The following is a 60,948-nucleotide window of genomic DNA, read 5'->3' on the forward strand; positions in this document are numbered from 1 at the left end:
ATGGAAACCAGGCCAAGCAGGAGCGTGATTTCAGACGGGGAACCATGAAATGGCAATTACAGAGTAAGAGCTTAATTATAGTTCTTTGGGAAAAGAAGTGAGGAATGCAATCTGGTGGGCAGAGGGGATGGGGCGGGGGAGGTGCATGGCGGGGGGGTGGGGGGTGGGGAGGGGAGAGACAGAGGGAGGCCCAGGAAGGAAAAGCTGAGCCACTGGAAAGGAGTCTCCCTCATCCCCTAAAAGACAATGTTAATGACATTTTTATTCGATGTTTTGTTTTTGCTTTGATTACAAAATTACTGTGTTGACTTTATGGAGTTTAAAAAATACACAGACTGATGGCATTATGCTAAGTGAAATAAGTTAGACATAGAAAGACAAGTAACATACGATCTCACTTATATGTGAAATCTATAAACAAGACAAGACAAAAACCTGAACTCATAGATACAGAGAACAGACTGGTAATTGCCAGAGGTGGGGGTTGGATGAAGTGGGTAAAAGGGGTCAAAAGGAACAAACTTCCAGTTATAAAATAAGTAAGCTATGAAATGTAAAGTACAGCATGGTGGCTACAGTTGATTGAACTGTAGTGCATATCTGAAAGTTGCTAAAAGTAGATCTTAAAACCTCATCACAAGAAAAAAATGTGTAACTATGCATGGTAATGAATATCAACTAGACTTATTGTGGTGATCATTTAACAATACATGCAAATATCGAATCATGTTGTTTACCTGAAAGTAATATAATGTTAATGTCAATAAAAACAAAAACAAAACCAAACCCAAAAATATAGACCTTTTCCCCCAGAATCCCACCAACCAGATATTATGGCTGATATTTACATGAAATTCAGAGTGTGCACACACTCTCACAGACGCTTTATTCTCCAGTGACTCATGTGACGACCCCATGAGCAGGGTCTGCTAGCCCCACTGCATAGGGGAGGGGCGGAAACAGGAACACAGATAATGTAACTCACTCACCCAAGCTGTCACATTTGGTAAGTAGCAGAGTCTAGATTCAAATCCAAGCTACCTAGTGCCAGAGGTCTTGCACATCACCAGCGGGGCATAGCTGACGCTTGGTATATTTCCTTTCAACTTCTTTCACTCTCTGGAAAGTATACCACAATTTTATTACTTTCTAAAAGGCTATTTGAAAAATTAGTACTTGTCTTTCTCCAATTTTATTTTTAGCACTATTCCCAGAAGAGTTAAAGTTGTGGCTGTCTTCCCCTTGCTGCCTTTTGTTTTTTTCAAATGGTATTGCATTTTCATTTTGTAACTTCTTTTTTCTTCCCTTTTTTTTAATGGAGGTACTGGGACTCAACCTGGGACCTTCTGCATGCTAAGTATGTACTCTACCACTGAGCTATACCCCCACCCACTCCACCTTTTTTTATAATTTGTAATTTTGATATGCAGTCACCTCTCCACATCCATGGGTTCCTCATCCAGCGATTCAACCTACTACAGATTGAGAATATTTGAAAAAAATTTCAGAAAGTTCCGAAAGCAAAACTTGAATTTGCCATGCATTAAGCAATTATTTACATGGTATTTACATTGTATCAGGCATTATAACTAATCTAGAAATGACTTAAAGTATACTGGAGGATATGCATAGTCAGATGCAAATACTACGCGATTTCATAAGCGGGACTTGAGCATCTGCAGATTTTGGTATCTGTAGCGGGGGTACCAGCACCAATCCCCTGTGGATACCAGGGGACAATTGTAATTTCAAAAATTATAGAAAGTTTGAAAGAATAGTACAAGACACTTCCAGAACCCTTTATCTACATTAACCAGTTGTTTACCATTTGCTTTCTCATTTTCTCCCTTCATATAATTATTTATATGTGTTCATCCATTTGCCAGAACAATTTGAGATTAAATTGCAGACACCATGCTCTTTAATCCCTAAATACTTCAGTGCATATTTCCTAAGAACAAAGGCATTCGCATCCACAACCACAGTACAATTAGCAAACTCAGGCTATTTAATATTGTAACAATACTATTATCTAATAGTCCAGATTTAAATTAATCAGTCAGCTGTGTGTGTGTGTGTGTGTGTGTGTGTGTGTGTGTGTGTGTGTGTAGAATTTTTTTTCCCAGTCCAGGATCTAAAGCAGGATCCTGCATTGCTTGTAGCTGTCACATCACTTAAGCCCCTGAGGATTGTCTCAGTCTTTGTTTTTCTTTCTTTTTTTTATTGAAGTATAGTTGATTTGCAATATTGTGTTAGTTTCACGTGTACAACATGGCAGTTCAGTATTTTTGCAGATTATATTCCATTACAGCCTATTGCAAGATAATGGGTCTAACTCCCTGTGCTATACAGTATATCCTTGTTGCTTTCTTTCTTGACCTTGACATTTTTTATGATATAGATCAGTTACTTTATAAAATGTCCCTTGATTTAGGTTCTTTCTATTCTTTTTCTATGCAAATGTATATGTACATATTTTTTTTTAAATTAGGATCATACACTACTGCTGTGTTTTCAAACTTTTCATTGAAGTATAACACAAATACAGAAAAGTGAACAGATCCTAAGTTGGCAACACACGTGATGCCAACACCCAGAATAAGGGACAAAACAGGACCTGCCCCAGAAGCATCCTTGTGACCTCTGCCAGTCCCGAACACCCCCACCCAAGGGTAACCACTAATTTAACTTTAAAAATTTTTTTTAATTTATCTGTGTGTATGGGGGGGGAAGGTAATTAGGTCTATTTATTTATTTATTATTTTTAGAGGAGGTACCGGGATCAAATCCAGGACCTCATGCATGCTAAGCATGTGCTCTACCACTTGAGCTATACCTCCCCACCTCAACTTTTAAAACAGAGATTAGTTTTGCCTAATTTTTTGCTTTATATAAATGGATTTGTACAGTGAATAAGTAATACTATTTTTGAGCCTGGTTTTATCACTTAAAAAGTCATGAATGCTTTTCTATTGAAGTGTCATTGAAAGTTCTTCCCTAGCATCGTATTTAATGGCTTCAGAGTATTTCATCCAAAAAGTAAATCATAAATTATCTGCCCTGCTGTGGGGCATGTAGCTTGTTTTCCATTTTTCTGTGTTATAAACCATCCTGCATGAACATCTCTCAAGTGAGAAGCAGCACAAGGCAGTGGTTAAAGCACAGGCCTCAAAGCTACCCTACCTGGGTCTGAATCCTGGATCTAATAGTCATTAGCTATGTGACCTCAGGCAAACTGCTTCAGGGCTCGATGCCTCAGTTTCCCCTTCTGTAAAGTGGGGGTGATGAGATGACAACGATAATGGTACCCATGTCACTTCTATTGTTATAAGGATCTAAATGTGTTAATACAAATATAGCACTTAAAACAATGCTTGGCACAGAGAAAATGCTCAATAACTGTTAACAACTATCACCAGGTATTTCCTACAAGTAAAAAAGAACATATTAAGTTGACCCTAAAAGGCATTCAATTTTTTATTTTTGTATGACATCTGCTGATAAAGTTACTGAGTAGGATTTATGTCACAGTATGATGAGGTGAAAAAGTCCCAGACTGGAAGGTATAAAAACTTGGGTCCCAGCCTTGGTTTGTTAGTTAAGGGGCTGCTGTGTGTCTCTGAAAAGTCTCTTGATGTCTCTGAGGCCCTATTTCCTCATATGAAGAATTGGAATAGCCACTGAATATTTTAGTGTAACGTTATTAGGCTGGTTTTGGGGTCATGCAAAACTGGGTTTCAATTCTGATTCTACCACTTACTTTCCTAAAAGCCTTGGATAAGTTATTTAACTTGTTTAAACCCACTCATAAGGCTGCTGTGAGGACATAAAGGTGCCTGGGAAATCCACACAAAGGGTCAAGCATATGTAGGTTTGCTATTGCTGTTATTATTATTGTTATCAACCTTTGCCTTGAATTAAAGTATGAGGAAATTATAAACTCCCAAGTGCTGGGTGTTTTTACTGAAGTCAAGAGCATGAGATCTTAAACAGAGGGATCTTTGGTGAAGGATGGTCAGGGTGAAACAGCAAACAACGGAAAATAAGGGTTTGTGGGAAAGGGTATAAATAAGAAGCAAAATGCTTCCAAGGTGGACCAGCCCTATTCCTGAACTTGTCTGATTCTGGGACTCACTTGGACAGTTTAAAAAAATATACAGACTCTCATCAGTGGGTCTGAAGTGGGGCCCTGGGATCTGTATTTTTAACAGATGCTCTAGGTTATTCTTATGATTAGGTAAGATTTGGAAACAGTAGATTCTGAGGAAAGTGGAAGAGCATGGACTTGCTCCTTGGGCTGTTTGGGAGGAGTCAGGTAACTCCATGTGGAAAGAGTCATCATCATTTACTAAGCATCACCTAGGTGCCAAGTACCAAGCTCAGCACGTTCCTACAATAGTCATTCAACTGTCACAGCAATCCTAAGAGACAGAGATCGTTGTCCTAGTTTCACAGATGGGCAAACTGAGGCTCAGAGAGTTAAAAGACTCTCCTGAGATCAAGTATAGCAAGATATCCAGGTGTCTCCGATTTCAAAAGTCTTAGGAACTACCCTAAACAGACTGGTCAGAACACTCGGCTCCATCCATGACGACAGGTTATCCATTATGCATGTAAGTCCACTTTGCTTATCGCTTTATAGTTTTCAGAGCACTTCTAAAAAATAGCTTTATTGGGGTATAATTTACCTACCATAAAATTCATCCACTTTAAGCAATGGTTTTTAATATATTCACAGAGTTGTGTAACCATCACCATGTTCAATTTAGGACATTTCCAACACCCCAAAAAGAAACCTTGTGTCCATTTACAGTCACTCTCCACCCTACCTCCCTCCAACCCCTGGCAACCACTCACCTACTTTCTGTCTCTATGGAGTTGCCTATTCTGGACGTTTCACATCAATGCAATCGTAAAATATGCAGCCTTTTGTGTCTGTCTTCTCTCATTTAACATAATGTTTTCATCCATTGTGTAGCATGTGTCAGTACTTCACTCCTTTTTATGGCCAAATAATATTTCATTATATAGTTTGCCACATTTTATCTATTCATTCATCAGTTGATGGACACTTGGGTTGTTTCTATTCTTTGGCTACTTTGAATAATGCTGCTATGAACATTTGTGTATAAGGTTTTCTGTGGACAAATGTTTTCATTTCTCTTGAGTATACACGTGGGAATGGAATTACTAGGTCATATGGTAATTCTATATTTAATCATTAGAGGAACTGGGAGAGTTCCTCACCAGCACTGTATGAGGGCTTCTTCCAGAACACTTGTACAAATACAAACAAGCCCATAGAGAGGGATCTTTACTCATGTCTTCCTGACGAAGACACTAAGGGGCAGAGGCAGGAAGTGACTTCTCACAAGACACCCAGCTTGAGGGCTGGGCTCCAACCCTGGGCCTGCCCTCCTTCCTTCAGGAAACTTGACTATCAGGCCAAAACAGTCGGTGTTAGGGCTTTGAGAGGTGATGGGGTGATGGGCAGAGAGAAGGACTCTACAGGTACAAAGCCTTGGAATGGAGATGGAAACTTCTGGTTTTAGGGATGGAGACATCAGAGCCACTTCTGTTTTTATTTTATGAGGTGACAACTGGAGCCAGATTCTGACTAATTAATGATGATCAAAGTGCTCTGATGAGATGGTGTGCTCTGCAAACACTAGCAATGAATCACTCATGGCTGGCTCTTCTCATCTGGAGGATAGGAGGCTGCCCAGGAGTAAAAGAAAGGCCCTCATCTCCCCCTCAGCTCTTACAAGCCCAAGCCCCTCCTGCAGGATGCAGTCTCTCAATCCAGAAAATGGGACCAGATGTGAACTCTCACCCTTTTTGCTCGTAGGCCAGGACCTGGCAGAGAGAGGCTGGCGATCTGAGTCCTGTTCCCATCAAGGCAGCACGTACTTAAGCTGCTTCCATCAAACAATAATTAATAATAGTAACACCAACAGAGAGTTCAGAAGTCAGCAAACATTTCACATAAGAGACCAGATGGTAGATATTTCAGGCTTTGCAGGCCAAATAGTCTCTATCACACTAGTCAACTCTGCCATTGTAGTGTGAAAGCAGCAGAGACAATACATAAATGAATGAATGCAGCTGTCCAGGGACACTTTCCGTGTGGACACTAAAATTTGACTTCTGTGTAATTTTCAAGTGTTATAAAATATTCTTCTTTTGATTTTTGCCATACCACTTAAGAACATAAAAACCATTCTTAGCTATATAAAAACTATATAAAACTGGACTATATAAAAACAGGTGTTGCCTCAAAATGTTAAACATAATAACTATTTGACCCAGCAATTCCACTTCTCAGCATATACCTAAAAGACATAAAAACGTAAGTCCACACAACATGTGTACATCAAAGTATACAACTATTCAAAACAGCCAAAAAGTAGGAGAAAAACATAAATATCCATCAACTGATGAATGGATAAACAAAATATGGTACATCCATTCAAGGGAATATTGTTCAGCCATAAAAAGGGATGAAAACTTCATATATGCTACAATATGGATGAGCCATGAAAACACGCTAAGTGAAGGAAGCCAGACAAAGATGGCACATTGTATGATTCCACGGATGTGAAATGTCTATGGAGACAAAAAGCAGAGGAGTTGTTACCTGGGGCCGAGGGGCTGAAGGGACTGGGGGATGATGACTAAAGGGTTCTCTGGAGCATGATGAAAACATTCCAAAATTGATCATGACTGTTGCACAGCTCTGTGAATATACTAAAATCCACTGAAGTGTACACTTTCAGTGGGTGAGTTGTGTGGCATCTGAATTATATTTCAATAAAGCTGTAAAAAAGGAACCGCAGGAGGGGTGCCATAGTTTGCTGGCCCCTGACATGGCACACAGCTGTTTAGTTTCTCATAAAGCACCTTTCCTTGTGTTGTCACAACCAGCCACCTCTTTACCACAAAGCACCGTTCCTCATGTTGTCACAACCAGCCGCCCTTTGTCACAATTACCCCCTTTAATGGCTGAGAAAGCCAAGGCTCAGAGAAAGGACTGACTTGCTCGAGGACACAGGTAACCAGTGGTGAGGTGTAAGAGGAACCCGGGTCTTCAGACTCCCTGTCCAGTGCTCACTGCAGCACTGGCTTTCTCAGAATTACGTTAAGAGACCAGGCAAGCCACTCCTCAAAAAGCCCCAGGGGAGAGGAGATGACAGGAGGGGACCTCTCCCTAGACCTGTCCCTCTCTAGACCTGTTCTTCCCTGCTGTGCCTCCACCCAGCCGTTCCCAATGCCAGCTTCCTCCTCTCCACCCGGTGCTCCTCCCTGTCCTCTTCGCTCCTTCCCTTCCCAGAACCACTGAGCAAGGCTGTCCCTGCCCACATCTTACTCAGGGTGCAGGGAGGGAGGGAGGAGGGAGAAGGACAGGGCGGCTTCTCCATAAATTCAGTCCACAGGACATATCTGGAAGAGGGCTCCGAAAGGGTGAGAAACGGGTCTAAGGTCACACAGCTGATATCTGACCTTTGATTTCCTCAATATTTTTGAGAATGAAGAGAGAGAGGGTTTGGGGCTAGGGTAGGGTCTGAGGTGAGCCCAGCTGCATCCCATTCCTGATTTTTCTCCACACAATGCCTCCCCCTACAACTTCCTTCTACTTTCATATTTTCAAAGGCACCAACCTCTACAAGAGGGCTTGGATAGAGGATCCTGTTTTTAAAATATTAATAGTAGAAAAATCAGAAAATACAGATAGAGGATCACCTTGGTCTCACTCCTTGGATATGAACATGGAGGTGACCACGGGGACAATTCTGGGTGGTTTTGGAGCCAGCTGCCTGGGTTCAAATCCTGGCTTCATCACTTAACCATCTATGGGACCTCCAGCAGCTCATTTCACCTCTCCAAAACTCAGTTTCTTCACCTGTAATGTGGCAATTATAATGGCACCTACTCAAAGAGTTGTGTGACAATTAAATGAGGCCATAAGAAGCACTACAAACAGTGCATGGCCTGTAGTAAGCACGCAATACATCGCTGCATTTTCCCAATGTTTTCTTTCATATATATTTTTTCCTACAAAAAAGAGATCATTCCACAAATGAACTTATTTACAAAACAGAAACAGACTCACAGACATAGAAGACAAACTTATGGTTACCAGTGGGGGAAGGGAGTGGGAAGGGATAAATTGGGAGTTCGAGATTTGCAGATACTAACTATTATATATAAAATAGATAAACAACAAGTTTCTACTGTACAGCACAAGGAACTATTCAGTATCTTGTAGTAACTTATGGTGAAAAAGAGTATGAAAAGGAATATATGTAAATGTATGACTGAAGCATTATGCTGTACACCAGATATTGACACAACACTGTAAACTGACTATATCCTTCAATTTAAAAAAAAAAGAGAGATCATTCCATATCCACCATTTTATAACATGGATCTCTCCCCTCCTCTTAACTGAATTATTAACATCTTTCCATACATAGCCTTAGAAATCCTTCTATAGAACATCTTAACATAGCACATGTAGTATTCCAGCCCCTGAAGTGGGACATTTGGGTGTGATTCCCCACCTCCCAAACTCTTTTCTCCTTGTCTTTGACCAATTACTGCTACAAGAAAAATTCCTAGGGAATTTGCCGAGTCAAAGGGTATGCAGGTGCTTAGGGCCTCTGGCACGTAACTGTCAACCTGCACCTCAGGAAAGTTTACAACTAGTCTCACTTTCACCAACTTGGAAAAGTCCCCGTGCTCTCCAATGCCTTGTCTCCTCTTATCATCTAGAAATATCATTTCCAACTTGACCCAGGAGAAGTACTATTTGCTGTCTTATTCTGATTTTGCTATCCAAGCTCTTCCTAAAGGAACTCAGTTTAGGCATCTGCTCAGACCTATGATTCCCTGGGTGGCCCTGGACTGGTCACCAACCTCTCTGAACCCCAAGTCTCAGTTATAATCCCCAAACAAAACCTGGATTTCTTAAATGAGATAATACATGTAAAAATGCAACCCCAGGCCACGTTCTCATTATGTGAAACATGGCTGGAGGGATTTCAGAAACAAGGATGGTATCTCAGGAGAGCCCTGTAGGTAAGTGGTGCACATGGGGAAACTTAGGCCCAGGAGGGGGAAGTCTTCCCAGGAAGAAAAGTCAGAAATATCTAACAGAAAAATGGATGAAGAACATGAATAGGCCATTTAGAGGGGAAATCTAAATGTGTGCTAGTATGCAAAAGAGGTGTTCAAACTTACTAGTTATCAGGGAAATGCAAGTCAAACAATGAGGAGATACCACTTCACAGACTAGCAAACATCAGAAAGCTGGTTAGCACCAAGTGTCAGTAGGGTGTGGGGAAATGGGGCTCTCATGCACCAGTGCTGAGTATAGACCAAGACCCTGAAACCCAGCAATCCCACTCCTAGGCAAACATCCCACGGACCCTCCCACACAGCCCAGGATGTTCACTGTAGCTGTTGTCTGGGGTACCTGGGAGCAGGAGATAAACTGAATGCCCCTCACTGGAAACAGATATGCAAAATATGGTGAAAGTACACTATGGAATAATTAAGCAGCTTTCAAAACAATGAAACAGACCAAAGTCAACAAACAAAACCTGTGGACCAAATCTGACATGTCACCTGTTTTTTTTAACAGCTTGGCTCATGAGCTGAGAATGATTTTTACATTTTTAAATGGTGGGGGGGAGAGAATATGTTATGACACATGAAAATCAGATAAACATTTATTCTCTCACACCGCTCCTGTGTGTCAGGAATTCAAGAATGGCTTGACAAAGAGGTTCTGGCTTGGGATCTGTCCTGAGGTTGCAGTTAAGATGTTGCTAGGGCTGTAGTCATCTGAAGGTTTGACTCGGGCAGGAGAAACATTCAAAATGGTTCACTTACACAGCTTGCAGTTAGTACTAATTGTTGACAGGAGGCCTCAGTTCCTCTTAGACCACTCCATAGGGCTGCTTGAGTGTCCTCACAACATGGCAGCTAACTTCCCCTAGGGTGAGTGATCCATGAGACTGCAAAGAGGATGTTGCAATGTCTTTTATCAGCTAGCTTTGGAATTCGCACATTCTTATCCTTGCAATATCCTATTTGTTGAGTAGTGTCAGCTCATTCAATGCAAGAGGGGACTGCTCAAAGATGTGAATACCAGGAGATCCACTGGGAGCCATCTTGGAGGCTGGCTACTACAGTAAGAAACAGAACGTGATCTATAGCAGGATCTCTTTTAATTAAAAAATTAAATTCACATTCACATGAAACAACACCACACATTTGTCAAAGTAACATACAAACTCAAAGGTACTTATTGAACAGAGTCAGGGAGGAGGGTAATAGGAGTGGAGGAAATAGATAAAAAGAAATGAATGAATGAGTGAATTAATAAACCCAGGGAAAAGTCTTACATAAACCAACTATGAGAGTGGGCTGTGAATTGAGATGATTAATTCAACTCTCTTTACTTAAGATCCCACCCCATCCCCCCCAACAAAGGGAAAGAGACTGAGAAAACAGTTTCCTTGTCCAAGATCACAAGAACCCAGTCTCCCTAATCAAATCCTGCTCTCTCTGGCTGACACGCCTCATTCAATTTATGGTTGACCTGCAAGGTCTTCAGAGAGCTTCAGTTCCTGGCTAAGTAGAGAAGATTTTTGCCTACGGGAAGGGGTGTGGGGACAAGCAAAACAAGCTTGGGAGGAAAAGACCTAGTTATTACTGAAATAGTGGTGCTGGAAGATTGCTCACCCATCCTGCCGGGGTTCTTCCTTCTCTGGAGATAAAGGGCTCTCAGAGCACAGAGCCCTGTGCACACCCCCAGGTCTAGCCTGTTGGTGGTAGGAGAATCAAAACTCTCATTTCTTTAAAAATACATCCTCTGAAATGTGACAATGAATATATGTATGTTCATGTATAACTAAAAAATTGTGCTCTACACTGGAATTTGACACAACATTGCAAAATGACTATAACTCAATAAAAAAAGTTAAAAAAAAAATAAAAATACATCCTCTGGCTCTCAGCCTTGTGATTTCTTTGATTTCTTTTAATCTTCATAAGCTCACCATGCAAGAACTGTTATTTCAAGATGCCCAGAGAAGTGAGTTGAATAGACTGTTTTTAACTGCTTTACCTCCCTGTAAAGTCATTCAATCACTTATTCATTTCTTCAGCAAATACTTATTGAACATCTCCTATGTGCCAGTACTGGGGGTAGAGCATTGAACAAAATAGGTGAAGCCCCTGCCCTCATGAGGGATAGGAGTAGTGGAAACAGACATTAGACAGTAAACAAAAAAATGTGACATATAAATTAAAATAGGTTAAAGAGAGAAAAGTTATGTTATCAGGGAAGTCTTGTATTTGAACCGAGACCTGAAGGGTAAGAAGGAGCCAGACCAGTGAAGAGCAGTTCTGGAGAATAAACAGCAGGTATAAAGGCCCTGAGGTAGGAATAAACTTGTGTTTGTGGTGATTAGGGCAGCAAGCAGGGCCCAGATCAGATAGGTCCTTGTAGCTATTTGTCAAAAGATTTGGGGCTTTATTCTGATTGTCAGGTGGAACTGACTCCATTATCAGCTATATGGCTTCTGAGCTTCAGTTTACCTATCTATAAAGTAGAGTTAACAATAATTCATTCATTGTGGTAGGCAGCCTCTAAAGTGCCCCCAAGAATTGTGCACCCTGGTATTCGCATCCCATGAATGTGGGCTGACTCACTTTTAATCAATGTATTGTGGCAGAAGTGATGGTGTAACTGTTTCCTCTTCCAGCTGTAACAAATCACCAGAAACCTAGTGGCTTAAAACAGCACAGATCTATTCAATATATTGCAGTCCTGGAGGTCAGACATCTAAATGGGTCTCGTTGGGCAAATCATGGTGTTGGCAGGGCTCTCTTTCTTTTGGAGACTCCAGGGGAGAATCTGTTTCCTTGTCTTTTCTGGCTTCCTGAGGACATCTGCATCCCACAGCTCATGGTCCCCTCCTCATAACTTCAAAGTGCATCACTCCAACCTCTGTTTCCACTGTCACCTCTCCTTTTTTGTCACCTACAGTCCTGCTTCCCTCTTTCCTTTTTAAGGACCCTGTAATTTCATTGGGCTTATGTGGAAAACACAGGATAACATCCCCCATCTCAAAATCCTTAACTTACTCACATCTGCCTTGGTCTTGTAAGGTTAACACAGATTCTAGGGTTTAAGACATACACCTCTTTCGAGGGCCATAATTTTGTCTGCCCAGATGGTACATCATTTTTGCAATTAGGTAATAAAAGACTGTGGCTTTTGTCTTGAGTGTTTTTGTTCCCTCACTTCTTTCTCTTTTTTCTTTCCTTCTTTCTTTCCTCTTTCTTATCACTTTGGGGGAATCCAGCTGTCATGACACAAGGCAGCCCTGTGCAGAGGCCCATGTGACTAGGAACTGAAGCTACCGGCGAATAGCCACTGAGGAGCTGAGGTCTGCCAACAACCATGTTTGGGAGATTGGAAGAGGGTTCACAGCCCCAGCCAAGCCTTGAGATGGCTACAGCTCTGGCCAACAGCTTAACTGCAGCCACGTGGGGAACCTGAGCTTGAACCACCCAGCCAAGCAGCTGCTGGAATCCTGAACCTCTGAGAGCAGGTGAGAGAATAAATGTTTGTGGTTTACAGTGTTAAGTTTTGGGGCAATCTGTAATGCAGTAATAGGTAACAAGTAGATTCATTCATTTGTTCAGCAAACATGTATTAACTATGTGCCGAGTTGTTTGAGGTGCTGGAAACACAATAGTGAATAAAGCAGAGAGAAATCCCTGCTCTTAGGAAGTTTACATACTCCTGGGGGAGGCAGATAGCACACATAATAAGTCAGTAAGTCATATGCTATGTCAGAAGGTGACAAATGCTGTGGGAAAAAGTAGGGCAGGGTAAGGGAGACTGGCTAGTCAAGGAGGGCTTTGCTGAAAAGGTGCTTTTGAACAAACACTTGAAGGAGGGGAGGGAGGGAGATCACACTCTTCATGGGGAAGCATATTCCAGGTAGAGGGATCAGCAAGTGTAAAGGTCTTGTGGCAGGACCGTGCCCAGCCTTTCAAAAAGGCAGCTGGCAGGTCAGTGTGGCTGGAGTGGAATGTACAGAGGGCAGAGTGGCAGCAGGTGATTAGAGGGATGAGGTGAGGATGAAAGTAGATGATGCATAATCTTTTTGAACCTAGTAGTTGCTCAATAAAGCTTTTTCTCTTTAAGAAATTATTTTGTTTTTTAAAATTTTGTGAAATAATCTCATATGCACACACAAAAAGGAAAAATAACATAATGAATACCCATTTAACCACGACCCACTCTAATAAATAAAACTCAACAGCTATGGTTGAAGTTTCCTATGTACCTCCTGCTATTCCAACCCTCTGCCCCAAACATTATCCACTGAACATAATGTTGATCATTCCTATACATGACTTTATATTTTTACTCTATATGCACGTAAACAATCCCTGGCACCACTTTCAGGATTCAGATATATCTATCTGGTAAAGGATTAATATTCAGAATATATAGAGAACTCCTAAAATTCAACAACAAAACCAACCTGATTCAAAAATGGACAAAAGAACTCGAAGAGACATTTTTCCAAAGAAGAGATACTAATTGCAAATAGCACATGAAAATATACTCAACATCACCGATCATTAAGGAAATGCAAATCAAAACTACAACAAGATACCATATCACACCCATTAGGATGGCTACTATCAAAAGAATAGAAGACAAGAAGTGTTGGTGAGGATGCAGAGAAACTGGAACCCGTGTGCACTGTTGGTAGGAATGTAAAATGGTACAGCAGCTGTGGAAAGTAGTATAGCGGTTCCTCAAAAACTTAAAAATTGACTAAACGTAGGACCCAGCAATTCCACTCCTGGGAATGCACTCCAAAGAACTGAAAGCAAGGACTTGAAGAGATACTTGTGAAACCATGTCCACAGCAGCACTATTCACAAACAGCTAAAACATGGAAGCAACCCAAGTGTCTGACTGATGAATGGATTAGTAAAATGCAGCATATGCATACCATGGAGTATTATTCGACCTTAAAAAGGAAGGAAATCCTATGCTACAACATAGATGAAACTTGAAGATATTATGCTAACTGAAATAAGCCAGTCACAGAAAGATAAATACTATATGATTCCACTTATATGAAACATTTAGAATAGTCAAAATCATAAAAACAGAAAGTATAGGTGATTGCCTGGTGTTATAGGGATGAAAGATGGTGATGGCTGCACACAATATGAATACATTTAATACCACTCAACTAAAGACTTAAAAATGGCTAAGATGGTAAATATTGTGTTATGTGTATTTTACAACAATAAAGAGAAAAAAGCAAATCTATCATATATTATATAAACTATTTGCTTTTTTTACTCAACATGTTATTTCTGAGATTTTTCCAGTGTGCTCTGAGGCTCTAATTCATTCTTTTCCACTGCTGTATAATGTTCCATTGCATTTAATATATTACAATTTATTAACATAATAAAATGTTTTAAAATAATAATCATGCCATTATCACACCCAACAAAATTATCAGTAGTTTTTTTAGTATTATCTAATACTCAGTCCACATTAAAATTTCCCCAACTGTCTCAAAAGTGCCTTTTTACAATTAGTTTATTCAAGTCAAGATTCAAACAAGGACTATCCAATGGATTTGGCCCTTATGTCTTTTAAATCTCTTTTATTCTAAAACAGTCTTTCTTCTCCCTCCACCCATACCACAGATTTCTTGGAGAAACTGGGCTATTTGTCTTACATACTGGATTTATCTGGTTGCTTCCTGTAATGTCTTGATCAGATTGTTTTTCAGTGGGGAGAGAAAGGGAAGGATAGAAGACTGTCATGTCACATGGAGCCCAGTGATCAAATTTAGTGTCACCAACAGAGTACAAGCCTATGCGATGGGCCCCCTGATACGGTGTAATAGGAAATAGATAACATGACCTATGCAGTATTTAACCAAAAGTGACTTTCTTGAATTTAATCATGAAGAATAGGACAAATTCAGGTTTTGGAAACTTCTACAAGACAACTTGCCCAGACTCTTCAAAAATGTCATGAAAGAAAAAATGAAGTAAACATCGATCAGGTCCTGGATCACAAACAAATCTACAGCTGTACAGGAAAGAACAAGAACAACTGGGGAAATTTAAATATGGAATAGTATATAATTAAACTGTATTTAAATAATCAGTGTTGAGTGTCTTAGATGTCATAATGGCATTGTGGCTGCAGGGGAGAATGTCCTTGTTCTTAGGAGAGGCAAGCTGAAGTATTTAGGGATAAAGTGTTAGGATATCTGCAAGTGCTCTCAAATGGTTAAGTGAAAATAAAAATAAAAATAAAATAAGTGTAAAAATAATCTGGCAAAGTGTACTGACAATTAGTGAATCCAGGGGGAAGGTATAGCTCAAATGGTAGAGCGCATGCTTAGTATGCATGAGGACCTGGGTTCAATCCCCAGCACCTCCTCTAAAAATAAATAAATAAACCTAATTACCCCCCACGCCCACCCTAAAAAAAACAGAACTTAAAAAAAAAAAAGGACAATTAGTGAATCCAGATGAAAGGTATATGAAGGTTTGTTGATTGCACAGTTTTAAAATGTTTCTGTTGGTTTGAAATTAAAAGACCCTTTGAGTGCAGGAGCCATGGGTGGAGGCCCGGAGAGTCAGTATCTCATCATTTCGATGCTGCGAAATTCCAGAAATTCCAGCATCGATTAAAGGAGAGAAGGAAAATGAAGAGAGGAAGGCTGGCAGCAGGCTCGCCTGGTGCAAGCTCTGCAGCCTCCCGGGCGCCCTCTGCGGTGCGGCACTGCCCCCTGGTGGCCACAGGCCTGAATGCGGCGCCCAGGGCCGGGAGATCAGGATGGCTGAGTTTGAACAAACTGGATAAGGATGTTAGATTAAAAAACAAAACAGAGCATTCCTTGGAAGTAGCTGTATTTTTGAGAATCTACATCAGTGGTTCTCAAAAGTGTGGTCCCTGGACTATAAATGTCAGCATCATCTGGGAACTTTTTAGAACTGCAAATGCTCTAGGATCAGATCTGCTGAAACAGAAAAATAGCAGGCTAGGACACAAAAGTCTGTGTTTTAACAGTGCTTTAAGAGATTCTGATGCATGCCAGTTCAATTTTGAAAACCACTGTACTACACAATGACCAAATCTCCTACTAATTCAGTGATAATTAAAAACAAATGTCTATTTCCCTAGCCACAACCTCAACTTGTATTTGAGAAATAACAGCAAGAAGAGCCTGGAGAATGCCTGGTATGGGGACAGAGTTTTCCCACCCAACATCGCTCCTTGAGGTAATAGCCTCTAGTATGAACTAGAGGCATCCAGATGGGGTTGGCAATGTTGAGGGTAGGCTCCCTTAGCCTCTCCACCCCTCCAACATCAAAGTATGTGGTGAAATTAGAAAATAAACTCAAAAGTGGAAAAGGACCAAAAACGTTGTCCCTGACAGCTGATGTGGCCTGGCTGGAGGTGGGAATGGGTGGGCATGGAGGAAAGGGTTCCTGCAGCTTGTGTGGGACTCCTCCTAACTGAGCACCTTTGAGCTCTCAGGAAGGGGGTGCTTTATTGGCTCCTGCCCCTCTCTCTGTCCTTTGTCTTTCTCTCCCCATCCCTTTCTACTGTCCTCTCATTGTCTGCACACTAGTTTCTGGACAATTTCTTCTCACCTATATTCCAATTCATTAATTCCAGCTCCAGCTTTTTACTCCTCACCTTTTTACAGCTCCTGCATCTCCAGCTGCTGACTCATCAACATGAAGGACACAGAGGTCACACCTCCTTGCAAGCTTCAAAGGACATCAGGTTCTCTCGTTCCCTCAGTAGCAGAAGGTGGGGACCCTGGCCCATTGTCCTCTGGTTTAAGCCAGGGTCACGGATGCACCTTCACCCCTCCATTGACCCCTCAAAAAGAGAGTCAAATTGCCCACTGTGATTCCTCAACTGGGTGGGAGAACTCCAGAGCAGGTCTCATAAATCCAGCTGCATTTGTGGGTGCTGAGGGGGCCCCTCGAATGTTCTTCTCCACCTTTTGAATTAACAAAATATTTTTTGTTTTATTCATGACCTAGTTAGATACCTGTGGGGTTTTAGTTTTTACCATTCTTCCAATGTTTACTCTTTAAAGGTAAGATGTCTTTTTTCTTTGGCTGCTTTTGATGTTTTCTAGTTCTAGAAATGTTTTTCAGTCCTTTTAGAATGATGTCTCTAGGAATGACCATCTGTCCCTCTGGGAGAGGAGGCACCCAGAATGTTCGGTTTACCTCAGTGAGTTTCCTTTCTCTCTGGTATCTTGGATCCTCAAGTCCAGAGCTACCTTGGTAGCTCTCCAATGCCTTCAAGCTTATATATTTGTATTTTATCCAGCTTCTAGCTATTTCTACAGGAGCGTTAGTTTACTACAAGCTACTCTGTTATATCTAGCAATGGAAGTATCACTGACCTGGGTTTTAAGTCCGTACATTTAAAGACCTTTTTATAACACTTTATACAATTAATTATTTAATTTATCCACATTTTACTACTTTCTCTGGGCTTTATTCTTTCTTGTATCTCTAACCATCCACCTGGGATCATTTTCCTTTTGTATGAAATAGAGCGTATAGAATTTCCTTTAGTTAAGGTCTGCTCGTGATGAAATTCCTGTTTTTAGCTGTATAAAAGATACATTCTTGAGAGATCTTTTCTATATACAGAGTTCTAGATTGACACATATTTTAAGCACAATGAAGATTTCATAGCTCATTCATATGAATTCCAGGGATGCTCTTGGAAAGTCAGCTGTTACTACTTGAAGTCAATTGATCTTTTTCTCCCAATTGCTTTTAAAATTTTATTTTCCTTTTATATACTATTCCTTCACCATGATGTATCTTTTGTGGACTTATTTTTATTTATCCTCTGAGTTTCGTTGGGTTTCTTAAATCTATAGCTTGGTATGTCTTTCTTATAGCTTTCTCTATATTTTCCTTCTGGGAATCTGATTAAATTTACGTTGGGTTTCCTACACAATGATTTAATGTTTTACACTTTATCTTCTGTACTTTCCATCTCATTGTCTGCACACTAGTTTCTGGGCAATTTCTTCTCACTTATATTCCAATTCATTCATTCTCTCTTCTTTTATGTTTAATTTGCTGTTAAACACATATCTATTGTTTTTAAAATTATATCTTTTTTTAAGTTCTATTTCTTTTCAAATCTGCTGTCAGTTTTTTAAGCTTTGTTTTTGTAGATATTTTCAACCTTGTCTTTTATCTCTTTTAAAATACTAAGAATTGCTATTTTATACTCTTTCTCTGATAATTCCAATATATGAAATGTTTGTGTCTGTATTTATTGTCTATTATTCCTGCATGTTCTCTTTCATAATGTCTTACTTCCTTATGTATCTGGTTATCTTTGAGAATATGCTGGAAGTTATTTTTTTTTAAAAAGGAAGTATGTGTGAATACCCTGAGGTATGAGATGATAACACCATTCTCTAAGGATCATTTTTGTTTGCTTTTGCCAGGTACTGGGGCCCACCACTAGGTCAATGTTATAGAGTCTGAAGGCTGAGGATCTCTACATCTCCAAGTCAACCTGAATTTGGGAGCACATCTATGCCAGGGCTTATCTCCAGTTCAACATTTTCTTGAGGGTGTCTTCACTTGGGGTCTCAGTTCAAATGTGGGGTGATTATTTAGGCTCACAGCTTTCAGGACTTTTACACTTATACGCCTTATATTGCAAGTCTACCAGCCTCACAGCTGGGTTTCACAGGGGTTTCTTTCCACCAGCAAATGCCTTCAAGCAAAAGCAGCTTTGAGCACTAGGATTATTACTTAGTCTCTTGCTTCTCCTAGCGTTTAATCCCTAATTCTTCACTCTCTTGCTAGCTCTTTGGAATGCTTTTCTTTTTTCAACATTTCATCCAGCTTACGTCATTTTCCATAGAAGAGTTGGCCCTAGTTACGTAGACCACAATTACCATGAATGTAACCCTTCACTCAAGACTTCATTACTCCCCCTCCAGCCTACCTGCACAGGACCTTTCCTCTCACTAGGAATGGAGCAGGCAGGAGGAGAGAGGAAGAGATGGTGTTTCTGTTTTTACGAGCTTGTTTCGGGGGGAGTAGAAACCTACAGCTCCTCAGGTTAAGCCACGGTTTTGTTTTGTTTTGTTTTGTTTTTCCAGAGAGAGGAGATATTGTTATCTTAAGTTTCTCCACTTACCTAGACCACCTCTTATGATTCACCGTATCCCCAAACTGTCCAGTAGGTCTCGTGATGGGAGATGGCAGTTTCCAGCCACTGGGCAGAGTGCAGGAAGAGGGGAGGGGTCCTGGCCTGGGCTGTTCTAGCCGTGGGGCGGGGGTGCTTGGTGGTGGCTACGGGAGGAGGGCAGCTTGGCCCCAGAAGCAGGGTGCTGCGCAAAAGTCGCGCGCCCAAGGTCTTGCCTCCTCTGCATTTGCTCAGAAAAGAGCGAACACCAAGCGAAGCGTACACGCCTGCGCAGACCGAAACTGAGCGCGCAAGGAACCAGAGCCTCGTTCTCCCTGGAGCGCCCGCGTCGGCAGTGGAAGACGTCAAGCCGGAAGCGGAAGTGCGTTACCGCCAAGGCTTTCGGGAAATGTAGTCTCCAGCCCTGCCGTGCTCGGATGGACAATACTTGGAGGACTGCACTGCCTGCCCAGCGCTCGTACAGTATCGGGGGACGCAAGTGGGCTTCCTGTGATACCTCTTCAAAAGGCACACCCAGATCTTCCTGTTAAGTCTAAAATTGGTATAAACGTTCTAATCTGTGTGGTGTCACCATTTAAAAAGGCTTTCTCATCTCCACCACACCGCTGTCCGATCCTCTAGGAGCCCTTAACCTGAGTAATGCAATTTTGTGCTTACTTAGAGTTATTAAAATTCAGTCTAGACCAGTTTAAAACTCTAAATTCATACCTTCTTAGATGCCCGCATGCCCTGCCCGCATCTGCTGTGTCAGGCCTGCTGGTCCCGAGGCTGGCGGCTTCCTCACAGGGAGATGCGCAGGGGTCTGGGGCCTATGTGCAGCTTCACCCCAGCTCACTGTATTCATTCCTAGAGGGGTGGCCTCGTTCAGTCCTCAGCTCCAACCCCTCTCCAGGTGGGTCACCCCCTAGTTTGGTGGGACAGACCCTGGGACACAGCACTATGCCTCCTGCCCACTCTGCTTTCTTTCCTACAGGGAACTCAGGGACACGATAAATCTATGTCCCTCAAGCACAGTCCCAGCTTCCCATCTGGTTAGCTCCCCCTTGAGAATGAGCTCAACGTCCCGGTTTAGCCGACCAATTATAAATATCTGGTCACTCTACCCAAGATCTATTGAAATCCTTTCTTGTGATCTGTGGCGGCAAAGAAATCGGACAGAGCCGTCCTGTCCTTTTCTTCCTAGGCACAACACAAAGGCAGACGCTCAGAGGACTTCACACTCTGCACCTAGAGGCTATTCCAACAGCACACCCCTCCCTTCAGAAATCTCCAGTTACAGGCACTTGTCTGCGTTAGATTCCTCCCCACCTCCTTACCACCGAATACACACTCTTCAGGGGCACACGGTAAGCTATCGCAAGAACTCTGGGTAGTGGGCCTGTGGGTTTGCTGGGGATGAAGACACCAAGCTCCAGCGATTTCAGATGCCTCTAATACCTCCAGTCATTCTCTTGGTACCTGAGTCCCGCAGTCCCGTGGGGAGAGGCAGGGGCCTCACCCTAGGACCACAGGTACCCTCTCCTCTGGATCTGACCCTGTTGCATGGTTAAGTGTCATGGGGCCTGTGCAACTCCCACACTTCCGAGTGCATGCAGTAGGACAGAGTGCCCAGTTCTTGTGGTACCTTTTAGAAGGTAGGGCAATATGATGCTTTGTTTTCATCTTTGGGGCTTTATCAGCAACGCTAAACAAACAAAAATTCCCTGCCAAAACCCTGTGACAACTCTTAACTTTTGAAAATGAGTATTAAAATTCAAGAACAATTAGTAATTGCTAGTTTCTTAATGCACATAGTGAAATAAAAACCCCACTAATTATTACAACTATACTTGTCTGGTCATAGCAGAATAAAACACCATCTATATATCAGGTTCAAATTTCTTGGTTCCTTTATCCATTAAAATGCCCCCCAAAAAGTATTTTTCCAAAATTAATAGGGCTTTCACTGCAATTAGCAAAAATTAGTTCTCTCCTTCCACCAACTCCTGCCAATAATCACTTATGTTCCTCATATACAGGAAGCCTTCTGCTCCCCTGCCATTCCTTTCTTTTTAATTGTTCCCTCAAATGGCATTTATGGAGAATGGGAATGCTTTGCTTGATTTGACAGTGCCAAGGCGCTCCTTTCTTGGGCTTGGATCAGCTTCTCACCCTTGGGAGCATGAATGCCCATTATTCCTTCTCCTAAGTCCTTCAGTCACGCTGAATGTACAGGTCAAACAGGCTCATGCTCCAAGAGGAACCAAGCAGGTGGCTTTGGGCGAGGAGGAACCAGATAAGAGCAAGGAGGCAGATTTTAATTGTAAAAGAGTTTAAACATTCAGAGGCACACACAACAAATATGCATCACCCTCTTTGAACAAATATTTAAACAAATATTTTGTTAGATTAGCTTTTATTAAAAAAATAGGAAAGTTTAAGCCTTCTTTTATCCCCTCCCATCCCTTTTCCCTCTAGCTCCAGGGGAAACCACCACTCTGAAGCTGATGTTTCACTAATTTCCTACTTTTACTTCATGTGTGTTGATTAAAAAAATACGTGTTATGGATTTTAAAAAGTTACATCACACTATATACAACCCTTCTGCAACTTTATTTTCAATTATTTTCAGTGTTTTTCTTGTTAATATATGTACATCCAGTTCAACCATTTATTAATATTTGAGTATCTCCTGTACTGGGGACAGGGCACTGAACAAAAGATACATAAGTTGCTGTCCTCAGTCATCAAGCTGTTCACTTGCTATTTTTGTACTTTACTGTAAGAACGTTATGCTTCAATAAAATTTACATCCCCCCAAATCTCTACTCTCACGGAGCTTACCTTCTAGAGAAGGACATATAATAAGTAAACTATTTAGAGTGTCAGGTGATGGTAGGTATTATGGAAAAAATGAAGCTGGGAAGGGAGTTAGAGCGTGCCACGCAGGGTGATTGCTATTTTGATAGGATAGTCAACGAAGGGTTCATTGAACAAAGATCTACTGGAGGTTAGAAACCAAACCAGGTGATATCTAGGGGAAGAGGATTCCAGGAAAAGCGAATAGCAAACGCAAAGGTTCTGAAGTGGAAGCTTGCTGTGGGTGTTTAAGTTACTGCAGAGAGTATAGCACAGGGAAATATATACAAGATCTTATGGTAGCTCATGGAGAAAAAAAATGTGACAATGAATAACTGAAAAATTGTGCTCTTCACTGGAATTTGATACAACATTGTAAAATGATTATAAATCAATAAAAAATGTTAAAAAAAAAAAAAAGCTACTGCAGAGAGGTCAGTGGGCCCAGAGCATAGTGATCAAGAAAGGAGAGGAGTGGTGAGTCACACAGGTAATACAGGGCAGCAGGTGGTGCCAGTACTAAGTAGGGCTTCTGCTTTAGCCTGTATTCATGAAGTGGAGAGCTATTAGAGAGCTTTGAGAAGATGAGTGACACAATCTTATCAGATTTTTACAGTATCACTCTGGCTGCTGAACTTCGAACACAGAGAGGCACAGATGGAAGCAGAGGAACCAATTAGAGGCTATTGCAGATATCTGGACCAGAGATGATGGTGACATAGGCTAGGACAGTAGAGGCAACAAGAAGTGGCCATCCTCAAATATCCCGCAAGTTAGCAGACAGAGCTTATTGAAATTTGGATGTGGGATGTGAAACAAAGGAATCAAGAATGGTTCCCCAGTTTGGGGGCAGAGCAACTGGAAGGATGGGGTTGCCTTTTCCCAGATGGGAGGACTGAGGAAGGAATATGTTTATGATGGGACTGGGAGGGGGAGATCATGAGTTAGTTTATCTTTGGACATTATTAAATTTGAGATGTCTGTTAGACATCCAAGTGGAGACATCAAGTAGGCAGTTGGTTACATGAGTATGGAGTCGGGTTGGAGATAAAAATTTTTAAGTTGTCAGCAAGTTGAAACAGGATGAGAGCCCCAATGAGAGCCCTCACACTAGGATGAGAGCCCCAATGTAGAAAAAGAAAAGAGGTCCAAAGATTGAGCCCTAGAATTCCTATGTCTAAAGCAAGGGGACATAAAGAAACTGGGAGAAGTAGATGTCAGTAAAGTACAAGGAAATCTAAGTGTGATAATCTGAAAGCCAAATGAAAAAAATGTGCAAGGGTGAGGAAGTGATCAACTATACCAAATAATGCTGACAGGTCAAGAAAAAGAATTGAAAAAAAGACCACTGGATTTAGCCACATAGAGTCCATCAGTGACCTCTGACAAGAGCAGAAACAAAGACCTAATTGGAGGGAATGCAAGAGAGACTGGAAGGAGAGGAACTGGAGACAATGAGTATTAGATAGACACCTCTACTGAGGAATATTGTTAAGTGAAGAAGGAAATGGAGTGGCAGGTGGAGGGAGATGTAGTTTATGTATGTATGTATAAATAAATATATACATATATTTAAGATGAGAAAAATTACCTGTTATTTTGCTGATGGGAAAGATACAGTAGACAAGAAAAAAAAAAGATGCAGAAGAGAGGACAATTGTAGGAATGATGTTCTAGTTTACGAAAAGGATCTAATACACCAGAGGAGAAGTTGACAAGACATTAAGAGAAGAAAGAGTCAACCACAGAATCAGGATATAAAGAAAGAGTGCATGGACAAGATGCATGTAAGAGAGTAGTTGCCTTCTGATTGCTCTTATTTTTCTCAGTTAGCTAGGAAACAAGGTCGCTAGCTGACTAAGGACTGGTACAAAGAGCTGGAGGTTGAGAAGACAAGCTATAAAACAGTACCTAAGGAGACCAGGACAGTGACTGGACTAGGGGAACAAATGCTTGAGGTTAGCAGCCAGGAATTTAAAGCAGAACTAGTCACTGTGGCTGCTCTTCTCCAGCCACATTTACCCGCATGGGTCCAGGAGTGGAAAAGGTGAGCTAGAAGGGCTTTTTTTGGGTGGTTGTTGTTGTTGTTTTTGCCTGATACCCTGGTTCCTCTATGTACTTACTGTATTGTATTAAACAATATGCTATGATTTATTAATCCATTCATTTACTGTCAGACATCTGTGTTGTGTCCATATATTTACTATTTCAAACACTGCTGCAGTGATCATCTTTGTATGTCTTCGTGCTCACATGTGAGTATTTCTAGTCTACCGCATATATCTACAAATGGAATCGCTGGGTTAAGAAGTATGCTTAGCTTCAATTTTACTGGATATTGCCAAATTACTCCCCAAATGATTATATCAATTTACCCTCTCACCGACAGTGTATAGAAGTTCTCACTTTTACACCCCCTGCCAGATTTCTAAATTTTGCCAGCCTAGTGGATCTGAACTATGATCCCACTGCTTTCTTCTGCAATATTCTAATTTCAGGATTGAGCATTCTTTCATTCACAAGCCAGTCTTCTTTGTCTATCAACATATCTCCACAGTAATGTTCACTAGTAAGACTGCACTGAGTACCTATTACATGCCTGGCATTGTGATAAGCAGTGGGACAAAAAGTTAGCAAAACAGATGTGGACCCTGTCTTCCTGGAATTCACAATCTACTGTGGGCTGTGTTGGGGGTGGGGGAGAAAATGAAATAATCTAAAATACAAATTGTGGTAAGGTAAAGGACGTTAACAATAATCCATGAAAATGTAAAAGGAGACCAATTTTGTTGAAGTAGGGCAGTCATTAACTCTTCCCTGATGTGACATTTGCATTTTTAACCTAGGAGTTAACTAGTTCAGTATTTACAAAAGCCCACTGCAGCTATAAAGAACCGAGCATCACCATCACGCCTAATCACTGCAGAAGTGGTTTCTTCTCAACCTGGCACACATGAGTGTTACTGGCGGACACACCTGCCCTGCTGCCCTTCCCCAGACACACGCAGGCACTAGGAGTGGGAGAATGGTTTTCTCCTGCTTCCCTTTTGCAATTCCCAGACTATTACTCTTGTGCTATTATATCTAGTATATTCTTTTATGAGCCTCACACCATCGGGTTATACTTACCTCTACACGCTGACACAGTAATCCCATTTTGGATATTTTATCTCATTCTGGATATTTTAAGAAAAAATTCTATAGAAAAAAAGGTAAGAGTATTTTTAAAAATAAAAGTATTCAACATCATTATAAAAATCAGTGCCCAACACAATCTAAATATTATTGCAACAATAGGAAGCTTGTTAAAGGGATCATGAGACCGTGTAGCAATATGAGAAATATTTATGAGAAAGGTTTTTAAGTATTATACAAGATTTTATCTACAATATAGGCAATTGTAAATATCTGATATATTAAGGTGTGAGGGTTGAGTGAATTTAGGGGATTTAATTTCCTGAAATAGTCAAGAAAACATTTCAAGGCCCTTTATCATTTTATCTCCACTTGGTCTCTGACCTAATCTAGCACCATATCCCTTCATCCACTCACCCCCAAACGACTGTTACATGCAGCTCCTTGAACATAACATGGCTCTGGAGACATGAGGTTAAGAGCAATGCCCTTGCAGCCAAGCACTTCTGGGTTCCAAGTCTGAATCTGCCGTGGGCAGTACTTTATCTCCTTGGGCTTTTCCCCACATTATAAACAAAGATATAATATACGCATTTGGTTTATTTAATGAAAGCAACAGAAATGTAACAAATTAGCTTAATCAAAAAGGGAGAATCATCGGATAGTGGGGAGCCTATAAAATCCCAAGAAGAGCGTCACAAATTAAGCCAAGTCCAAGGATGTCAGGAATTAGAAATGAGAACATCATGTTGGTTGCATCCTCTCTTACTACAACAGAACTCCCCTCTCTGTAAGGAATCCAGCTCCAGGCAACTCTAGGCCTTCACCTTTCGAGTCTAGCAACCCAAAGTATCCTTGCTAACTCTATTTTGAAAAAATCCTGTCAAAAGACCCCGAATGGCTCAACTAGGTCACTTGTTTGTCCCTGGATCTATTACTGAGCCCCAAGATGTCTTGACTTGTGTTTTTGTGGTGAGTGAAGCAGAGACTGTTACTAGAAGAAAAGGGAGGGAAAGCTGGGCAGAGATACCACAAGACCTAGAATGGGGAATTGTAAGGATCAAATGAAATGATGGCTATGAAGTACTTAGCACAACGTCTTACAAGTAGTAAGCATTCAACAAATGATAGCTATTAACTCACCTGGCTGTGATGAGTTTAGCAGGTAATCCCTCTTCCTTGATGCGTCACTCTTTAATCTTAGCCAAGTTCTGAAAATTGAAAAAGACAAACTAACTCCCATTCAACTAAGAAGGCTATTTATTGAAATAATACAATGATGTTACAAGGATGTATTTCACATAGCCCAGAAAGCTGGGTGTTTGTAAGTGCACGGTGCATGGTTGCTGGGACTAGAGATTCCTCTGCTAAATCAGCCATACATACATCCTGGGCCCCCTCCCTGTCAATGAAGATGTGCTGAGATTCAGAGATTGGGTAGATCTAGGCCAGGCTCCACACACAAACCAGTGGTCTCCTCTAGGTCTTCTGGAACTAAGTCTTTATTAACTTCCATAACAGTTGTGCAGCACTCAACTGGTTACAATTCATGCCGTTCTTGCAAACAGTCCACTATGGGGATCCCCAAACATTCAGCAGCAAAATGAACTCCTGTTAGGCATCCTAGACAATTAGTAGAGGAGATTCCAAGTAGAATTACCCCTTGGCAAACTGTGTATCACAAAAGCATGGTCTTGGCACTGTGTGCACTAAACGTGGAATATCATAAAAAAGGCATTTTTGAATGCTTAATGTTTTGGAAGGGCAGATCTGCTATAGAGTATCCCATCCCATTTTGCTCCACATGTACTAAACTCATTGGGCCAGACAGCCCACATTTCAGGCACCATGCACATTTTTCCTGCAAAGAATTATGAAGGATATTTGGGAGCTGCCTCATGCTATCCAGGATGAGACAAAAGTTATAGATTCTGTTACCTGACATGCAAAGCAGCCAGTAGGAAAGGTTCACCACCACCACCCCATATCACTCCTCCCTATGCTTAATCATTAGGGTGGGAAAGTTTGCTCTTCTTGGGGGCGGGGGGTGCAGAGGATCTTTTATCAAAGAGGTCAATTTCCATAGTTGCTTCCAAACTTATCTGCACTCTTGGTGCCAAAGAACCAACAAAGATTCTGGAAATTCCTTTAGGATAGCCCATGGGAGGCATCAGGGGATATTAAGGATTAGAGTGGATCACTGACGCTTCCCTCATGCTTTACTGATGGAAAAGCACCACAGAGCTGAAAAATAAGTTAATTTTTTAATGGTTAAAACTTCTTTGGCACACAAAATGATTCATTACATGCCAATTCTCTAAACTGACCTAACAGCAAGTTATTATTATCCAAATAATTGGACTTACACTTCCCCAACAGTAAAATTAATTTGGGGAATTTTTTTTTCTTAGTTCTGTTTTGTTTTCCCATTGACCCAACCTAGGAAGCTTGGGGCAGTGCTTTTTATTTTTTTCCATGGGAGAGACATGAAAAGCACAGTAAGAAGACAATAATTCTATGACTTATGTTACCTGAAGTACGATATTTAGGAAAAGGAAAAAAGTCATTAGTAGTTCAACTATTTACAATTTCTGTTAACATTTTGGCTTGTAAGCTTCCAATAAGTTGCTGTAAATAAGTGTATGACAAATTTGCATGTGTCCTGCTGCCTCTTATGCTTTTATGATTCCCAAAGTATTCAACTCCAGAGTGCGCACTGACTATTTGTGCATCTGATTGTTTCAAAGCTTATTTTAAAGCCCTGAATTCCAAAATATCTTCTTAGTGGCAAGACCACAGGGCCAAAGATCCAGGAGACCTGCATATTGACCCAGCTTTGCCGTTATAAACGTATCATGCTGTGCAAACCACTTCGCATCTTTGGCTTTCAGTTTCTTCATCTGTACAATGAAGTGGCTGGACCAGTTGATCTAGTTCTTTGAATGGTGAATTCTTGGAGGTGGAATTGGTTTCCATGGTAAATTTAATGTAAGAGCTACAGTTGAATGCAGCTGTCAAGTAATTTAAAAATGAGTTTTGGTCAGTATAGCAGGAGTTTTATTTATTTTTAAAAAAGGTTGTAAACAGTGAGAGTTACAAGTTAAATTGTTGAAAGTTGGTGACCTCCTACATACATATATTCAAAATCTTTACAAAGTCTAATATATAGGCATATCATTTCTAACAGGTTATGTTAAGATGTCTGTAGTTTTTACATGTCTGTTATCAGATCTGAGAATGTAGCTTTTATTTATTAAAAAAAAACAACACTACTAGCAGTTTTCTCCACACAACACACACACACACACACATAATTCATTACATCCCCAAGCTTTCTCTCCAGTAAGAATCCTCTGATACTAAGTAGGAACAATATTTTAGCTAAAGCTTTCAGCACATTCCTTAATGTCAGGGTTCCTGGGGTTTATTTCGTGTATGAATTCTCTGGTGTTTAGTAAGAGCTGAGCTTCGACTGAAATTCTTCCCACATTCCTTACAAGCATAGGGTTTTTCTCCAGTATGAATTCTCTGATGATCATGCAGATTGGTTTTCTTCCGGAAGGCTCGCCCACATTCACTACATTCATAGGGTTTTTCTCCAGTATGCGTTCTCTCATGCTGAATGAGGGATGAACTCTGACTGAAGGCTTTCCCACAGTCGATACATTCATAGGGTTTCTCTCCTGTGTGGGTTCTCTCATGCTGAGTCAGTGATGAGCGTCGACTGAAGGCTTCTCCACATTCATTACATTCATAAGGCTTTTCTCCAGTATGAATTCTGTGATGTTCTATGAAGCTTGTACTCCTTTTGAAAGCTTTTCCACATACATTACATTGATAGGGTTTCTCTCCAGTATGAGATATAGGTTGTTGACTGAAGGCCTGCTCACAATCATAGGGGTTCTCCCCAGTATGGATCCTCTGATGGTCAGAAAAGTCTGTAATATGACTGAAGTCTTCCCCACAGTCATCGCAATGATAGGACTTCACTTCAGTGAGAGTGCTTTCATCTTGCATAACAGATGAGCTGTGCTTGAAATCTATGCTGTAGTTACTGCTTTGGTAAGGTTTGCCTCTCTTATGAATCCTCATATGTTTATAAAGGGATGGGCTCTGACCAAAAGCTCTCCCACATATGCTACATTCAAAAGGTTTCTCTCCTGTATGAGTCCTCTCATGTTGGACAAGGGAAGAACATCGACTAAAGGCTTTCCCACATTCCTTACACTGGAAGGGTTTCTCTCCACTATGTGTGACCTCATGCTGAGTGAGGGATGTGCCATGCCTAAAAGACCTCCCACATAAATTACAACGATAGGGTTTCTCTCCAGTGTGAATTCTCTGGTGTTGAACAAGGGAGGAGCTGCGCTGGAAGGCTTTCCCACAGAGACTACACTGATAGGGTTTCTCACCAGTATGAGCATTTTCATGCTGACCAAGGGATGAGCTATGCCTGAAGGCCTTTCCACACACATTGCATTCAAAGGGTTTCTCCCCAGTGTGAATTCTCTGATGCTCAGTAAGTTGTGTCTTCCAGAGGAAGGTTTTTCCACAGTCAGTACATTCATGATGTTTCTTTCCAGGATAAACTCCCTGATCTGTACCATTGGGGAAAGCTCCATCTCCTTTATGAGTTTTCTCATGTTTAGTTAGTGATGATCTATGAATAAAGGCTTTTCTACATTTATTACATTTATAAGGCTTCTTTTTTGCAAGGATATTATTCTGATTGAGTAAATCTGAATTATGCCCCAAATTGGTCCCAAATGTATTACATTCATTAGACCTTGGAGGAATGTTCACTTGTGTAACCAGGTTTGTATTCAATCCAGAGTTTTCCCCAAATTTATTTTGCTCAAAAGTTTCCTCTCGTGTGATTATTTTCTTCTGGGTGGATACACCTGGCCCAAGATGTCTCTTCCAGTTTTCCTGGTGCCTCTCTAATTGGCTACTAACATCCCAAGCGTCTTCTAATGTGGCATGGGAGAGATCATCCGTGATAAGGGATACTTCAGATATGCTCTGGCGCAGACTTGAAGATTTGGCTTCAGGCCTGGTCTTCCAGTCTGAAAGACATCCAAAGTGCAAAAGTCCCCTATTCCCTCCTGCTGAAACAAACTGCTACAGTAGGAATGAGGAAGTGAGAGAGAGATAAATTATACATCACTCGTTTTGAAATTAGTCCTGTAGCTTGAGGAGAAAACCCAAAATGGAGAAAAGGAAGAGTGAAGAGAGGTGACAGTGCGGATTGCAGATCCAGAGTGAAGGATAAGTCCAGAATGAGGAAGCCCATGTAGGAGGCTTGTTAGGGAGTAAGGGAATAATTGAGCATGAGAGCATTCGGCAGAGATACAAATGGAGCAGGATCACAGTCCATCTGGCAGAATCCTATCTGCTCTCCATGCCTCCCGTCCATTTTACAAACTGTCACAAAACCTATCTTCCTAATATATCCATTTCATAATTTCTTTAAAGTCACCTCTGAGGCTTCAGATCTTCAAACCCTACAGAGAAAATCTGCAGCCAATGATCTAACTGAAATGATTCTTTGACATACTTGAAGAGCAAAGGCTATACTTCCCAAGCTGAAAAACAGTATTTCAGGAGGCAAATCATCCTTGCCCTTACAACTGGAGTTGTGGTTTTATTCTATTTGAGTTCTGATTCTCCGTTAATCACCTATCCTAACCAAAAATGATTCAGTTTCATCTGCCTTAAAAACTGATCTCTAAACTTCTGTTTAACCTCAGAATATTAATAGCAGAAAATTAAATTAGTTAATGTCTAGGTGCTAAAAATGGTAATCTTTAAAAACTAAAGGGAGGGGGGTTTCTGGAGTGATGGAAATGTTCTGTATCAATAGGAGTCTGGGTTAGATGGGAGAATGCATTTTCAAAATCAACTGGATGATACATATAAGAGGTGTGTATTTCAATGTATGTAACATTTTCTTAAAAAAAAAAGAACTATGAACAAATATTGAACTCTAGTCAATGAAATAAATGCTAAAGTATTCTAAAGGTGAAATGTACTCATGTCTGCAACTCACTGGAAAATGCATCAAAAGATAGATTAACAGATGGATAGATGAAAAGATGTGATAAAGCAAATACAACAACATGCTAACTATAGAATCATGGTGGTAGGTATACAGTATTCACTGTACAATTTTTTTCAACTTACCATATATTTGAAATTATTCATAATAAAATATTAGGAGGGAAAAAACAGCAATTATGGGGCCCTAAAACCCCCAATTCCTTATCCTGGAACAAGACTCAATTTTAAATTCCCAAGGACAAAGAATGCTTTGTATTTCTTTTAGAATACTTCTCAGTGGGACATTCAAGAGATGTCTGTTGAAATGAATGAATGAGAACATTCTCTCCCCAGTTAGATTCCATAACAATCAATCAAGTACTTTCTGACTACCTTTTATATGCTCTGTAATACAGATGGAAAATATATGGAAATATAAGTAGACTTTTCAGAAGGTTAAAAATCTAAGAATAAAAACAAGACTCAATTTTTTTTTAAGATTCAGTATTTTAACAACTAAAAAGAAAACCCCATCAGATGGTATCCATACCATCTGAATTTGTGTGGTAGAGGCAATATAAATGGTATTTGCGATCAGAGAAGGAAGAAATAAATATATTATCTAATGAGGGAAAGTGTATGCTACTTACAGAGAACATCAAGAAGAAGTCGAACCTAAGTAGAGCTTTTTTTTTTTTTTTTCCAGCAGAAATAGAAAGAAATACTGGACAGTATGATGGGGATTCTTAAATCAAGGAAGTTTCTGTTTCCTATAATGAGGTACAGGGAGTAATAGCAAGGTTCTTTCAGAGGCAGGTGGTTTATGAAGATAAAACATTAAAATCCAGCATGGCCCATGGCCCATCAAATGAAGAACAGATAAACAAAATGTGATATATCCATACAATGGAGTATTACTCAGCAATACAAAGGAATGAAGTTCTGATATATGCTACAACACGAATGAGCCTGGAAAACATTATGCTAAGTGAAAGAAGCCAGTCACAAAAGGCTACATATTATATGATTCCATTTATAGAAAATATCCAGAATAGGCAAATCCAGAGAGATGAAAAGTAGATTAATGATTGCCAGGAGCTGGGGGGATGGGGAATGGAAGTGACTACTAATAGGTATAGAATTTCTCTTTGGGGTGAACATGTTCTGTGATTATATAGTGGTGATGGTTACACAACTCAATCCATATCCAAAACCACTGAACTCTATACTTTCAAAAGCGTTAATTTTATGGTATATGAATTATATCTGAATAAAACTATGATTTAAAAAACCCAATATGGATTAAAAAAAGATAAGCAGAGCAAGCAAATTCAACTGGGTATAATAGTAATCTAAGTCTGGGGCTTCGTGTAGGATGTTACCAGTCCAAGTTAAAAGGCAGGAAAATCTAAGATACTTCTCAAAGCAGGAAAACAACCTGGGTTGAAAGAAAAAGACTAAATAAACTATGGTGTCTGGCCTAAGGGAATGGAAACCTGGTAATTTCTAACAGGCAAGGGGAGAAATGGGTTATGCACAAGGTAGCAAAATGTGCTGATTAGGGCTGCAAGAATGATTAATTTAGATTTTACATCTTTTTTTTTTTTAACATCTTTAATAAGAACCATATGGGACTTACAAGTGGAGGGCTCCTTTGAGAAAATAAAAAGTAACCAGGGAACAAGTAAGGACAATTCTGAGTTTACAGCACAGAATAAAGACCTGCAAATACCACAAGGCAGGCACCCTTTAACAGGGAGGTAATACAGAAAGAAAGGGGAGGAAGCCAGAGGGCAGACTCAAGGTAGACTCACTTAAGAGGGAAAAGCAAGAAAAGCCAAAGAGTTAAAGCCAAGAAGCATTTAACAAGTAGGTAAACCAGGAAAGGATGATACTCCAGGAACTGTGGAGAGAGGAAATGAATCAAATCAGCATGAGCACAGGACGGAAGGAAGACGGCATTGCTCCCCAGACAGGCGGTACAGAAGTGCAGTCAGGGAAAGAAGTCTGGAGGCAAGTTACAAAGGAAGAATCAAGCTTGTGGGTATTTCCTACAAGTTTGGGGATCCGACAGTGAAAGTATCAAGACAAAACAAGGAGGAGACATGGAAGTTCAACCAATGTCTGAATGAGTAAGAAGTGGGGAGGATACAACTCAAGTGCTAGAGCACACGCTTAGCATGCACAAGGTTCTGGGTTCAATTCCCAGTACCACCTCCAAAAATAAATACATAAACCTAATTACCTCCCCCCTCAAAAAAAATAAATAAATAAAATGAATGAGTAAGAAGAGATCTCTAAATAATGAAGGAGGATTAAGGACACCAGAGGAGAAAATAACCCAGCAAGTAGGGTTACAAGACAGGGAGAGATGGTGTTCTGAGTGTCGGACAAAGGGTTACTTTCAGAAGGGAGAAACGGATACCTTTCCCTACAAGACCTACGAACAGCAGGAGCACCCTCATGGAGAAGGAAGACATACAGAGGGGTCATCCAGGAGATGGCTCAGCCTCTTCTACAGGTCTAGGCGCTCCCAAGGCAGCAATGTGAAGGGGTGCCCCTCTCCTTCGACTGTGCCTTTGTACGTACTGATTCCTACATGCTTGACTCTCATTTACCTGGATAGAAAGGTCTTTGGATTTCTCCCTCTGCTATCCATGGCTCTTCTCCTTGCTCCAATTTGAAGATCACCTCTGGCTTGGAAACTTGATATCCTGCTCATGGGTAAATACACAAGATTTGGTTGTCTGTGCAAGTGGACAAAGAACCCTCTACAAGTCAGTATTAGGCCTTGATCCTCAGGAACTCTGAAGGGAAAAAAAGGTGCAACTTGAGGAGCATGCAATCAAACGGCCTATTTCCAGTTCTGTGAAAGAAAGATCTTTTACCTAAAGAACAGGCTCAGAAACCCATAGAGCTGAGTCCCAAAATGATGAACAAACTCGGACCCTGAACACAGTCACCCAAACTATGAGCCCCACAACCCTAGTAACTGAGAAAGAAAAGACCCATCAATACAAAGACAATGAGATGTGGTCCTTACCAAGAGAAACCAAGTGGCTATAGTTCTCCAGCATCACATCCTTGTACAAGCGCCTCTGAGCAGGATCCACGTGGTGCCATTCTTCCTGGGTGAAGTTCACAGCCACATCCTTGAATGTCACTGATTCCTGTAGGATCACATTCCTGCTTAACTAGGAATTAACCCCACAAATTTTCCCATGCGATACTGGGAACATACTGGAGGGTCTATCAGAAACAGTGATCACACATTTGGTATCCTAAGGGGGCAATGTTGGGTTAAATGTACTTGTTGTTTACATAATTTTATAAAGAATCTAATATGGCAGGCAGGAAGGTCATGAGGGGCAGTATGTGCTGCAATCCTATATGCCTACTTAGCTTTCTTCTTGTTTCCCTCCAAAGCCTTTTATACAATCAATTCCTCATTGCCCCTGCACTTCTTTTGTTGCAAAATCCAAATACAACAGCAAATAAAAAGTAACAGCCTTCATTCAACCCTATCACCAATCTCACTAAATTCCTTACAAATAACCACGGTTAACAGTTTGGAGTACACACTTAATAGTCCTGTTCCATGTTTTACACACACAGAGTCTTTTGTACAATACCATATATACTGTTTTACAACTTGCTTTTTACATTTAACTATATATCTTGGAGATCTTCCCACAGTGCTATGTATACTTTCACCTTACTCCTCTGAATTGCTTCACAGCACTCCATAGTACAGTTGTACCATAACATACTCATTGGCTAAAACCCACAGCACCCACTGTACTAAGAATAACATTCAAACTCCTCCATCACTCACTGGGCTCTGGCCATGTTGACCTTTTGCTGATCCCTGAACACCTCAAGTTTGTTTCTAACCCTGGCCTTGGGATCACCATGTGGTTGACAACTAGTCACTTAGGTCTCAGGTCCAGCATCACCACCTCAGAAAAGTTGTCTTAGCGCCTCCATTCTACTACACGTCGTATTACCATGTTTAATTTTCCTCCTAGCACAGGTATCTCTCACTGTCCAAATTCCTGCCACCTGAACTCAGGAACCAAACAGACTCAGGTTAAAAAGGACACTTGCACTTCTAACCATTATCTGAGATTTCCTGTTAGCCTTTTTTGTCTCCCCGACTGCAAGCTCCATGAGAATACGGACTTTTATCTATCTATTTATTCACTGCTATACATCTCTCTAGTGCCTAGAATGATGCCCAGCACATAGTGGATGCTTAAAAAAATACTTGATGAATGAATAAACAAACAAGTTCCTGTTAATAGATATTTGGATTAGTTCCAATATTTTGCTATTACAAACATTACTGCAATACAAATTCTTTGTGCAAATATGCTAGAATTTCTGTAGGGTAGCTAGCTAGAATTGGAATTGCCAGATCAAAGGTCTTTTCATGCTTTACCCCACTCCAGTCACTTCTTCATCACACTGCAACCAGGCTGGCTGAAGACTCCTGTGCCTCCAAAGTGTCAGTTCTGAGGCTCACAGGTTGATTTCTGTCTTGCCTCATGAGGCCTTGTTAAGCCATGAGACACCTGTCATCATGCCCTATCTGAAATATCCCCTCTGGTCCTAGATAGATTTCTATCTCAAGAAGTACATAATAAAGTATGTAAAAACAATTACTATGAAAAGACACTTAAAGCAGAGCTGCAAGTTCACCCCAGCAGTGAGAGAAAGTTACGTGGAGGCTCTGCTTTACTCCATGCCCTTCTTCCCATGTGCTTAGCTATAGCTGAACTGGACTTTTCAGTTTCCTGGAGAATATCATTCTCTCCCATCCGTCTTTCCCTCGCTAACTCCACTACATACTTCAGGTGTAGGTTAGATCTTTGGTGAGGTCTTCTGAACCCCCAGTGGAGGGTCAATACCCCTGTTATGTGCTTTAACCCACTCTGCACACTAACAGCTACAGACCTAACAATCTATTTAGTGCTTGTTTTCCTAGTTAGATGGTGAGCATTATGAGGGCAGGGACTGTACCTTTTCCTTTTTTCAAGTCTAGAACACCAATGTCCAGCAATGACCTGACCCAACACTAAATATCTGTTTCCTGACTGAGTTGAGCCTTAAGGAGATGGCTGAGATCTGAATTTTAGAGAAAAGGGGACTGGCCCCAACTCCTACTGACTGAGGTGCATGACCACATCCATACACAACAATGGCTCCTCTGTATCACATTTCTCCCTTAACACTGTGACTGTGTCTTCACAAGAACAGAGAAGGGTTGAAACACGGCAGATTTTTCTGATCAAGGTCAGGGATCTGACTGTGCCAGGTAAGATGACACTAGATATTTACTAGATGCCTGGCTTTACCGTATGTACTGTGGCAGAATAAAAACGCAAATGAAAAACACTGCAGTCTTTGAATAGGTTTGTTTACTTTAAAATGTGTTATTTATTAGAGCACGATATACAGTAAAGTGAGGTGCTACAAGCGTTCCAGGGATGGACAGCACAGAGCATAAGACACTGCATTATGGTGTGTGTTACCTATTGTTCACTGTGCTTCTAGAGGGTCAAGACCTTGTCTCAGACACCTTCGAATCTCCAGAGGCCAGAACCATTTTGGTACATAACAGACAGTCAAGCGTTTGCAAGATTAAATAGATAAAATGTACTCTGAGATCCTTGGTGTGAGTTAGCCACTCTGAATCAGATCAACTTTAGGGCACTCCCAATGGAGGTCACATTTTGGACTGTAATAAAATGATTCAGTAACATCTTCTGAATGCTGCTCACCCTTCTTCCAGATATAACTGGACCTCATAATCTACAACTTTAAAAAATTTACAAGAAGTATAAAATGTTCCCCTTCCCCACAAAGAGAGCCTTGGCCAAATGATGGAACCCAAAACAACAGGGCATACTAAGTTGAGAAGATTTAATTTCATGGGCTCCTAAAAAGTTCTACAACTCATAAGTATGTAATATCCTTGGGTAAATCACAGATCTCCTGGAGATCCAATTTTCTCATCTATAACATAGATTCCCTGAACTGAAGAAATAAAGAGTTTTAAGAGTAGAAGGGTGAAAGAGCACATATATAGCGTATTTAACATGTATTTATTATATTTAACATAAGTATTAAATATAATATTTAATCATTTATACTGTGTACAATTATAACATTAAAAACTACTTCCTCTAAGGCCAAGTTAGTTTATGCAATTAGAACACATAAATTTACTGGGAAACAGTATGGTGTTTTCATTCAAGTACTCTGTGCTCTCTGCTATCAAATAATAATAGTTTGGTAAACTGAGAGTTAACAGTATCCCTAACAACTCAGTACAGAGAGAAGAAACAGTATTACTGTTAGCCTTCACACACATACACAGACGCCCTATTGAGGTTAATGGCATCATCATCTACAGTATTCCCAACTAGAAACCTGGACCTCACCTTTGGCTCTTCATCTTTTCCTTTATGCCTTGAAATTACGAAGAGCCTCAAAAATGTCTCCTAAATTCAGTCTCTTCCTTTCATCTTTCAAACACAGCTCACATGTGGCTACTGAGAACTTGCAATGTGGCTCCAAATTGGGATGTGCATTAAGTGTAAAATACACAAGGGATTTCAAAGACTTAGTAACAAAAGAATATAAAATACCTCACTAATAATTTTAAAATACTGATTCAAGTAGAAATGCTCATATTTTGTCTATATAGGGTTAAATAGTATGTATTGCTAAAATTAATTTCACCTGTTTCCTTCTACATTATGGCTTCTAGAAAATTTAAAATTATACATGTAGCTTACATTTGTTTTGGACAGCATTGTCCTAGATTGTTCTAGATCTTCATCTCAGGCCATCCTCTCCAGGTGACTGAATTGTCTTTCTCTTAATTTTTGCGTCCTGCCCCACACTCCATGCTTCCACCAAGTGGATTCTTTGCCCTGTTTACATCATTCTCTGTCCTGCCTCTTCGCCTCTATATAGTCCATTCTGACCATCATATACTTTCCTCCCTCAGCTCTACAGGAAAAATTCCAAGTCATCCTTCTAGAACCAGTTCAATGGTCCCTTCCCTTCTGAACATTTTCCAGACCCCTCATCTTCCCACTGCCACCTTCTGCATTTGGTCCACATCTCCATGTCAGAACTGTAGCTATAATTTCATGTTTTTCTCCCTCATCAACTTCTCAAACTCCTTTTCATTTCAGTATTTTCAGAACAAAGTATGTTAAAATTGTCCAGAATCACATTGTTAGAGCAGGCAAATAGCTAGATATGAACAGAAAAAGGGGGACACAAACCAAATGGCAGGAACTGGACAGAAAGGAGGGGCACAAGCCAAATGCAGGAAACCACACATCATGTAAGCACCAGGGATCCCTGGGAAGAGAAAGGAAAGCAGGAACCTTTGGGCTGATAAGGGATCACACCTTTTGGGGTGATGAGTGGCCTGGAGACAAACAAAGAAAGGTGAGAAAAGGCAGGAATCTCCAGTGTCCGAATGTAACCTTTTGCTCATTACACCCTCATTCAATAGAGTTAGCCTTGCAGATCAGAAGTACCCATCATGCACCGACACCATGACACTTCCAATCCAGACTAAATAAGGACAAAAATCCCTCCTCCCTTTGGGAAGGTGGAGTTGGGATGATAATCAGGGAATACAACCCCAAACCCTTCCCTCCCCAATGAATATTCTGCTTGTTCATTTTTACACCCTATGTAAATAACTTTCCAAAAAAACACAGGGCAGCCGCTCATCTGAGCCTGCCTGCTCTCCCCTTGAGAGTGTACTATCCATCCTTTAATAAATCCTCACTTTACTTTTTTAACCACTGTGTCTTGTCTCTGAATTCTTTCTGGGATGGGACAAGAACCTGGAACACCAGTTGCATCCACCGGCAACAACATGGGCAATATAGAAAAAATTGTTTATGCATGAAGGGCCCTACCAAACCACATTTAAAAGCTCCTCAGGTGATTTATTAGAAAAAAGCAACAACTAACATTTATTGAACACTCACTGCAGGCCAGGCACCCTCTCACTAAATCCTTATTTCTGCCCCACAGGAAGCAGGTACCTTCTCCTGACTGGTTCTGTGGCCTACCCCTGGTTGAGAACCACCACCTGGCACAGAGCAGGAATTCCAAAAATGTCTGCTGAGTGAATGAATATAGAGTCTGGGTAATTCTTACTGAAGGAAAAGCTGTTCTGAGGATTAAAAAAAAACAATTATAGAGAGTATAGAGGACCAGGCTAGAGGGTAGAGGCACAAGATCAAGTAGGGAGGAGAAGAAAAGGTGCCGTGGCCCGGCCCTCCCCTGCCCGCTGCCGATGTCTCCCCCCACCAAAAATGATAGATTTGTGAGTTATATTCTTGGATTATAAAAAGCAGGGACAAATGGAAAAAATGATGGCATTAATAGTCAAACCTAAAAGCTGGCTCCTCTTAAATACCGGCTGAAGAGAAAAACCTCTGACAAATCTAGTAAGAAAAGAAATTTTAAAAGAAATCAATTTAAAGATAAAGGGATAAAGAAATCAGTAAAATACACAGACGTGTGTTAAGAAATGTGAAAGATCTTTGCGAAGTGGATAATTTTTAAATCCTAAATCACCAATGTTGACACAAAAAGGGAAAAATCTTAATAATTGAGCAGGAAATAGAGGAAACTGTTCCAAATTCATCCTCTCTAAAAAAAAAAAAAAAAAAAATCCTAGATCTAAATGTTTTATACGTAAATTTTTTCAAAAGACAGAAAAAGACAAAAAGAGATCTGAATGAATCTATACATTAAGGATGAGCATGCCATCAAAATCTGCCAAAGATCTCTCTCTCTTGCTCTAAGGGCTGCATCACTTAAGAACACAGATGTAAAAAAAATTTTAATTATCTACTGTAACCAATGGGACTTTATCTTAGAATTATTTGTAATAGTAGAAACTTTAGAAACAACCTAAATGTTCTATGAGAAAAAGTAAAATAAATTTTGGTGTACCATGCAAAGCAATATAACATAGCCATTAAGTGATTAAAAAAAGAAAAATCCTCATAAAAATTATATAAAATTCTTAAATGTTATAATTGAAAATGTCTAAGGGAAAAATATGCATAGGGAGAAAAAGTTCATCAAAACAAATACAGAAGTGCTAAAGAAGAGAAATCATAAGTGACTTGTTTCTACTAAAAAGCGTATATATATATATATATATTTTTTTTTTAAATAAAAGTAGTACAAGGCGTAGAAAAGTCAGGGAAAGAATCATGTTTTTGAAATAGGTCTTAGAGGAACAGATTTTGACATTCTAACATTGTCTCAAAAACAAAATTTCTTACAACTGTTCAGTGAAAGTCACATTGTTTCATGCAATTGTTTTATCAGAAAATCAGCATCACTGCAACTGGAAAAATCATATTTTTTGCTATATTAGGAACAGAAAATGCAGGAAAGTCTAAAATTACTGCTTGGGGTTAAATGGTTATGAATGTTTGCTCATGTGACACTCACTTATTGTGTGTGTACTTCTGAACAAGGGATGAAAGGAGTCAGGTGACCCTGTTCTAAAAAAGCCGAAAGCCCAGTACAGAGATGGATGGGTAAGCACACCACCGCATATGACGTAAGACAGTACTATGACAGGTGTGCACAGGTGCTATGGGAATGCACAGGAGAGGCAACTGACCTTACTCAGGTGAAGGAAGGTCTGAGCTGGGGCTTAAAGACCAGCTCCAGTCAGCTCAGGCTGGGAAAGGGGACCTCTGGACAGAGGTTAGCTCGAACATCCCTGACCACAAACATCCTGACCTGGTTCAGCAAGTGGCTTCGCTTCCCCAGAGCATCTTTTCTGAGTTTCCATGACCTAAGCCAGCTTTTGCTGGATTTGTTCATCCTGATGACTACAGAGCTCCCTTGGGATGTGGAGTCAACAGAGACCAGGCCCTGGTCCCTCTTCATTTCCTCCCCTTCAAGATAGAACACCAAGAAACCTGGTCTCCACAAGCAGCCTTTTCTTATAAAACTTTCCCCATTTCTTACTTTTCTGGTGGCTTTGATACCAAGTAGGACCCTATTGGGTTCCTGGTACAAAACCCTTCCCTGTCCCCTGTTACTAGTTTGAAGGAAATAAGCTTCATTCAGCTTCCTTGACTTTCCCTGAGTTGCAACGGGCAGATTCAGTTGTTAATCAGGGAAGAGAGGGAATGCAGAAGTGAGGGGACAGTCCAGAAACAATAGTGCAGCCTTAGGGCAGGGTCCTGGGTCCTGGTTCCTGTTCAAGGAATATACATAACAATATCTTTAAGTTTTTCTGTAGGAACTAAGATTCCCCCCCCAACCCTTGCCTCTTGTTTATAGTAGAGTTGAAGTCTCCTGGGCCTTAGACAGTTTTTTCTGGGGGACACTGGGTGCACCAGATTGTTAGCATTCTGATTGAAAGCAACTTTCCTTTTTGTTTCCAAGGCTGCTGCCCCCAGGATCATACCCCTGCCCCTTAAGAAAAAAAGTTATTCTTATCTAAGTTTCAGGAGGCAGCTACAAAGAGAAGAAACAAGAACTGTTTAGAAACCCAAGACGGTGGAGGATTTGACTTCCAACGGACCCGATGAGCCTCATTATACTCTCACTGGAATGTATTACCATGCTAAGTGACACACCCACAAGCACCAAGACAAGTGACAGTTGCCATGACAATAATTGGAAAAGTCCATGAAAGGCCAGAAGACAAGGCTCCATCACACCCAGAGGGAAGAAGACATAATGGCAGAAGCCTCCCATAAAACTCCATGTGGCCCGAGCCACAGCTGGAGCTATCTCTACGGGCCATCTTGGCCCACTGGAGTGCCTTTTCCTCACTCTGGAGAGCCTTCTTTCCTCTTCCTCTTCTGAGTAATAAAACAGCCATTCATTTTGTCCCTCTGCCTCTGTTGCAAATTCCTTCACAGTCGGTGGCAAGGACCTACACTTTCGTGGACTCCCTAATTGAGGGGTCTCTCTGTCCACTAATAGCTTCAACTTTAAGAATGGCAAACATCATAGAATAGATAAACAAGATTATACTGTATAGCACAGGGAAATATATACAAGATCTTGTGGTAGCTCACAGCAAAAAAAAAAAATGTGACAATGAATATATGTATGTTCATGTATAACTGAAAAATTGTGCTCTACACTGGAATTTGACACAACATTGTAAAATGACTATTACTCAAAAAAAAGTTAAAAAGATACATATTACTAAACATAAAAGAAGAATAAAAGATACTGAAACCTCAAAAAAAAAAAGAATGGCAAACATCTTTCAAAAATTGCAACTAAAAACATAGTACACATATAATGAAAAGGATGCATAGTGTTTACAGACACAGTTACTAAGGATCCACAGAACTCAAGGATTTTCAGGGTATCAGGAGCCAGCCCATCTCTGCTCCCTTTCCCCTCTCACCATGGGGGCCACTTTAGCTATCTGTTAGCTAAGCCCTGGTAGAAGGTTTCACTCACAGGAGCTCCAACTTTCAAACTCTTGCTCCTGTACAACATCATTCATAGCAATCTTTAAAACCAAACAGTTGTAAAGTTCTCTGCTCAAAAACACTGGCTCACCCTATATTAGCCTTCTTGCAGCTCCCTGAACACACCAGACACACATCCTGCTGTCCCCTCTATCCAGAGGACTCCCCTCTGGACCTGTGCAGTGTTAACTCCTAGAATCTCTTTGAAGTCCGCTCAGATGGCACAATCTCAATAACAAAAAGGCTTATTCTGACCACCCAATTTAAACTGCACGCCTACCACAAGCCCCTACACTTCCCTACTCAATCTCTTTTGCCTTTCTCTACCTTTTTATCTTTTTTGAGGTACTGTTGTCTTCTACAATATCATACAATTTCCTTACCTACTGAATTTTTCTGTCTCCTTGTAGGATGCAAGCTCCATGAAAGGAGAAACCATTACAAATTTTGTTCACTTATGTATCCCAACCACCTAGAAAAGTGTCTTAACACATCAGAGGGGTTCAATGACTATCTGCTGAAATACACTACCCACTGCCTAAAGCCCACACCCACTGTCACACAGGACAGTGGTTTCACGTACAGGCCCCTCATCTTCTTGCCTCCCAACCCCCCCGACTCACAGTCAGTAGGCTCTATTCCCATCCCCTTCATTTTCACCTGTTGAGACTCTGCTCCTATGCAAAGGCAATACCTCCACTGACCTTCCCACCAGCAGAGTTTCCCTTCCCTTCTGTACTCACAGCAGCCTCCTGATCTCTGTGGGGACACTCGACACCTTTCCTGTGCTATACTTCTGCTTGAGGCTATCTTCCCTCATTAAATTAACTTCCCAGATAAGCAGCCACATGACTCAACTACTCATCTTCTGCATTCCTCTCAGGGCCATGCTCAAAGAAAGTGAACCAGTGACGAAGGGAAATTTCTGCCTAAAAAGCCCTATTTTTAGGGCTACTGTTCTGTTCTGTCCTCCGTTCCCAGTCAACATCCGCAGCCTGAGTTGGTAACCGAAGTGGTCTGTCAGGCCATTCCACGAGAATATAACTGAACCAGAGTACTCAGGAAACAGCTTTTAAAGTGAAGTTTAAAGAGGTCCCTAAAATTCACTGCCCAGAACACAAATCCACTGTCACCATCAAAAAGGCAACCCTACCCCACCTGTGGAAAGGATCATCACCTGCATGAGGAAACAAGAAGTAAAAAATATAAAGGCATTATATATACTGTTTAATTTACTGTAAACTGCTTTTAAAGAACACTGGTATTTTTATCTGTACTGATCCTGACTGTCTCACACCCAGAAACTAGAATCTATGGTTTTTTTTCCTTAATTGTAAAGAGAGTGTGGATTAAAATACCATTTGGACCTTGTTATATTTTCACTGATAGCCTCTGTAAATCAATGGGTAACCTCAGAGTTGTGATGCTTCTAGAAAATGCCTCCTAACTCACAAGAATAAATAAGCTTCATATTAAGTCGAAGGCTGGCCGTCTGGGGATGTGCACTATTATTTCTTTGTTAAAGGAATAATTCCTTTGTTAAAGCAGAAAAGGACATGAAAAGCTACAGGACAAGTCCTCCCTTGTTTGTTTGTTTTTTTCTTCCCTCCTCGCCCAGGAAAAGCCAACCTCCAGCCTCTTTCTAGGCAAATCCGGACAAGGCTTCTTTGGTCAGACCCCTTAAGGTCTCTCCATGGCCCCCTCTCTCCTTCATTCACCGACAGTCACTTTCTCCTCTACAGTTTTGTGTCCTGTCACCCTACCCTCTAAGTTCCTTACTGACAGAGTTCAAGGAATTGGCCTGGCACTCAGGATTCTCAACACTGACACTTCGCAACGCATCCACTCTTAACTCCTCCCACAAGACCACACTGCCCTCGTCCCCTCCTCCCCACAGTGCAGCCCCCCAACCCTCCACTCCCCTGCCTGGGGAAGCCTGCTCCTCGTTGCTCCGGACACCTTGGGTTTCCTCACGGTTAGGAGGCTCCGAGGGGGCAACCGAGCCAGGAAAAGGAGTCGCTCAAGCAGAGAACAATGACTGCTCTAAATATACCCCGGGGTAGGGACGGGCTGCTTACCTGGGGCCTGGTCGTCGGAGGCCTTGGGGCCATTCCTGCGTCACCAGCCCGGCTCCCAGACAGGGTCTGGGGAGAGAGAAGAGGACCACTCACCCGGCAGGAACAGCCGACCCCACCCCGCCGCGCCAAGCCGGGCCCGCCTCCGCCCCTCTGCCTCTTCTCCGGCAGAGAGAGGTGGGGAGGTGCGCGGGCCCCGCCTGGACCTGCCTCCCCGAAATTAAAGGCTCGCGGCCTCCGGGACACCCTCCTCCGGCCACGCCCAGTCCCGCCCGCAGGATGGTGGGCGCGGCCCCGCGCACACACACGCCAAAACCGTGGGAGGTGCCGCCTCGACCCGCGCACTCGGAATCACCGCCCCCTGGGGGCTCAGGATTTCGCGACGTCAGGCCCACCCTGGGCTAGGGCCGGCTCCTCCCGCCCCGGCTGTGGGCTCAGTCCTCTCCAACTCTGAAGTACGAAGGGCGGCCCAAAGCGGCCTTAGCCGCGCTGGGGCCGGACAATGGCCGCAGCGGCGGGGCAGAGCCGGAAGTGCGCCTGCGCACGCGGAGCCTTGCTCCCGCAACCGTGGGGCCGCGGCGGGCGCGGGACTACACTTCCCAGACGCCCCCGCGCGTGGGTCCCACCGTGGTGGCCGGGGAGGACGCAGCGCTTTCCGAGGCACCCTGGTGAGGACTGCTGTCAGGGCCGAACTAGTCGGAGAGTGGGGCTTGAGTACGCCTTCGTCTGCTTATTCCCGTAATAGTCACTGAGCGCCTTCTCTGTGCCAGGGGCGTGTTGCTAGGGGCGGGATACAGCGGTAGACAGGGCTGGAAAGATCCTGCTTTCTGGGAGCAAGTGTGCACTCCTGTGCCCGAGGCCGACAATAAAAAACGTAAACCCATCAATAAGATGATTTCAAGTACTGACTTTAGCTATAGGAATAAGGCAGTGAAGGGAGTGGGGCAACCTTGCCTTTTCTATGCCGTCTTCACCCGTGGGTCACTACCGAAGGTTTGGTAAGTGATACTTGTACCCTACTTGTATCTAAGTACTAAGATACTTTATGAAATAGTTGATACTACAGAAAGAAAAAACATCTTCAGATAAATCCATGGCTCCCTGAACAGTATTCAAAAGCAAACTAACTGCCATTACCATGTTACTTTATTACTTGGTATCCGATTGCTAAGGAATTTGTGCTTGGGAAGTAAATGATGGAAAATTTCAACACAAAGGATTAGATTTATATAGTTATGTTTTCTATATCACAAATAATCAGTTTAAAATTTTCCTCAACTTAGACTTGATTTCTCAACTTTGGAGTATCACATAGTCACATGGTACAAAATTATTGCAAGTAAGTATTTCTTTTGTTACATGCTTTATCGAGAGGATGGACATTAAAAAACAATGCTTTCCACCACTGCCACATGAATATAAGGCTCCGGAACAAGCAGAAAACATAATTCTGAAATATGAACGAGTGGTATAAGGAGGCCTCTCTGAGGAAGGGACAGTAGACTGAGACTTAAGGAGGAAACTGCAGGAACATGAGGAAGAAAAGAATTCTAGGCTGAAGGAACTGAGGGTGCCAAAGCCCCAAAGAGGAAACAAACTTGATGTGTTTTAGAAACTGATGCCTAATGTAGCTGTAGCAGAGTGAAGGATGGGAGAGTGAGTGGTGTAGAGGTAGGATAAGTAGCCTGGGGTTTGATGGAGCAAAGTTTTGGAGACTGTGATAAGCAGTGTGGATTCTACTTTAAGTGTGATGGGAGCCATTGGATTAGAAGCAGCAATTCTGAGTCATTTACTACTATGAGGGGATAAGAGAAACTTTTCCTGTTGGCCTAGAACTGGTAACCGGGACTCAGCTGAGATTAAATTCTTCTGCATTCAAAGAGAGATAAAGTGGCATTTTTTCACAGAACTAGGAAAAATAATTCTAGAATTTGTATGGAGACGCCAAAGACCCACAAGAGCTAAAACAGCCTTGAGAAAGAACAAAGCTGGAGGTTCACACTCTCTGATTTCAAGCCATAGTCATCAAAATAGTATGTTACTGGCACAAAGACAGACACATACATCAATAGAACAGAAGAGACAGCCCAGAAATGAACTTACATTCATATGAGCAATTAATCAATGAAAAAGGAGACAAGAATATAAAATGGGGAAAAGGCAGCCTCTTCAATAAATACTGTTGGGAATACTGGACAGCTCCACACAAGAGAATCAAACTGGATACTCTCACACCATGCATAAAAATAAATTCAAAATGGATTAAAGACTTAAATGAAAACCTGAAACCATAAGACTTCTAGAAGAAAACATAGGCAGTACTTTCTTTGACATCAGTCTTAGTAATTTTTTTTTTTTTTGGATATGTCTCCCCAGGGAAGGGAAACAAAAGCAAAAATAAACAAATGGCACTACATCAAACTAAAAACCTTTTGCTCAATGAAGGAACTATCAATAAAATGAAAAGACTACATACTGAATGGGAAAAGATATTTGTAAATGATATTTCTGGTAAGGGGTTGATATCCAAAATATACAAAGAACTTATACAACTCCACATCAAAAAAGTAGACAGCCCAATTAAAAAATGGGTAAAGGATCTGAACTGACATTTTTCCAAGGACATACAGATGGCCAACAGACACATGAAAAGATGCTCAACATCACAAGACATCAGGAAAATGCAAATCAAAGCCGCAGTGAGATACCACCTCACATCTGTCAGAATGGCTATTATAAAGACAACAAATAACAAGTGCTGGTGAGGATGTGGAGAAAAGGGAACCCTCTTGCACTGTTGGTGGGAATGTAAATTGGTGCAGCATGGGAAACAGTATGGAGATTCTTCAAAAAATTAAAAATAGAACTGCCATAAGCCAGCAGTTCCACTCCTGGGTATTTATCCAAAGAAAACAAAATACTAATTGGAAAAGATACATGTACCCCTATGGTCATTGCAGCATTATTTACAATAGCCAAGATATGGAAGCTACTGAAGTGCCCATCAATAGATGAATAAATAAAGAATATGTGGTATATATACACAATGGAATATTACTCAGCCATAAAAAGAATGAAATCTTAGCATTTTCAACAACATGGGTGGGTCTAGAGGGTATTATGCTAAGTGAAATAAGTCAGAGAAAGACAAATACTGTATGATTTCACTTATATGTAGAATCTGAAAAGCAAAACAAATGAACAAACATAATGAAACAGAAACAGAGTTATAGATACAGAGAGCAAACAAGTGGTTACCAGAAGATAGGGCAGGTGGAGTGGAGGGTGCAACAGGGAGAAATAGGTGAGGAAGATTAAGAGGTACAAACTTCCAGTTGCAAAATAAATTTCATGGGTATAAAATGTACAGTGTGAGGAATATAGTCAATAACAAAGTAAGATCTTTGTGGTGATGTATTGTAACTAGACCTATCATGGTGACCATTTGAAATGTATACAAAAAATCACTATGTTGTGTAATGGAAACAAACATAGTGTTGTAGGTCAATTATACTTCAAAAGCAAATAAACAAACATACAAACTTACGGAAAAAGATACCAGATTTGTGGTTACCAGAGGCGGGGGTGAGGGGAGAGGAAACTGGGTGTAGTGAAAAGGTATAAACTTCCAGTTATAAGTACTAGGGATGTAATGTACAACATGATACGTATAATTAACCCTGCTGTATGTTATATATGAAAGTTGTTAAGAGGGTAAATTCTGAGTCCTCATCACACAAAAAAAATTTTTTTTTCTATTTCATTTTCTATCTGTATGAGATGATGGATGTTCACTAAATTTATTGTGATAATCATTTCATGGTGTATGTAAGTGAAATTATTATGCTTACACCTTATACAGGGCTGTATTTCAATTATTTCTCAGTAAAACTGGAATTTTTTAAAAAAAGACAAAACTTTTGGAGCTAGACACCCTCAGGTCTTACAAAGGGGGACCAGGTGCTGAAGTTGCCCTGCTTCTATTAACCACTGCGTGAATGCTATCCTTCTTTTCCAGGCTATATAAGGAGACTAGGATGGGAAAAAAGGAAGAATTCTTCAGAATGGCAAGCCCTCCACCTAGTGGGGAATGTGAGGTTCTACCCTCACTCCAAGATGAATGTGAAAAAGAAAAGCACTCAGACATGGAGACCACCCAGAAGAAGGGGAGGGGCTCTAAACTACCCCAACTCCTCTGCCCCTTGCCAAACATGGGAAAGGGGAATTAGAGAACAGGCTGAGTGTAAGGAGAGTAGCCTGAATTTTCATTGTTTGCGGTAAGTGGATGCAGTGGAAAACAATTGGGCTTCAGCCCCCAGCGGGGGTGGGTGCAGCTCACAACACTAAAAGGCTGTGGAATTAACTGGATTTGAGAAGCTGCGGAGGTTGGAGGAGGGTGCCTTGGAGCCAGATCTCCCAAGTCAGGCATTCGTGGGTTTCCTCTAAAGAACTCACAAATGCACTTCCATTTCTGCCAGTGTGGCTAAATAACCTTGTGCTGGATGAAATATTTTTTAAAAATCTTTTAAAACGCATTGGTGAGTTAGAAAATTGGTAAGGAATACACAGAGGCTAAAAATAAAGCAAAATTGATAACATAGAGTGGTAGGCAGGACACTGAAAGCTAGTTGTTTTTCATGGTCCTGTGAGCACAGGGGCAGGTGATGAAACTCCAGTCCCATCCAAAGCAGGGTATCAAATAGGACATGGACACACACACACACACACACACACACACACACACACACACACACACACACACAGAAATACACATTGGGACTCCAAGAGTGAACACCCTTCTGGTGGAAGCTGCAGGGTAAATTGCCTGTTTCAAACCTTGGTAATGAGCGGAAAAGGTGGAAAACATCTCCCCTGAGAACCACAAACTGGTCCCTGTGTGGATTTGCAACCTAAATTCACAGTCCCTAGGTGCTCTGAAAAAATGCAGGCTTAGAATTTAGTTTATATTGGTCCCAGGTTAATGGTACTTCCAGGCATCTGGCAGAAGCAAACACAAATTCTGCCTGGAGGAGACAACCTTTAGCCCAGGCTTCCCCAAATTTGATCCTAAGAAATATGAGCTCACAGCCTTGAATCACAAAACACATATAGAAAACAAGAAACCATGAATGATAGACAGTAGGGGAAAATTGCATAATCAGATTTATAACAACTTCATATAGGATTCTCAAACACAGACTTTACAATAACATTTCCAATATGTTTCAAAAAATTATTTTAATAAACTCAAGCAGCAGTTTAGTATGTGAGTAGAGATCAAGATTTTTAAAGTATGAAACAGAACTGAGTAAGAACCAAATAGAATTTTTGTAAATGAAAAACTATAGTAGGCAAAATTTAGAACTTCATACACAAGACTTAACAGATTAGGCATAGCTAGAGAGAAAACCAATGAAAAGTGAACAGAAGATGGACCTCAGGAAAGTATCTACAAAAGGACAAAGAGATGGAAAAGATGAAAAAAAAGCACAGAACTATAATATATCTAACTGGGTTCCAGAAGAAGAAAAGAAGGGGACTGAGGTAATATATGAAAAGATAACAGCTGAGAATTTTCAGAACTGAGGAAAGATACAAACTTACAGATTCTGGAATACCGACATCCCAAGCCAGAAAATTTTTTTTTGATTTACACTGAGACACATCATAGTGAAACCAAAAAACACCAAAGACCTTAAAAGTAGTGAGAGAAAAGACAGATTACCTTTGAAAGAATGAGGTGTGTATAGAGATGTCACTCATCACAAGGTCCAGGGCTCAGAAGGGACCTGGAGAGACAGGAGGGAGACCCGAGTTAGACCAGACCTAAGTGTGCACAAGCCTTCCGTACTCAAGAGCAGTACAATAACAGCAAAATGCTGCCAAGAGACGTTTATTTTTTTAACCGAAGATTTAAATTTTTTCAATTATCTATTTCAAGGATTATTTGTAAAACCTGGAGAGAGAAACAACTGGAGATTTTGGAGGGCGAAGCCCCTCGATTCACACAGCTCTGGTGATTGACTTGAATTTCTGCATAGACGGATTCACAGACGGATGCACTCGGGAGGAATCACTGGCTCCTCTTCACAGTACCGAAATGCCGCCCTGAACCAGAACTACCCCTAACCCCTTCCCTCAAAGCCGTGCACCCAAGGCCTGGGTCCACCAGAAGTAGGCAGTGTACCTGCTGCCTGTCCGCTGAAGGCCGCCTCGGAGGCCCTACCGGGCTCTGAGCCCTGGGGAGGAGGTCGAGCCCGCCAAGGAATGGGGAGATGGTCCGCGGGAAGTCCAAAAGCAGCCTCGCGCGCCTCTGGACGGCCGCCCCCGTGTCCTAGGTCCGGTCCCCTTCCTTCCCATTGAGATCCGCGCTCTGGACAGGAGGGTCGGGACACCTCGCAGTGGAAATGCTACCTGGCCTGGCTCTGCTGCTGAAGGGCAAGGGGCGGTTGTAGACTGGCCGCCAAGCGCAGACAGCCGAGCGGCCAGTTTCCTGAAGGCGGGTTCACACCTTCGGGTTCACCGCGGCGCCACGGGGCGTCAACAAGCCTCCCAGCCAATCAAGAGCTGCATTCTTCTTCGCGCCATCCTGTCTCCTTGACAACTACCTCAGTCTCTGCTCTTGACTCGCAGTTCTGCCGCTGAAAAGACCGCCTCGCATGTCCATTCGAGGTTCTGGGCGCGCGGACCAGGCCAGGGACATCAGCAGAGGCCTGCAGGTGCCCCAGGTGGTGTCCCCAAACCTCTTCACACCCCGCGACCTGGTTTGGGGAGCTTATGATGCGGGACTCAGCGGGACCTTGTCCCAGCCAGGGCAAAGGAGAAATGCTTTCTATGTCACCTGCTCTATCTTTAATAGCCACGCATATTTGACCTTCACTTCCTCACTCGGCCCGCCGTGGGTACAGGTTTCCCGCTGAGGCCTCTCCCATAACACACGAATATCCAAGTTCCAGTCACTGTAAAACGTTCATTAAAGTGGTTTACCTTCTAGCTTCCATGAAAACTCTTGAGAGGAGATGGGTCCCGGCGAAAGTAGCTTGCCCAAATCCGACACTAAGTCAGAAAACTAGCGATTCCTAGAACAACAGGGAACTCGGGTCCCCTGTCTTCCGTGCACACTCGGGCCAGGAGGACAAGACAGGGACACTGCGTGGGGTCTGCGTGCCTTCAGCCCTCCAGTCAGAGATCTTTGGCCGAGCTTCGAGTCGAACCTGGGGAAGCCCTTCTTAGCGCCCGGGTCCCCTTCTTCAAATAAGCACCTGCTTCAGTTTGGAGCTGCAGGGCGTCGCGGGCAGAGAGCTGGGCTCGAGCGCCACCTGCTGCCACTGCGACCCTCTACTGCTGTAAAGCCATCCGCAAAAAGATCATTTGGCGGTTTCTACTTGCCAAGACCAGGCTTTACATACACTATATCAACTGAATTTAACAACCTATGAAGTAGGTACTCTCATCCCAATTTTACATGTAAGGAAACAAGGTTCAGAGAAACTTGCCAAGGTCATTCAGCTACCACATGTCATATCCTGGATTCAAGTGGCCTCTGTCTCAGGCATGCTCTTGACCCCTGTGCATGTATCCTCACATGTTAAAGTTGAGTCCCTGGTGATCCCCAAGGACCCTCCCGTGGGCCCTTCTGGCATGCCTCTGACCTTGTGGGCTCAGCACCGTTTTTCCCCAGGGCTCTCATGCCCCTCTGTGGACCACCCACCCACTGGCACTGAGACCCACCAGGTGACCAACACTTGCATGCAGGCCACCACACTGGCACCTTAAAATGTACCACCAAATTGTTTCTTTACTTCCAGTAGATACAGGGGCAATGTTTTCATTAATTAATACATATGTTTACCCATTTTATATGTTGTAATGGACATCTACTTTTCCCCCTCTGCCCAACATGCCTTCCTTCATCTCTCAGTACAGCATCCCCTTTCTTTGAGGAAAGGTATTCTCCCTCCTCTACGAAGAGATAGGAAAGGGAGATGAGAGAGAAAGTAAGAGGGAGGCTGCTGTGTGAGTCCTCATTAGCTGGACTTGTGTGTGCAGCTCTGGCCCTGCTGTCCCATAGTTTGATCACATACACTGATAATTTTCCTCCTTTTTGTCTCATGCCAATTTAAAAAATGGCTTCTCCGACTCTTGCATCCAGAGTCCTAGATAATACATTATGCTAACCACCTCCAAGCTCAAAATATTCAAAACAGAATAAAGCCACTCACTAGTACAGTTTTTTAAATGAGTGTTAAAATTTTTTACTTTTGGGGGTGGGGTAATTTGGTTTATTTATTTATTTATCTATTAAATGGAGGTACTGAGGTTTGAGCCCAGGACCTCATGCATGCCAAGTAAACATGCTACCACTGAGCTACACCCTTCCCCAACTTGTACAGTTTTTATTCACATTTTTATTTTGAGTTAATTATAGACTTACAAGAATGTACAATAAATAGTACAGAGAGGTCCCATGTACCCATCACCCAGCTTCCCCCATAGTGGCATTTTACATAACTATAATACATTGTCAAAACCAGGAAATTGTGGGCAGGGGAAGATATAGCTCAGAAGTAGAGCACATGCTTAGCATGCATGAGGTCCTGGGTTCGATCCCTGGTACCTCTGTTAAATAAGTAAATAAATAAACCTAATTACCTCTCCACCCCAAATAAAAAGAAATGGACTACTTTGGTAGTAGAAACATTAAAAAAAAAATACAGGAACTTCATATTGGCACAATACAATTAATGAGTCTACAGACCTTACTTGGATTTTACCTATTTTGCATGTATTTTTGAATGTCCTAGTGTGTAATTTGTGGCAATTTATCATATGTATAGAGTCCTATAACCATCACCACATTCAAGGCACAAAACTACTATTACTACAAAGAACTCCCTGTGCTGGCATAGTGACCTTTCTCGCACCTGTCTCTAATCCATGACAACCACTGATCTGTTCTCCACTTCTATTCTTGGTAATTTCTAGAATGTTACAAAATGGAATAATACAGTACGTGACCTTTTGAGACAGGCTTTTTTCCCCCCACTCAGAATAAAGCCCTTGAAGTCCATCTAGGTCACTGTATCAATAGTTGAATCCTTTCTATTGCTGAGTACTGTTCTTTGGTATGGCTGTACCAGTTAGTCACTGGCTCAGTCTATGAAAAGTCTTTACTCATATATATTGTGTGGGAAAGGCAGAAAAGAAAAAAACTGGACATTCAGTCCCCTAGACCCACACAGTGAGTTGTGAGCACCTGGGGCCTTGTCACAGACACCCCGTGGTGACATTTGATAAGGTTTGATCTCGGTCAATTTCTTGACCACTACTGACCCTGCCAGTCTACCCTCAAGTCAACTTTGAAGCCTCCACAAGCTCCAGAAAATGTTTTCAGTTCAACAAATTTCACCGACTACCTGCAGCCCAAGCTTTCTGAGCTGCTCCAGATTTCCTCACAAAACCTCCCTGGTGGTCTCCTGCCACCTTGAGCCAAGCTGGAGGGACCCACTCACTGATTCTTGCTTCATCCCTACTGTGGTGACTCAGAGCCAAGAGGTGTCACCTCAGGGGAAATGAAGTCCTTGCAGGTGACAAGGATCAGGGGTCCAGAGACCTCACTTTGGCTTCTCACTCACCCACCAGGCTCTCCCAGACAGGCCGTCCTAAGGGCAATCACTTGCATCCTTGTTTATCAAGTCTCCTCATTGGTCAGTGGATGGGCCTAGCATCCCATCTTTGCCCTGACCCTGTGGCCTGGTCTGTTTGACCCCAGGCTCACTCATGGGATTGGAGTCATGAAAAATGTCCACTCAAGGAAGGCTTTCCCCAGATACCTCTGCGCCCCTTGAGGCCAGGATGTTAAATGACCCTGAAATGTGGTTGCTTGTGTGGGGAGATTTATCTTACTGGGCTCTCCGAGATGCAAATGGCATCTGAGTAGTTTTGCAGCCAAACAAAGAACTTTGCCTAGAGACCAGAATGTGGACAAAATGAGTCAAGAACAGGATAGAGAAGGAGGGCACAGAAAGAATGAAGGATTAGAAATGAATCAAGACTATTCTCACATCATATTAACTGAATTAACTATGTTTAGATTTGAGTTTTTTCCCCCCATCATTGCTTTGATGATGAATGTCTAGAGGCTATTTCTTAATGTCTTTGAGTTTTTAAAATAAACTTGCAAGTTAATTAACTTGCAAATATTCTCATCAAGGTAGTTTTTGTTCACGGCTAATGTCCTCCAATATTGCAACTAGATACATGAACCCCCAAAGGACCTGGGCTAGGCTGCCCTGAGGCTGTGCCTTCCAGCTGTCCAGTTACAGAGACATCTGACTGCCAAGCAAGTGCTCGCCCCAAGAGGTGCTTACTCACTGATGTGTCCAGTTAATTGGGATGAGTTAATAAAATGAAGTCTTTGCTTTATTATAGACAGTAACTGGCTTTGAGATCAGTTAGGCATCTTATTCATTTTATAGAAGCAGTAGAAGCCCAGAGAAGGAAAGACACTAATTGGAGAAGGAAGAAGATGGTACGAAAGACAAAGATGCATGTGATCAGCTGAAGGAGATTCTTAAGTTACATTGTAGCATTATATATATATAATAATACATATATATATATACACACATATAAATATATGTATATATTTAAAACTCATCAGGTGAAACCTAGGGTTTAAAACGATTTAACTTCAAAAATGGTAATTAAAAAAAAATAGAACACATCGCCAAATTGGTCTTTGGTCATTTGCATCGTTTTCTTCCTTTATCCCTGCCCCATCCCCTCCATTTTCTCTTCAGCTCTGTTTACAGGACTGCTTTTGTGTGGTCTCCAGCAACTGTCTTTCCCTCTCTGGGTTTCTATTTCATCTGTAAAATGAAGGAACTGATCTGGCTGATTCAAAACCCCATTTTTTTTTCTCCCACAACTGCTATCCCTGGTTCAACGGACAAAGGTGTGACCTGTGCAGAGGGGAGAAAACATGAGAGTGAAAGTCAGCTGGGTCCTTAGCCTCTGGCTGGGCCTTTGCCCAGAGGTGATGGCCATAGACCCGCGAGCGTTCGCGGCACCCTGCTTGAGCGTTCTCCACACCTCACTGCCAAGATCTAGGGATAATGCAGCAGCAGGCTCTGTAGTTACCATGGCAATCCGCCGGCTGGCTTAGCCTCCGTTGGCCCCTAGCGGACATCCAGGGCATCTACAGCTGTGTCATTCTTTTCCTTGAGCCCATTGTTCCGATGGCAGCTCTGTCCAGGGAAGTGGCTCTCTTACCGGCCTCTCTACTGCTAGGCCCTGTCCTGAGCCATGCCTTCAGCCGGCCTGCTCCCCGTCCCAGCTGTGCAACCACTCAGCTTCTCTGCCTTGGGGCCAGATTTCTCTGGCTTTGATGCCCAGGCCCAATAGCCCTAACCACTCACTCCTTCCAGTCAGGCTCCTGGGGACTTAAGATGGGCTCTTACCCAGTACACTCCAGAATCCCTCTAGAAAGCACAAAAGTCCAATGTGATATGAACTAAAACACTCTTCGTTTGGCCAGATCCCACCCCTACCCCCACCCCAGCGAGCAGCCCTTAATTCAGACCTCAGCTAGAGTCACTTTTCTAGATGGACTTTGTCCATCTGGAGAATGGGATCTCATGGACAGACAGCCTGGCCAGGACCCAGGAAGGCACCAGTGTGGTGACAGGCATCACCAGAGCTGGACATGGCAGCCTCAGTTGGGAGATGGGCAGGCATACAAACTAACCCAATATGGGAGTGGGGATGGGCAGTGCCAAAGTTGGTGGCACAGGGTGTGCTGGGAGCATGCATGGGGAAGGGGGACTCACCCCAGCCTGAGCCAGAAAGAAAAGCTTCTTGGGGAATGCAATGCCTGGGTTGATGCTTCAAGGATGAATAGGCACTTGGGCTGGAGTAGAGATTTCAGGGATGGTAGGCTTTAGGGAGACTGGGAGGTCTTCTCTTCAGAGTCTGCCTTCCTGAGAGTGCAATTCTTGATCAGTGTCCATGGATCCTGAGTTTCTTCCTTGTCCTTTTCCTCTTCTCATCCTGTCCCCCTTCCTGTGGAATCTCCCCCAGCCCCATTATTGTAACCAGCACCCCTTTGCTACATGTGGATCACTGTGCCTTGTCACATGCAGTCCCTTCTACCTGGACTGCCCTTGACTTGCCTCCTGGAGGACTCTTATTCATCCTTCAAGACCCACCTTGATATTCACTCCTTTTTGGTGCCTTTCCAGAACCAACCTTCTAATCAGGTATTCATTCTACAAACTTCTACTGGGCACCAAATATTAGGCCCAGAATGTGTCCTGATGTTGCAACTTTCTGTTCACTTGTCTCTCTCCCCAACTGACCAGGATCTCCTGGGGCCAGGGGCAGACTAGACTGTGGCTTTTCTTTTCTTAATCCTCTGGTTTTAACATTTACTCCCTGAATGAGTGGATGGATGGGTGAATGAACATAAAATAAGCACAGCCTCTCCCTGGAAAACAACAAACAAGAAACACCCCAGTGAACAGGGCTGGCACTCTCTGACTCCCAGTTCCATCTCCTGACACTGTCCCCAAAGAATCTGGCCATATGTTATTAAATTAAAGTGAATTAAAATTTGCTTGAAATAACCACAGACTCCCCCGCTCCCATGAGCCTGCAATGACCAGATTACATCTCCTCCAGGCACAGAAGTTTGACATTTCATTGCAAAGTCATTTTCTTCTCATTTCCTTATGTTGCTAAAATATTCTATTTCTCTTCACTTCCCCTTTGTGCCCCCATTACTCACGTTTAGTTAAATTTATCTGCTGCCATTTAATCATCTGAGATAGGCTTGCTGGTGTGGACATTCGAGGGCACTGCCTGGCCTTCCAGACCATCTGTCTCTTCCTGGACCACTCTGAGAACAGGACCCAGATCCCTCCCCCAGGACTTCTGGGCTGACCCTCAGACCTTAGGTTTCTCTCCAAGGCAACTCTGACTTGGGTCCTCCCTCCCTCCCAGATCTATTGCCTTCCTCTCCCCAGCCTCCTCCTCTTCTGTTTCCTGGAGCACTGTTTTCATTATGCCTCCAATCTCCTATTTCCTGAAACCCCTTTGGTCCTGCTGAGAAAGGAGCCTCATAACTCTTCTCTCATTGGGTTCCCTGAGTAAGTTCTTAGGACAAAATATCCAGCAGGGCAGCCAATGTAGGGGTTGTTTGGTGCCTGCTTGGGACACTGCCATATCCCCCACGTTTCTGTGGCTGGTCGGAACACCTTTCTTCTCACTTGCCCACCCACCCTCATACTGTAGGGGTGGGGAGGATTCTTTTTCCTGGAGACAGCTGGCAAAGACCAGAAAGGCAATTTTGGCTGGGCGTGGAATCCCAGTTTGGCCTCTCTATAACTGTGTCACTTAGGGACTTTGGATTGCCCTTGGGACTTAGGGCTGGGAACTGCTCAGGTCAGGGGCAGTCAAGGCCCAATGGCCACAGAGCTCCAGGGAGGCAGCATCAGAAGCCTGGGATGGTTGCCACTTACCAGGCATTTGCAGCGGCTGTGCTGGGCTCTGCGGGTGGATCTGGAGAGTTGGTGCTGTGAATCTCCTCTTCCCGGGGGGAGAGTAAAGAATCCTGGCTCCTCACCTCAAGGTTAGGGAAGGCAGCTTCTGTGAGACCATGTAGAAAGTTCAAGACATGTCCTTTGGAGCTTCAGGGACATAGTGAAGTTGGGCGATTCATGCCAGAGAAATCTTGGTGGCAGGAGACAGGCTGGCCAGATGGCCTCACAGTGCAGCTAGGGGAGTAGCCACGTTGGGATCTGCCTGCGAGCCGAGAGATGAGGAGGGCAAAGGATGAGCAAATGTTTCCAGAGGATGAGAGGTAGCCGCTGACATGAGAGAACCAGCAGGGGCTCATCTTACAGCCTGATCAAGAAAGCCTCCTGGAGGAATAGAAACACATCGGCCAAGGGGTGAAGAATGGGTCAGAAGGTGATTTAGCTTAGATGTCATCCAGGAGCCAGGGGAAAAGTAGCTCCATAAGTATATTTAAGGAACAAAAGGAGACAGAGAAATTGTTTTACAGTTAGCTCTACTTTATGAGTCATGTTTGTAGAGCTACACACCAATTACCTTAATGTTTTTTTCTTTAATGAAATGTACTTCATTCTTGTGTCAATTCCAAACAGATTCATCTTTCTAGACCAAGATCCTATCTCCAGTCTATGCTCATATACATTTTCTATGATCTCTGGTTGCATCTAGGTCAAAGATCTATTAGCTTTATCATTTCCAAAATAGCACATGCTCTCAAACTCTTATCTCTCTTAATTTTCACAACAACCCTGGAAGGGAAGGGCTCTTGTTAGTCCTGTTCCACTTCTGAGGATCAGAAATTCAGAAAGGAGCTCAAGGGGGCAAAGGAGGAAGTGGTAGAGTCAAAGATTAATTGGAAAAGTCAGGCCTGGATTGGGGTGGGGGTGCTGGTAACGGTGGTGCCAGTGGGGGGTGAGGGGCTTTGGCAGCCTCCCCCAGATCTCCACCACCACCCCTGTTCTTAAGCACGGGCAGCTGTTGTTTAGATGCCCTCCAAGGATGTTCCAGGTAAGGCCTCCCGACAAACACCTGTAGTACAGTGGGCCTGGGAGCCCAGGACTTTGACAAGAGTACATGAGCCATTCTGTCCCCTGGAAACCCCCACAAAGGGGCCAGAAAGGGGTCTCCTTGGTTAATAGTGGCTCTCGAGCTGCTGGGTCAAGTGTCATGACTAGAATTAGTGAACCCAAAGTCATGCTTGCGTGAATTCAAGTTTAGGGGGAAACAGGAACCAAGGGCCAATCTACAGAGAAGTGGGTACACAGAGCTAGGAGATGGGTGAGCAGCCCCAGGCCCAGCACAGGGAGATGCTGCCTGGGACTGGACAGTTCCCAGGAGGCCTGGAGGGCTCTCACTTTTGGCTCCAGCCCAGGATTTCCCTGGATCCCCGCAGGGACACATACCCCATTGGAACCTTGGCTGCCAATGGTTCTATTCTCACATCACTACATCCCCAACTAAGAAACTCTAAAAAACTGGATTTGATGAAAAACTTACAATTCCCTGCATGCACTGGCCCACACCAGATTCTTCCTTTCTTAATGCTGCTGACTTGTTGGTACTACATCTCCAAGAATGCAACATGCTCCCAAGAAGGCCACCAGCCCTGCCTTGGTCCCCTAGGTTCCTTCTTGCTATTCTGTTTCCTTGGAATAGATGGAGAAACATGGGCAGACTGGCCTCCAAGCAAGCCCCTCAGGCAGACACGTGGCTGTCACTGGCAGCAGGGATAGAATGAAGTCCCAGGGGTCTTCCTCAGCCTAGTCTCATCTGCCTGGCAGTTGGAGGAGACGTCTGCCAGGGGCTCAGACGCAGCTGACGTCAGATGGGTTCTGAAGGAGGTGATCCTGCGTTTCGCCCTTTACTGGGACTTCACAGTCGACTTAACATGACTCTAATAGAGGCCACATTGGGGGGTTCCTGTGGGTGTTATTTTGAAGCTGAAGCTCCTCTTTCTTTTTCCCAGTGACTAGGGTTTCAGCAGGTGTAGAAGAGTCTAAGGCAGCAGAGGGCGAGCTGCGCTATGCAGCGTGTGTCTGGCATCTAATTTGATTTGACTTGTTTTCCTGGCTATGAGAACCTGCAGCCAGGAGTACAAAGCACAGGCTGTGGGGGTGACAGCCCCCTGCCTCATGTCGCTGGCTCCTTCCAGCCCAAGGGCTCATTCTATAGCCACAGGGCCATGTGAAGGGAGTGGGACCAAGGACTCCCATCAGGCACACACAGCATGGGAGCTTGTTTTTGATTATGTTTGAAAAGCCCCCAAAAAATCTCTTTCCCAAACTTTCTACCATCAGACAAAGAGGTGATTTATTAAGCCCGGGTCGGACTGAGCCAGCTCTCCTGGTTGGCTAAAATTGGCCTAAAAAATAATTTGTGGTTGTCAGATCCTAAATTCAATGATTCAGATACTACTGCGGCTGATTAAAGGACTTTATTCAGTCTCCTCTAGACCACATGCTCTTCTGTGAGGGCAAGAGAGATA

General features: G+C 42.4%; 1 protein-coding gene across 8 annotated transcripts; it reads right to left on the reverse strand.

The window, feature by feature from the left end:
* Nucleotides 1-21,730: 21,730 nt before the first annotated feature.
* ZFP90 (ZFP90 zinc finger protein) lies at nucleotides 21,731-58,586 on the reverse strand. 8 transcript variants are annotated; one of them, XR_004138887.2, is made up of 6 exons: nucleotides 45,284-45,427; nucleotides 44,892-44,957; nucleotides 34,347-34,473; nucleotides 33,922-34,017; nucleotides 26,408-26,475; nucleotides 21,731-25,327 (listed from the first exon to the last, which is right to left on the reverse strand). XR_004138887.2 is itself a non-coding variant. In XM_064489027.1 (6 exons), exons 3-6 carry the CDS (start codon nucleotides 44,922-44,924, stop codon nucleotides 28,673-28,675), a joined length of 1,914 nt encoding a protein of 637 aa, XP_064345097.1. In that variant the 5' UTR covers nucleotides 44,925-44,957; nucleotides 50,614-50,677; nucleotides 58,409-58,586; the 3' UTR covers nucleotides 28,311-28,672. The 8 variants fall into 8 exon arrangements, 7 of the variants coding, with proteins under 7 accessions (XP_064345100.1, XP_031314059.1, XP_064345097.1 ...); XM_064489027.1 differs by lacking the exons at nucleotides 21,731-25,327; nucleotides 26,408-26,475; nucleotides 45,284-45,427 and adding exons at nucleotides 28,311-30,330; nucleotides 50,614-50,677; nucleotides 58,409-58,586; XM_064489030.1 differs by lacking the exon at nucleotides 21,731-25,327 and having other exon boundaries at nucleotides 26,046-26,475.
* Nucleotides 58,587-60,948: the final 2,362 nt, after the last annotated feature.

Source organism: Camelus dromedarius, chromosome 9 (assembly GCF_036321535.1).
Source record: "Camelus dromedarius isolate mCamDro1 chromosome 9, mCamDro1.pat, whole genome shotgun sequence".
NCBI lineage: Eukaryota > Metazoa > Chordata > Mammalia > Artiodactyla > Camelidae > Camelus > Camelus dromedarius.

What these genes read in the sequence shown, in the direction of transcription:
- ZFP90 (XM_064489027.1), bottom strand. Translation starts at nt 44,924, where the DNA reads ATGGCCCCAAGGCCTCCGACGACCAGGCCCCAG. An exon ending in TAGCCACTTGGTTTCTCTTG is followed by an intron (nt 34,018 to 34,346) that starts GTAAGGACCACA and finishes ACCCATGAGCAG; the next exon opens with GATATCAAGTTTCCAAGCCA. An exon ending in CCAAAGACCTTTCTATCCAG is followed by an intron (nt 30,331 to 33,921) that starts GTAAATGAGAGT and finishes GATGTCTTTCAG; the next exon opens with ACTGGAAGACCAGGCCTGAA.